This window comes from Camelus bactrianus, chromosome 15 (assembly GCF_048773025.1).
Source record: "Camelus bactrianus isolate YW-2024 breed Bactrian camel chromosome 15, ASM4877302v1, whole genome shotgun sequence".
NCBI lineage: Eukaryota > Metazoa > Chordata > Mammalia > Artiodactyla > Camelidae > Camelus > Camelus bactrianus.
Window position 1 is genome coordinate 67,252,215 of NC_133553.1, and position 72,089 is coordinate 67,324,303.

The 72,089-nt window shown below is 47.0% G+C and overlaps 2 pseudogenes; one reads left to right on the plus strand and one right to left on the minus strand.

Moving 5' to 3' along the window:
• Positions 1–25,591: 25,591 nt before the first annotated feature.
• On the minus strand, positions 25,592–60,483 carry LOC141573374 (NUT family member 2G-like; annotated as a pseudogene).
• Positions 60,484–66,565: 6,082 nt separating this feature from the next.
• LOC105066989 (RNA polymerase II subunit A C-terminal domain phosphatase pseudogene) overlaps positions 66,566–72,089 on the plus strand; it is a 6,692-nt pseudogene continuing 1,168 nt past the window's right edge.

Consider the following 72,089-nt stretch of genomic DNA (forward strand, 5'->3'; position numbering starts at 1 on the left):
TTCTACATTAATTGTTGTTAAAGGCCGATGGGTTCTTTTTTGGGTGTACGATAGTTTTAAAATCATGCTTTCAATGTTGGACTCTTAATTTTTTTGTGATTACGTGTGAAGACCATGATGAACATCATTTAGGTATTTTCCTTTTCATATATCCATAGGCGGTTCCTTGTAGCCTCAGAAATTGTATTTCTAGTGGGCTGGGGGACATTTTTCCAGCTCTCAAAGAATTATTACTTAATTGGTTAAAAGTATGCAGGCTATATATATCAAAGGCGATCCCTTCTGTTTGAAATTCAGCAAAATCCAGAGTTTGCTCAAACCTTAACTCTTGCAAAGTGTCTCCTTTATTCAGTACATGTTGACAGAAAACTGGACATGAGGATACAAATATGAATAAAAACCAGTGCAGGGCAGATAGCAAAACAGACTAGAACTGATAAACGAGTTTAGGAAGGTAATAAGAAGCAATATTTGTTACAAAAACCAATGGCATTTCTATACACTAGGTACAAAAATATGAAAAGGAAATTAACAAAATAATTTCATTCATAATAGCTTAGAAAAGAATAAAATACCTAGAAATAAATTTAATAAAGATATGCAAGATCTATATACTGAAAACTACAAAATATTGCTAAGAGAAATTAGAGATCTAAATAAATGGAGAAATAGATTTTCATGGATCAGGAGATTTCATTTTATCAAGAAGGCAACTTTCCTCAAACTGATCTTTGAGTTCAATGCAGTCCCTATAAAACTTCTAGCTGACTTCTTTTGGGTAGAAACTGACCGCCAGTCTGAAAATTCATATGGAAATGCAAAGGATGATAATAGTCTAAACAGTTTGGCAAAAGAATAAAGCTGGAGAACTTTCACTACCTCATCTCAAATTTTACTGTAACATGTATTCATCTAGACAATGGGCTTCTGGCACAAGGATTGGAACACAGTTCAACAGCAAAGAATTAAAAGTCCAGAAATAGAACCTTACTTTTTACTATGAATTTATTTTTAACAATGGCCCCAAGACAATTCAATGGGAGGAAACTTGTTTTATTTTTTTAATCAAGAAAAGGTGCGGAAGTAAATGTATACCCACAAGAAAAGTAACAACACACACACACACACACACACACACACACACAACCCTCAAAGAAATGGAAACTTACATCACACTAGGCAAAAATGAACTGAAACTTGATCATAGATCTAAATGTAAAAGGCAGCTCTTAACATTTCTCAAAGGAAACATAGGAGAAAATCTTCACAACCTCTTAATACAACATCAAAAGCATAATTTATACAAGAAAAAATTGGTAAATTGACTTGATCAAAATTAAAAACTCTTGCTCTTCAATATCCCCTGTTAAAAGAATGAAAAGACAAGCCACAGACTTGGAGAAAATACTGCAAATCACATATCTGGTAAAGAATAAAATCCTGTAATTTGCGACACCATGACTAGACCTAGAGGATGTTACGCTAAGTGAAATAAAACAGAAAAGACATACTGTGTGATTACACGTATATGCAGAATCTAAAAAAATAAAACAAATGAACAAACATAACAAAACAGAAACAGAGTTATAGATACAGAGAACAAACACGTGGTTGCCAGAAGGGAGGGTTTGGGGAGGAGGAAAGCAACAGGTGAGGAAGAATTAAGAGGTACAAACTTCCAGTTGCAAAATAAATGAGTCACAGGTATGAAATGTACAGTGTGGGGAGTATAGTCAGTCACTATGTGATATATTTGTGTGGTGTCATGTGATAACTACAGTTACCATTTTGAAATGTACAGAAATACCAAATCACTCTATTCTGTAACGGGAACTAACACAGTACTGTAGGTCAATTATACTTCAAAAACAAATACATAGAAAAAGAGGTTAGATTTGTGGTTATCAGAGGCGGGGGCTGGGGGGACGGGGAACTGGATGACGGCAGTCAAAGGTACACACTCCCAGTTATAAGATAAGTAAGTATTACGGATGTAACATACAACATGATAAATATCATTAACACTACTGTATGTTACATATGAAAGTTGTCAGAGTAAATCCTAAGAGCTCTCATCACAAGGAAAAAATTCTTTTCTTTCTTTAATTTTGTATCTATACACGTTGATGGATGTTCATTAAATTTATTGTGATGATCGTTTCATGATGTATGTAAGTCAACTCATTATGCTATACACCTTAAACTTTAAAAAAAAAACTTTATTAATAGATTAATTATTTTAGAGCAGTTTTAGGTTCACAGCAGAATTGAGCAGAAAATACAGAGTTCACACATAGCCCTCCCCACCCACACATATACACTCCCCTACCCTCAACATCCCTCATCAGTGTGGCATATTTGGTAAAATCGATGACCAACATGGACACATTATTATCAACAAAAGTCCATAGTTTACATTAGGGTTCACTCTTGATATTGTACATTCTATGGGTTTGACAAATGCACAATGACATGTAGCCATCACTATAGCATCACACAGAATAATTTCATTGTCCTAAAAATCCCTTGTGCTCCATCTATTCATTCCTTCCTCCTTCTCCTCAAACCCCTGGGAACCACGATCTTTTTACTGTTTCTGTAGCTTTGCCTTTTCCAGAAGGTCATTTGGTTGGAATTGTTCAGTTTGTAGCCTTTTCAGACTGACTTCTTTCAGTCACTAATATGTCTTTTAAGTTTCTTCCATGTCTTTCATGCCTTGATAGATCATTTTTCACTGCATATATATTTTAAATTTACATGTATGTACTGTTCATTGTTTCTAAGAATGTTTACAGCTTTAGCTTTTTAAGCTTATATAGTTATCAAAGGAATAAAGCCAACCACAATAAGAATTAATTCAAAAAGATACATATACCCTGCTATTAACAGCAACATTATTTGTAATTGCCAAGATATGGAAGCATCATTACTGCACACCCATAGTTGAATAGATAATGAAGATGCAGCACATACATACATGTAACGGAATATAACTCACCGATAAGAAAGAAGGATGTATTGCCATTTGCAGCCCTTCTTTCACTTTTTTTTTTCACTTCAAAAACCAGAATGTTATAACCAGCAGAGCCATTTCCATTACATCAAAAGCAACAAAATACCCAGAAATAAACTTAACCAAAGAGATTACCTATCCTCCAAAAACTGAAATGACACAAAGAAGTGGAAAGATTTCTTGTGCTCTTGGACTGGAAGAATCGACACTATCAAAATGGCCACACTACCCAAAGCAACCCACAGATCCAACGCAACCCCCATCAACATACTCACGACGTTCCTCACAGAACTAGAACAAACAATTCCAAAATTCATAAGGAACCACAAAAGGCCCCAAACAGCCAAAGCAATCTTTTGTAGGTCTTGTTTTTCACTTTCTTCTTTTTCTCTTTTTTTATGGCTTAATGACTAGAGAAGGTCCTTTAACATTTGTTGTAAAGCTGGTTTGGTGGTGCTGAAATATTTTAGTTTTTGTTTATCTGTGAAGCTGTTGATTTCTCCATCAATGTACACTTCAAACTTTAAACAATGAAAAAGAGAGAAAGAATGGACTTCAGTTAATATTAATGTGTGACCAATGGGCCATGGTAATATAAGATCTTAATATTAGGGGAAACTGGGTGAGGGGGATATGGGAACTCTTTGCATTGTCTTTGCAAGTTTTTCATGTATCTAAAATTATTCTAAAATAAAAAGTTTATTTAAATAGAAAGAAAGAAATAAGAATGTACTGAAAATCATTGAATTGTCCTTTGTAATAAGTGAACTTCATGGTATATAAATCACACCTCAGTACAGCTGTTCAAAGTTAATAAGGGCAGAGAGGGATCGGCGCTGGGCCAGGGCAGGCTCAGGGCCCAGGCTCAGGGCTGGGTCAGGCCAGGGTCAGACCGGGGTCAGGCGGGGGTCAGCAACCTTGACAATGGGCACGGGGCGTGGCTCCCCAAGGCCAAGGACGGCCTGCGGCGCTCCTCTGGCTGCTGCTGCCGCCCGCTGCCACCCCGGCGCTGCGGGGGGGTCCTCCGCCAGGGCCTCGGCGGCGCCCGGCCAGCAGGGCCCCAGGCGCGGGGCGGCCGGTGGAGGCGGCGCTCTGACCCCTGACGCGCAGCCTTTGGCTCGGGGGCCGCAGGTGCGTTGGGGCCTCAGTGCGGGGCGGGGTCGGGTTACACAGGAGGGCCTCAGGGGGGCGCGGCTGTGACCAGGGCCTGAGTGCCTCGTCTTCTGTCGCCCTTCCCTCCAGCCAGGCCCCCAGAGACCACCTCAACACAGTGGGTCACAGGCCCCCACTCTGGGGCCTCTGGGTGGGAACCGCCCCAGGACCTTGGTGGGGCTGTGAACTGGGCAGGTAGCCGGCTCCGGCCCTGAGGCTGGGAGGCTGGCTGGAGGAAAGCACAGGGACTGCTGAATAGGTGGCCCTTAGTCTGAGGCCCAGGGGTCTCTTTTCCCTCCCCGAGGCCCTGGGAGCACAGGCCCTAGACCAGGATGCCCACTCTCAGGGGGCCTGGGCACACCTCTGCCCTCCCAAGTGTGGGTCCTAGAGCCAGGGCTGTCTTCATTAGCCCACTCCCTCTTTAGAAATGGAGGATCCTGAGTCAGAGAGGGGGAGTGACTTTCCTTAGGTCACACAGCACCACAGAGTTCTGCCTGTGAATCTATTTCCCTGAGATACTGGGATGACGTGGAGGGGGCACAAGCCCTTAGCAACCATGATCTTGAAGAAATAATATTGGCAGCCTCTGAGGCCTGCAGTTCTTGGCTCTGCAGAGCAGGCCCTGAGGTGTGCTGAGTGAGGCAGGCTCACTCAGGGATGTCTGTCACCCTGGAGGTGCTGCTGTCACCTGCTGTGGCTGCCTTTGGTCCCCCTGCCCGACCCACCAGACCACTGAGCCCTCATCCCCACACGACTTGCTCAGTTGTGCTCTGCTGTCCAGTTCTCAGTGGCACGCTGTCATTTTGGTAGGCCTCTGGACGCTTGGCCTTGGTTTTCCCATCTCTGAAGTGGACGGGGCCTCCCTGGCAGTGGCACCTGGGGCACTACCAGTGTCTCTGTCACAGGAGGCAGGGGCGTCTCCAGTGCACGCGGGAAGCCCAAGGTGACAGGGAAGGTCTGTGGCGGCCGGGACGCGGCAGCGGGCCCGTGGCCATGGCAAGCCTGCCTGCGGCTCCAGGGCTCGCATGTCTGAGGCGCCGCCTCACCAACTCCTGCTGGCTGGTTGCTGCTGCCCGCTGCTCTCTCAAGTGAGTCCTCCTTCCTCGGGTGCCGGCAGCGGCGCTGGCTGGGGAGAGGGGTGCAGGGGAAGGGGAGAAAAGGGGTGATGGGCGTCCCACAGCAGCCCTCTGGGCTTTTCTCTGGGGTAGTCTGTGGCCTTCAAATGCATGTCATCCCTGCCTTTGACCTGCGTACCCTCCACCTGGACTGTCCTCCTCGCTCACCTGTCTGAGCCTCCTCATGCTCTGCCCGCAGCCCTTGTGCCTGTCCCCCAACACAGATGTGCCCCGGGAGAGTGGCAGTGTCGATCCTGGCTGCCATGTGGTGTGGACCAACCTCAGACCACAGCTTCTTCTCAGTGTCCCCACATTCCTGGGTGTCAGACTCTGGGCAGGGAACTGGAACTGTGTGTATGGCCAGCAGCTGGGCCATTGTGCAAAACTGAGTTCCCAGGAGGAGCTGTGGTCACTGGTGTGAGTGGGGGGAACCCTGCTGCCAGGCTGCATAGGTGGGAGATGGGGCTCCCTGGAGAGTGACATGGCTTTTGCAGGAGTCTAACTCACTGCCTCTCCTGGGCCTGGCCCAGTTCCCAGCTTCTGAACAGATGAGGAGGGGTCTCCAGGGAGCAAGGGCATCACAGCCCAGGTCCAGGAGCTGGAGCTTTGAGAACCCAGAGTCCTGTCAGCACCTCCTCTGTGCCAAGCTACATGCATGCCCCTCTGTGGCATCGGGAGTGGCAAGATCCCACTTCACCGTGTCTCCATCCTGTCAGGAGAGAAAGCCCAACCTGGGTGAGGAGAGCAGACCACATGGTGGTGGGGGAGGTCAGGAGAAGCTCCGAGCTCCAGTGGGCATGTAGAGGGAGGGGCTTGCTGGAGGGGGGTAAGGGGGAGGGTGTCTGGGTGGATGAGCGAAGCATGCAAGGTCAGGGAGGTGGGAAGTTTCACCACCCATGTTCAGGGAACAAGGCAAGGTTCCATTTCCTGCGCTCAATTGCTCATTTAACAATCTTTTGTGAGTGCTTATAACTAAGTGGACAAGCAGCCCTTGGGCAGGAAGATGTTTAAAGAAAAGAGGGGTCGGGAAAAGTGCAGGGCCAGAAGGTGGGCTGTAAGGAGCCTTGGGAAGGGTGAAGTTAGAGCTGGGACTGAGCCAGGACTCCTCCTGTACACAACCACAAGGCCTTTATTTGATGGCCCCCCACCCCGCCACCCAGCACTAGGATTCAGTGCTCCTCCAATTCATGGGTGTGATGGAGAAGCCATATGCTGACGTTGTAAGTAGAGTATCAATTAGCCTCAAGAAAGAAGGGCTCCTGACCGTTAGAAATGGGGAGACAAAAGCTGCCTGGCATCATGGTGGGTAGAGGGGTCCAGAGGGGTGTGGGCAGTTAGATGAGGATGCAGGGAAAGAGAGCTGGCCCACACTCAGAGATGATGGTGACCGTGTGCCCGTCCTCCTCCAGAAAACCTCACGTCCTAGAGAACTACCTGGTTTTGTTAGGAAACCCCCAGCTGTACCAGCACACCAGGCACACCCAGAAGGTACCTGTGACCTCCGGCAGTCTTTTCACCCCCGGAGCCTGTGTCCTCATTTGCAGTGTGGGATTCTAAGGCCTCCTTCATGGGGTTGTTGAAAGGCTGGTGTAGTGGGTTGGATAATGTCCCCTAAATTTGTATCCACTCAGAATATGACTTTAATTGGAAATGGAGGCTTTGCAGATGTGACTAGATAAGAATCTCGAGATGACACCACTCTGAATTTGCAGTGGGCCCTGAATCCAATGACTTGTGTTCTTATAGGAAGAGAGAGAGACACAGAGATGCTCGGTGTCAGACTTCTGGCTCCAGAACCGTGAGAGGACACATTTCTGTTGTTTGCAGAGTCACTCAGTTTGGGGTGATATGCTGTGGCGCCCCAGGAACCCACACGGGAGGGACAAGGTGCGCCTGGCCTGTGGGAGGGCCACGCTGATGGCAGTTGCCATGACGGCCCAGTGAGCTGCTGAGCCCGAGGGGGGAAGCTTGGCCACCTGCCCCCTTGGTAGGAGACGGACCCAGGTTTCCTGGTGCCCAGGCCCTAACCAATGGTGTGGACTTGCTGACTGTCTGGCCTGGCCTGTCCTTCTCACAGAGTCAGCTGCACCCAGAGGTGAAACAAAGCGCTCAGCCCACCACCTCCTAAGTCCCCATCTGGCTGTCACCCTAGACCCCACTTCCAGCCTTGTCCTCCACCTGCCTTCCCCTGCAGAGGTCATGCCCATGGAGCGCAGGGCTTGCCCGCCGGACATGCACACTGCCCCTTGACTTCGCTCCTCCTCTAGCCCCCCCTGCCCCCCGGCTTGAGGACACCACTGAGCTGGACACCCAGGAGTCCCAGCAGATGACCCCCTCCTGCCTCCCTCAGCCTTTCAATCACCCAAGCCCATCTGAGAGATTCCTTCTAGAGTCATCTTCTGCCACGTCACCTGCTCTGGCCCCCATCCTCCAACCCGGGGCTCTCTTCTCTCTCCTAAAGTGTCCCTTCCCCTGGACAGGGCCCCCAGAAACAGGTCTGAGGAGAGAAGGGCCACAGGGGCACTCAGCACTCAGACTGTGGGGCAGGACAGACCTGGTTCCAGGCATTAATCTGTTGTTTACGGGGATTGTGGCCTCAGCTCAGTTTCTTCACCCATGAAATGGGGTCGCTAACAGCCTCCACTTAATAAAGTTCTTATAAAAATTTGAGTAGTGTGCCTGGCACTCATAGGCGCTTAACAAGTGTTAGCTTTTATTCTCCTGGCCTGGTCTGCCCCCCTCTATCTTAATTGTACCTGTTCTGGGCCTGTCTTAGACCTTCCTCTCACTCAAGTTGGAGTTCACCGCCCTGGCCCCACTCACCACACATGCGCGTGTGTGTCCGTGCACACACATACACATACGCACGGTTGGCTCTGTCTCTACAGCAGTGCAAACCACAGCTCACTCTGCATGGGAAATATTAGTGTCAGGATTCCCTCTGCCTTCTGAGAGCTCCCCAGGGGCCAGGAGGCTATTGGAGCCCTTCTCATCTCCCCCAGACTGGCCCAGAATCCATCATGATATTGGCAACCACGTGGTTCATCTGCATGAATCCTTGAGGCCTGGAGTGGACAAGGACCAGGCCTTCCCCTGGCCTTGAGCAACCAGGAGTGGGAACACTGTGGGGAGGGCCGAGGGATCTCCAGGCAGGGACCACAGGGGGAGGAGCTGAGAGGATGACGGCACATTCCCTGTCTCCAAGGAGCCCCATGTATGACTTTCTTGGGGCTGCTGAGACAAACCGCCTCAAAGTGGGTGGCTAAAATGACAGTGATTTATTACCTTAGGTTTCTGGTGGTCAAAGGTCTAAAATCAAGGTGCTGGCCAGGCACGTTCCTACTGGAGACTTTAGGGGAGGATGTTTCCTTTCTTCTGGCTTTTTAGAGGCCGCCCGCATTCCTTGGCTCATGGCCCCTTCCTCCGGCCTCAAAGCACATCACTCCAAACTGCTTCTGTCATCACATCTCATCTGACTCTGGCCTCCCACCTCCCTCTTTCCTCATGAGGACCCTTGGGACTACCTTGGGTCCACCCAGATAATCCACAATAAGCTTCCTCCTTCAAGATCCCTAACTCCACATCTGCAGAGTCCCTTTTGCCACATAAGGTGACATAACCACAGGTTCCAGGGATGAGAATGGGCATCTCTGAGGGTTATTTTTGGCTGGCCACACCATGTACCCGTCTCTCTCCTTCAAGCCACCGCTTCCCCCACCCCTCCCTCTCAGCCAGAGGTCTTGCTTCTTAATTCACCGAGAACATCAAAGCGAGCAGTCAGACGAGAGCCCATCCACCTCCCCAGCCCCACAGCCCACTCCCACATCTGCCATCTGGCTCATCCCTCTTCTCCTCGCCTGCACTTACTGCTCCCTCTGCTCCTGCATCAGAAGGTTAGGTTCTTTCCTGGTTAGAGTCTCAGCTCAGGAAGTCTTTGTGCCTCCACCCTGCCTGTCCTGTCCCTTCCATGGCTTATTTCCACACGTCACATCTGACCACGGCAGGCTAGCGGGCTTAATGACAAAAGCACCATGGGGGAGGGGCCTTGTCATTTCACCCCTGTGCCCGGGGGCGGAGGCTGCCCTGGATGCTCACTGTGCCTGTGGCCAGGGGAGCGGAAGAGCGGCAGGCATGGCTGTGGCCCCGCTCCACTCCCCCCACGCCCAAGGGTGAGACCCTCCCTTTGGCTGATGACATGAGAGGATTTTCAACCAGACGGTCCTGCCCTGACAGTATTTCAAGACTCCAGTAATTCCCAGCAGCTTTCTGGGGACCCCCTCCTGCTCCCTGAGCAACGCAGGCTGCCCCCGCCAGGCCTGGGTATGAGCATTTTCTGAGGCTGCTCACGAAGAGCATCTCTCTTTTCTCTTAAGAGGTTGAGAGAAAACCAAAGGCCTAAATGAATGAAAAGGGGGAGGACCCAGGTGGGGATGTGTTGCTGCAGGACAGGGTTTTGCAAGAACTGGGGTCTGAAGTGGCTTGACCTGACCAGGCTCCACTCACAGACCAGTCCTCCTGGGCCCTGTTGGGGCAGCTGTCCCTTCTCGGCCTTGTCCTGGACCACAGTGGCCTCCCTGGGTGCAAGTGTCCACGTGTTGTAGATTTCAATCCACAGCCATCCTGGGGGTCAGTCAGAGCTTCCTGAAGTGTGATGCCAGCGCCTGCCTGCATGACTGTGGCTGCAGGGGGACACTGGTGTTTGGATTTTCAAAGAGGTCCACCTGAGTGAGCCTGGGTGGCAGACACTCATGAGCCCGGCCTTGCTCCCTGGTCTTCTCAGCGCTGGCCCAGCCGCCCACACTGACTCCCCTCTCTTTCCTAGGGTGATTCCGGGGGACCCCTTGTCTGCGACCTCACCGATGCCTGGGTTCTGGTGGGGCTGGCCAGCTGGGGCTTGGACTGCCGACATCCCATCTACCCCAGCATCTTCACCAACGTCTCCTACTTCATTGACTGGATGGATGAGATCCAGAGGCTCACGCCGCTCCCTGATGCTATGTCTGCTTGTCCTCAGACCCAGTTTCCACACCAGTCTCTGCAAGCTGCTGGCTCGCCGGGGCCCAGCACAGGCTTTGTGCCTTCACAGACCTGTTCCCTGCTGCTGTTCCTGCTCCAGGCCCCGTGGCAGGCCCTGTGGTGACCCGCCAAGCCCCTCTGCTCCTTCCCTCTGCCTCAGACCCCAGTCTTCTGGCTGGAATGTTCCACTCCTCCCCTCCCCCAGCCCCATCAGCATTCATTGGTCCCTTCTTGGCTTTCCAGTCCAACAGCTGCCACTCCCCAAACCAAGCCTGAAAAATCAAATAAAAACAAATGAAAGACTCAACCTGTTCCTGTGTTTGGGCCCTGCTGCCCCTCCTAATGCTCAGCGCTCACCCCTTCCCCTGAGGTTTGTCGTCTGGCTCCCTGGACCAAGAAACAGGACCTGGCCGAGAGACTGTCCCCAGGAGGAAGACAGGGGTGAGGATGCTGAAGGAGGCCAGCTGGGGAGGGAGAAGGATGTGTTCACTTGTGGACTCCACTCCTGCTATGGGAGTGCACAGGCCTTCAGAGGAAGTGTATCAGTCAGCTCCAGCTGCTATAACAAATACCATGGACAATGTGGCTTAAACAACAGGAATTTATCATCTCATAGTTCTGGATGGGGCCCAGAAGTCTGAGATTAAGGTACAGGCAGGGTTAACTCCCCCTGAGGCCTCTCTCCTTGGCTTATAGACGGTCATCTTCCCCCTGTGTCCTCACATCATTTTCCCTCTGTGCGTATCTGTGTCTAAAGTTACCCTTTTTATAAGGACACCAGTCATATTGGATTAGGGCCTACTCTAGTGACCTCATTTTAACTTAATTATCTCTTTTAAAGCTCTGCTCCAAATAAAGTCACATGCTGAGGTACTGGGGGTTAGGAGTTCAGTATATGAATTTGGGGGGACGCTATTCAGCCCCTAACAGGAAGCAAGACACTCTGCCAGGTGACGACAGTGCAGAGCAGTGGAGCTTTCTCACAGTAAAGAAACGCTACCCCTGGGGTTTAGAGAAGTCAGGACCAACTTCCTACGGAGGTGGAGGGAAGTTCCAGGGTGCGGGACAACTGAGCTGGACTGGAGCGCGTGACCCGGCCCGTGGGGAAGAGGGCTCCACCCTGCAGCACAGAGGGCTCTTGAGCGTGAAGGGTCTGGGAGACGGCGTGGGAACAGACAGCGGAGGCCCGAGGCCAGGCTGAGAGCTGGGGTTCAGGCTGGCAGTCCTTAGACCTCTGCTCCTAGAGTCAACTCCCAGCGCCTTCCTCACCTGCCCGCAAAGCCCTGCTCTCCCTGTCTGAAGGGGACCAACTCACTGCCCACCTTCCTGGCCCCCAGTCCCACACAAAACTGCTCCCTTCTCTCCAAGGAACCAAGTCAGCCTCCCCCAGCTAGTCCACACACCTCCGGCAGTTGGAGTCTCATGTCTCCTTTTCTGCTTAGGTGGCTCAGGACTCAGCGACCTGGCAATAAGCCTTGAAGCAATGTTTTCGTCATTCCTCATGCCCATCTGTCTGACACACAGCCCTTGTGCAGCCAGAAGGATTCCAGATGAACACCTATATGGCAATAAAAAAAACTGGACAACTTAGATGAAATGGACAAGTTTCTGGAAACAAACAGTCCACCAAAACTGAGCCAAGAAGATAGAGATCATTTGAACAGGCCGATCACTAGATGTGAAATAGAATCAGCACTAAAAAACCTCCCTGCAAACAAAAGTCCAGGACCAGATGGCTTCACTGGGGAATTTTACCAAGCATACCAAGAAGAGAGCATACCAATCCTCCCCAAGCTCTTCCAAAAGGTTGAAAGGAGGGAACGCTTCCACACTCATTCTATGAAGCCACCATCACCCTGATACCAAAGCCAGACCAAGACACTACCAAAAAGAAAGCTATTGGCCAATACCATTGATGTACATAGATGCAAAATCCTCAACAAAACATTAGCAAACAGAGTCCCACAGCACATGAAGAGGATTATACACCGTGATCAAGTTGGGTTCATCCCAGGGACACAAGGATGGTTCGACATATGCTTATCAATCAACATGATACACCACCCTCACTGGCAGATGGGCGCAAACGGACTCACATGCACGTTAACACTGGGATCTCACTGGCTTGAGCAGGAACGTGCACAGGAACTCCCTTCCCAAGGTAATCTTGGGAGGCCTCAAGAAAGTGGCTTCCCAGCATCCACACCTGTCTAGGCATCGCCAGCAGTCCTAGTCTCTGGCCATCTCTCTAGATGGAGCTCTACCACTGAGGTACCACTATGACTAGCTATGTGCCCACCATCGGCCCTTAAGAGTTGAGCTGTCTCTGGTAGGGGGAAGACAAACATTCCCTCCCTTGGTGGTAAACTCAGTTATGGGGTCTCAGGCTGGGTTGCTCAGGCCTCTGGATGTCTGTGAGTTACTGAGATGGCATGTGGTTCACCCACATTCTCCACAAGGGGAGCTCAGGCAGTTCAGCTGCAGTAGTAGCCCCTCCACTGGCCCTAAACTCCTATTCTCCGCCCAACCACAGCAGACTTGGGCTGGCTGTGCCCCGGGGGCCTGGCCTTCATATACCCTGTTCCTGAAGTTAGGTGATTCTCTAACTAAGACCTCTAAGGGATCCCAATACATACCTCATCCTCAAAACACAATGACCAAATTTCAGCTCCAGCCCAGTTTCCCCATTGCCTGAAACCAACTTAGTGTTTAGTATTATTATCCTGGTTTAGTTTTTTTTTTTTTTTTTTTAAAGATAAACTGAAGCCTAGTAGGTTGGAAGTAGCTTTTCAGAGATGACATAGGTAGGAAGTAGTGGAACAGGAATTCAAAACTTGACCTCTCTTGAGAGAAGTTGAACATCTTTGTTCTTCTCACTCCTGCATGTTGTACCCAGATGCCTATTACCCCATCTGAGTTCCCCTCATCACCTGGGGAAGGCTTACTCTAACCTGTCCCAAGAGCAAACCCCAGATACCCACAACTGAATAGAGAGACTAAGGTAGGGGTGAAGGGAAAGGGCTAAGCAGAGGACAGAAGGAGCCAGTGAGCCTGGGAGTGCGGCCTGGAGTGTCACTGAAGTCACTGCCAAGGAGAGGGACTTGAAAAGTCTGTCTTTAGGGACTCCCTGCCCTCGCAAATAGTGCGCTGGCATGGGCTCCTAGTGCTCATTGCCAAAGTCAACCACAGACAAGATACGGAGGTGAGAAGAAACTAACAAAAATCAATCAGAGGCTTTCAGTTTCTAGTCTAGGGAGTAAGGAGCTTGGAAGTCATCCCTCCTATCCTAAAAACATGAAAAAATGAACAAACTGAAAAGCACCAATTCTTCTTAGACCATTCAGAGAATTGAGGTCACAGGCCAAAGCAATGCCCTGAGATTCAGAGAAACAAGCAGATACAGAGAACCACAGCTTACCTGAGTGAAGCCGAAGAGCGGAAGCCAGGTGCCAGGGCCAGGAGTGGCGCAGAGGACTGTCACTGTCACTGATGAAGTGCCGCGGGCTTGGTGTGGATGAGCTTGAGCGTTGAAGGCTCCAGGGGGTCCAGTTTCAGGGAGGCCCCCTCTTTCATGAGTTTTTCTTCCAACATCCTTTTTAGGGTCTCAGAGTGTAGATCAGAGGAAACCCCTGCCTGCTTCTGCTAGGGGGAAGGAGAATGTAACCATTTTGACGTATACCCAGAGCATTCTATTCTACTTAACAAAAGCCTGCCCTGCAGAGAAACTACTCTAACAAAATTTAATTTACTGGGTTTTTTTTAACAGCCTAAGTGACTTGGAAGAAGGGAAATCCCCAGCTCCAGCCCCCTCTAGCCGTCCTATCCCACCTAGAGGAGGGAGTGGTACAGAGAAGCACTTGTGAAGGTCACGGCCCAGGGACACAGACTCACTAAAAGACTGAAACCTAATGATACACTACAGAATACTTTCTACCCACCACATACCTCACCATCACCAAGTAGAGTTCCTGTACATGAGGGGATTACAACTAAAGGAAATGCACATCTCGGATCTTATTTAAGAATGAAAACGTACGAATGACCAAGAGGCACATGAAAAAAAGCTCAGTATCACTAATTATCAGAGAAATGCAAGTCTACAATGAGGTATCACCTCACACTAGTCAGAATGGCCATCATTCAAAAGTCCACAAATGACAAATGATGGAGAGGCTGTGGAGAAAACGGAACCCTCCTACACTGCTGGTGGGAATGCAGCTTGGTGCAGCCACTGTGGAAAACAGTATGGAGAGTCTTCAAAAGACTAAAAATAGACTTACCATATGATCCAGCAATCCCAATCCTGGGCATATATCCAGACGGAACCTTAGTTCAAAAGACACCTGCAATGTTCATAGCAGCACCGTTTACAATAGCCAAGACATGAAAACAACCTAAATGTCCATTGACAGATAACTGGATAATGAAGTTGTGGTACATTTATACAATGGCATACTACTCAGCCATAAATGAGACTGAACTAATGCCATTTGAAGCAACATGGATGTCTCTGGAGAATGTCTTTCTAAGTGAAGTAAGCCAGAAAGAGAAAGAAAAATACCATATGAGATCACTCACATGTGGAATCTTAAAAAAACAGACAAATCAGCTTATTTACAAAACAGAAACAGACTCACAGATATAGAAAACAAACTTATGGTTACCAGTGGGAAGGGAGTGGGAAGGGATAAATTGGGAGGTCGAGATTTGCAGATACTGACTGGTAAATATATAATAGATAAACAAGTTTATACTGTATAGTAAAGGAAACTATGTTTGATATCTTGTAGTAGCTTACATAGTAGCTTACGGTGAAAAAGAATATGAAAAGGAATATATGCATATTCATGTATGACTGACATATTGTGCTGTACACCAGAAACTGACACACATTTGTAAACTCATTATACTTCAATGAAAAAGTTAAAAATAAGAAAGAAGATGTAATATAGACATACAATGGAATGCTACTCAGCCATAAGAAAGAATAAAATAATGCCATTTGCAGCAACATGGATGGACCTAGAGATTCTCATACTAAGTGAAGTAAGTCAAACAGAGGAAGAGAGGTATCATTTGGTATCACTTACATGTGGAATCTAAAAAAAAAAAAAAATGACACAAATGAACATATTTACAAAACAGAAACAAACTCACAGACACAGAAAACAAACTTAGGGTTACCAAAGGGGACAGGGAAGGGGAGAGGAATAAATTAGGAGTTTGTGATTAGTAGATACAAACTACTGTGTGTAAACAGATAAACAATGAGATCTTACTGTATATCATAGGGAACTATATTCAGTAGCTTGTAATAACATATAATAAAAAAGTACTGAATCCCTAAGCTGTACATCAGAAACTAACACAATATGGTAAATCAACTATATTTCGATTTTTAAATTTTTTTTAAAAAGAAAGTGAACTTGGATTAACGGTAAATGTATAAAGCAAAATCAAGGGCATCCTCTAAAAAAATGTAAAAAAAAAACCAAAACCAAAAGTGCACTCATAATACTGAGAAGAGAAAAATGGAATTGGAAAATGCTCAAGTCAAATCAGAGAGGGCATTTTTATGCCTTCTTTGTGGAAGACAAAAAAGAAACAAAGGTCAAGGACAACAAAGAGAAAACAGTAACAAATATGGTAGCCATTAATGCAACTATATCAATAATCACTGTAAATGTCAATGGTCTAAGTGCACCAATTAAAATGCAGAATTGTCAGAGTGGGTAAAAAACGGGACCCAGTATATGTTGGCCGCAATATACACACTTAAAGATACCCTAATTTCAATCTGCACAGCACTACACCCAAAACTCATTAAGACAGGAATAGTTCTACCATAAGCCTCCAAGAGCCAAGAAACATTTCAGAAGCATTAAAAAAATTAGTTGAAGTATATAATTTCTCACTAAGTACATAGAGGGGTCAACTTACTGATTGCCTCTATTGTTTGTTTGAGTTGTTTAATTTAACATTTTGAAATAATTATTGATTCATAAGAAGTTGCAAAAATAGTCCAGAAAGACCCTCTGTATTCTCCACCCGGGTCCCCAAGGTAGTTACACATTACATAGTTACAGGACAATGTTGAACCCAGCAAACTGACGTTGGCACAGGTGTCTGTGGTGTTCTGTTATTTCGTCACATATGAAGATTTGGGTAACCATCACGGCAGTCAAAATAGAGATTCCATCACCACAAAGACCTTCATTCTGCCCCTTTGCAGTCATACCCACCACAATCCTAATCCCTGGCCACCACTCATCTTTTCTCAAAGTCCACAATTTTGTCATTTGGGGAATATTACATAGATAGAATTATACAGTATGTGACATTTTGAGATTGGCTTTGTTCACTCAGCATAATGCCCTTGAGATCCGTCCAGTTTAATGCTGTATCAACAGATTGTTCTTTTTTTATTGTTGAATGGTATTCCTGGTATTCATGTACCACTGTTTGTTTCACCATTCACCTACCTATTAGGAGGAATCTGGGTTGTTTCCAACGTTTGACATTTCCAAATAAAGCTGCTATAATCAATCATACACAGATCGTTGTGTGGACAGAAGACTTCATTTCCCTGGGATAAACAGCCAGGAAAGTAATTGCTGGGCCATATGGTAAGCATATATTTAGTTTTTGTAAGAAACAAGCCAACTATTTTCCAGAATGCCTGTGTCATTTTGAATCCCTCTAGCAATAGTATGAGAAATCCAGTTGCTTGGCATCCTCAGTGGCATAAAATTATTTTTTATTTTAGCTGTCCTAATTGACATATAACAATTCTCATTGTGTTCATAATTTGAATTTCACTAATGGTAAGTGATGTTGACATCTTTTCATGGCTTATTTGCCAAACATATGTCCTCTTGGGTGAAATATGTCTTCATATCTTTTGTCCATTTTCTAATTGAATTGTTCCTTTTTTTAGCTGTTGAGTTTTGACAGTTACTTATACACTCTAGACACAAGACTTTTGTAAGATGTGTGGTTTTCAAACAGTTTCTCCAAAGCTATAGCTATAGCTTCTTATCCTTAGTAGGGTCTTTCCATTAGGAGAATGTTTAATTTTGATGAAGTCGATTTTCTATTCTTTCTTTCATGGGTAGTGTTTTTGCTGTCATTTGTAAGAACTCTTCACCAAACCCTAGGAGCCAAAAATTTATTGCTTGTTTTCTTGTAAAAGTTTTAAAGTTTAAAAAAGTTACATTTAAATCTATGTTCTATTTTGAGTTAATTTTATTATTTGTTAAAAACATGATCCGTTTTCCATTATATTGCTTTTAAAGTTCTGCATAAAAAAAGTTTTCTGTATCAATGTCTGTCTATTTCTGTATTCTCTATCATGTTCATTGAACTATGTGTCTATTTCTCCACCAATACCACCGTGCGTACTTATAGCTTTATGTTGTCTTCATATCCTTCAACTTTATTCTGCTTTCTCAAAACTGTTTTAGCTACTCTGTGCCTTTTACCTTTATCTGGTCTTTTCCATATTTTAGAATAAGCTTGCCCATGTTGACAAAAAATTTCTGTTGGAGGTTGACATTTTACTATGTTGAGTCTTCCAATCCATGAATATGATATGTCTCTCCATTTATTTAGGTCCTGTTTGGTTTTATCATACAGATCCTCTAGTAAAAATATTTATAACCAAATATACTACTTTTTGGAACCATTGTGTACGACATATGTTGGTTTTTGTTTCCAGTTGTTCACTGTTAGTAATTGGAAATAGGATTAGTATTTTTGTGTTGATCTTGTATCCTGAGACTTTGATAAAGCAATTGCCATTTATCAGGTATCTCTTATAGATTTCTTGGGATTTTCTATGTGGACAGTTATGCCATCCATGAGCATGGACACTAATATTTCTTCCTTTCTAATCTGCATGTCTTTATTTCTTTTTCTTGCCATAACTACACTGGCTACTACCTACCTACAGTACTAAATTGAAAAGGAGAGATGAAAGGGGACATTCTGCCTTGTTTTTTAATTTAGGAAGAACACATTCATTCTTTCACCATTAAGTATGATGTTTGCTATAGGTTTTTTGTAGATGTTCTTTATTGGGTTGAAGTAGTGCTCTTCTGTTCCTAGTTTTCTGAGAGTTTCTAACATGAATGCATGTTGAATTTCATCAAATGCGTTTTCTCCACTGTGATGTGAATATGCAGGGTTTTTTGTTAATCTATTAATATGGCAAATTACATGGATGATTTTAAAATGTTAAACCAGTCTTGTATTCCTAGAATAGACTCCATTTGATCATAGTGCTTTGTTACAATCCTTTCTTCTTCATATGTTGGTTTTATCTTGCTATTTTTTCTAATTTCCTTGTGTAAAAGCTCAGATTATTGATTTGAGACCTTTCTTCTTTTCTATTATAAGCATTTAGTGCCATTTGTTTCCCTCTTGCCAATGTTTTATCTGGATCCTATCACATTTTATGTGATGTATATTTATTTTCATCTATTTCTATTTATTTTTAAAATTTTCCTAGCGATTCCTCTTTAATATGATGGATTATTTAGAAGTATGCATCTTAATTTCCAAATATCTGGAGGCTTTCTTCTTATTCTCATTTTTATACAATTTAAAGCTTATATTTTGGACACAGAAGAGTTAAATGCAATTATGTTTGCTTTGGTACTTTATATAGGTTCTTCAAAGACCACTGGAATGAACTTCTCAAATATTAACTTTACATAGTTATTCTCAGTCTTTTGTACTTACTGGTAGAGTAAGGATAAAGAAATTCCCTGAAAATATGAATCCTGGAGATGTGGTTATCAGGGGAAGTTCACAGACACAGGAATACTGGGGACTTTGTGGGTCCCCACTGCACATTATGTTCTGGGCTGGTACACAGGGACTCAATAGGGATCCAGGAGAGGGGCTGAAACTTTGGGCTCTGGTACTTTATACGGGACGATCAGAGAAGCCCAGGCCCAGTGTGGGCAGGGACTAGAACCAGCACTGCGACACGGAGGCCCCAGGTCCAGCTTTCTCCATGGAATGGGTATTTAAGACGAGGTTTTACCAGCTTTGACAGCTATAAGCCTTGGCTGTGGTCAATGTCCATGAAGTCTTAAGGAAGTCCAGCCTTTCTCCTGCAGGGAGACGATCATGACCAAGTAAACCCTGCCCTCTCACTACTGCAAGAATCGAAACCCAGCCATGACAATTTCAGGTACATGAAAAATGAAAAATATATGGAAAAAATATATATGAGAAGTGAAAACATATATCCCCTCAAAACTTGTATACAAATGTTGATAGCCGAATTATTCAAAATAGACAAAAAGAATACAAACCTGTGTGGACTCTAGTTCACACAGGTGTCTCTGCCCAGAGCGCGCGGCCCCGCCCCCGGGCCACGGGAGCCAATCCGCGCGTGTGCGCTTCCCGGCCCCGCCCGGCGCCCTCCTCCACTCCGCCCCTCCCCCCGCCCACCCGAGGGTCAGTTTGTCAGGAAGGCGGGCGGCGGTCGGTCGGAGTGGCTGCAGCTCTGCGGGTCTGCCTAGCAGCCGGGTCTGCCTAGCAGCCGGCCCTGCTCCCTCCGGCCAGCGGCGGCAGCTGCAGCGGCGGCCGCGCAGCCCCTCCGGAAGGCGAGGCGGGAGCAGAGCGGCGGCCGCGGAGCTTCGTGCCCAGTGCGGCGGCGGCGGCCCGGCAGCCAACATGGAGGCGGCGTCGGGCGCGGGCCCCGAGGCGGTCCGCGGGCAGGTGTTCGACGGGAGGCCGCGCTCCAGCAACCTGCTACCTCGGCGAGGACTCCCAGGGCGTCGTGTGGTGAGTGTCCGCGCCCCGCGTGCCGGCCGCGCCCGCCCGCGCGGGCCCCCGCCCGGCCTCGGCGGGCGCAGCTGCGGCGTCGTCCCCGGCCCCGGGACCCCAACCCCGAGCCCGGCCCCGCCCGCAGCCGAGCTGACCCGCCATCCGCGCGCGGGGGCTCCCGGGTGGGGCCGGGCGCTCGGGCTTGGGCGTTGCTCGCGGTGCTTCCCGGGCCGGACCTCGCTGGGCGCGGGGAATGGGGGAGAGGCCCGTAGGGGGTGGTGGAGGCCGTGATCCCGGCACCCAGAGACCCCCCAGGCTGGGAACGGGCCCCCCCCACTCCTGGGTGCTGGTCTCGCGGCCTTCCCTTGATGTCCGATTGTGAAGCCGCGAAGTCCTTCAGGTGCTCGCGGCGGCGGCCATGGTCTGGAAAGGGGTTGGAGCGGCGTGTGTGCACAATCCCGAAATCATTATCTTGTTTGCCCCCCTCGCCTGTGTTTAATGCGGCCGGCTTTGGTTCAGCACCTCCCGTGGTGCCAGGGATTCTCTCCTGCGCAGCCTTTCTCTCCTGCGCAGCCTTTCTAAACACCATGAGCGGCACCAGTGTTGGCGTGGAATGTCTCAATCTTGAAGTTTTTAAATGGATTTTGGGATGGTAATGGCGTTTCAGGAAAGATAAGTCAGCATCTCTGTCTTGATTTCTTAAGGAGTCATTTGGAGTTGGACCTAATTTGGCTTTTTTTTCCCCTCCTTTTACCCTGTGTGAACTCTTGTAGTAGCATAAAGACATCCAGACGTTTTAGGACAATGACTGTGGACTTTCCCTGTTACTGCTTTAGTGCTCAGTGTGCATGCGGCCCTGATGCAGTTCTTGCAGAACCACATGCAGGCTCCCTTGTCTGGCTCCTGATCCCTTCCAGGCCAGGCTGACCACTCAGTGGGCTCTTAGGTGATGCTCAAGTCTTTTGCTATGGATCATGCTTCCATCCAAACAGAACAACAGTAGCAAGATTATTTCTTTTTCCCCAAGTTGACTTGCATGTCTAAACTACATTTAAAAATCTCTGGAAGTAACTCCAGTTCGGGTAGTCTCCCTCTCCTCTCTTGTCACCCTTGGTCAGACCTCCTAGTGGGGTCAGACAAGTCTGGAAAGTCCAGTGAAGCCCTGCCCTGTTCACTTTCGTATCGAAGTGACAGTAGCTAAAGCCATTTTAGAAAAATGGAAGGCATCTCAGCATATGGATATCATGCAGTGTCAGCTCAAGCTGAGTGTAAGGACAGTACTGTGGGAAATACAACATTTTCAGCTAGGTTTTGGTTTTCCTCTCCAAATAAAATGCACAGGGTTCAGATCTAATGAGAGCCTATTTTAAAGGCAAATGATGATGTGCCTGAAGCTTGGTTGTAGAATGTCTCCATTTAATGATGACAGGCCAATAATGGGAATGGAGAGACTCTGCCTAGACTTACTAAGCATTTGTTTTCAAAACTAAAAGGAATCTGTAGGCCATTAGTTGACATGGGAATTTCAGGACTTCCTGTGGTCTTCCTAATAATCATTGAAAATCCTGTGCTTTTAATTGAGCTGATAATATGACATGTGCCTCTTTGAAGGCTACTCTTGTTCTGTTCCCCAGTTACCAAACCTCAACAGCATCAGCCAACATTCTGTTTGTTTGTTTGTTTGATGTATAATCAATTTATAATGTGTTAATTTCTGGAGTGCAGTATAGTGATTCATATATATGTGTATATATATATTCCTTTTCATCTTCTATTTCATTCTAGGCTATTATAAGGTGTTGAATATAGTTCCCTATGCTATACATTAGGACCTTGTTGTTTATCTATTTTATATATAGTAGTTAGTATCTGCAAATCCCAAACTCCCATTGTATCTCTTCCAACCTCCTTCCCCCCCGGTAACTATAAGTCTGGGTTAGACTTGCTTTTTCCTTTGCCTGATGAGAAATCTGTGGCATTCAGAGACTGGGGAAGTTGCTCCTTGTTCCTGGAGCTGGTTGATAAATGGATCTCACCTTATTCACAGCATGTCAGGGAAGGGCTGGAAAATGTTTCCATCATTTTGTTTCATGTTGCTTATATCCATTTTTCTCTCCTCTTTCCCTCCCACTCCGTCCTGGCTTTGTCTCCACCTCCTTACCAGACTCTTCTTATCAAGATGGTCTAGGACCTCAATTTTGCTGAATCCAATGTCCAATTCCCAGCTGTTACCAGACTTGACCTGTCACATGGTTTGATGGAGTCGATTGCTCCTTGCTTGAGATACCCTCTCCCCTTCAACTCCATGTACCCCGTGGCTCTGTCCTCTCTCACAGGCCACTCGTACATGGTCTCCTCACGTCCCTGATCTTTGAATGCTGGCACGTTCTAAAGCATGGTCTTGCACCTTTCTTTTTCTCTTCTATCTGCACTCACTCCCTAGTTGCACCCATCTGGTCTCATGGCATTTAACACCAACCATATCTGTATCTCCAAATTTATGTCTATATCTGAATCTGCATCCCAGCCTCCCTCCTAAACTGCCTACTCTCCATTAGGAAGTCTGACAGGCATCTCAGAATTGGCCCCCTCAGAGTCCATCCACCAACGTGGTTAGCTCACAGCACTCCCATCCAGGAAGTAGCCACTCCAGCCTTCTCATAGTTGAGGGAAATGCCAAGTCTTATCTTTCTCTCACATCCCATGTCCAGTGCATTAGCCAAGCCTTTTGCATCCACATTGAAAATAGTGTGGAATCTGACCATTTCTTACCATCTCCATCATTTATACCTTGGTCCAAGCCACCACCGCCTCTCACCATGATTATGATAATAGTTCCCAACTGGTGCCCATATTTCTGCCCTTGCCTTCCTATAATCCACTGTCAATATAGCATCCAAAGAGAATCTTTTAAAGCACAAGTTGGGCTACACTGGTCTGAGACCTGCTCAGGATGCCCCATTCACTCTGAGTAAAAGTCAAATCCATTAAATTGGCCTCTAAGACTTTCCATGCTCATCACCTCTTCCGTCCTATGTCCTAATCCTCTCCCCTGTCTCCATCCGTCCAGTCCACGGGCTTCTTTTGCTTCTTAGACATGTGAGGGACGTGCCCACCACCAACTTGCATCCTAGCTGATGAGAGTGGGCACTCTTCTACCAGATCATCTCTCATGTCCTTCCAGCCTTTCCTTAAGCGGCGCTGTGTCAGCAGGACCTTCCCTGAATACTGTCTCACAGTAACATCCCTCCACCCCACAGACCTAGAGTCTTTGTTCCCTTTACTCCATTTAGTTTTCTCCTTTCACTTGTCACCAGATGACATGCTGCATATTAACTTGCCCACCTTTTTTTTTAAACATTTTTTATTGATTTATAATCATTTTACAATGTTGTGTCAAATTCCAGTGTTCAGCACAATTTTTCAGTTATTCATGGACATATACACACTCATTGTCACATTTTTTTCTCTGTGAGTTATCATAACATTTTGTGTATATTTCCCTGTGCTATACAGTGTAGTCTATTCTACAATTTTGAAATCCCAGTCTATCCCTTCCCACCCTCCACCCGCCTGGTAACCACAAGTCTGTATTCTCTGTCTGTGAGTCTATTTCTGTCCTTTATTTACGCTTTGTTTTTGTTTGTTTGTTTTTGTTTTTGTTTTTTAGATTCCACATATGAGCGATCTCATATGGTATTTTTCTTTCTCTTTCTGGCTTACTTCACTTAGAATGACATTCTCCAGGAGCATCCATGTTGCTGCAAATGGCATTATGTTGTCGGTTTTTATGGCTGAGTAGTATTCCATTGTATAAATATACCACATCTTCTTTATCCAGTCACCTGTTGATGGACATTTAGGCTGTTTCCATGTTTTGGCTATTGTAAATAGTGCTGCTATGAACATTGGGGTTTGCCCACCTTTTTAATGGTCAGTTTCTCTCTCAGTCTCCACAAAGACCCCTTGGTCTATCTCCCGGACCCGGAATAGTGTTTGATACATGATACTCAAAAATTGTTGAATGAATAAATTAATTCAAGCCTTGATTAATATTTTTGGCAGCATGTCCATTTGCATATGACTCATTTTGTCATTATAAAGTTTAAAACGAGAGTGACTAGTCTTTGAAAGTGACTCTGTCGGGTTCTACGCTTAGTATGGACAATGGGGTGGGAAGGATTCGGATTTCCTGAGCACTGCCAGCAATGACACAGTATGTGTCACAAACATCAGGGCTGGTTTAGTGCTCCAGCTTGGGCCTACAGTGACCTGTAGGCCACATCAAGCCAGTTACCTGTGGGTAGACAGCTGGTTAGCCAGAGGAGTTGTCTTTAACAAGCAGGTCCAGATCTCCAATCCTCCAAATCTCACATTAATGGGAAATAAGTTTTAGTGACCAAGATCTCTAAAGTCTAAGCTAGAAAATCCAACAGGTTATCAGCCCCATCTCCACTTCAACTAAATTTTTCATGAAAAAAAAAAAAAGGAAGAAAAGAATGCCGGAGAATTGATAATCTATGACATAAGAGTACTTTTCATTTTTCCAGCAAATAGGTATGAAATTGCGGAGGGGCTTTTCAGTGCTTCCTTATGATAGAGTTGTGTCTGAAAGATACAGGATTGAAAATAAAGAAGCTTCTACTAGTCACAAGTTGAAAATTTTGAGCATCAGAATAAATTATGATAGTCATGGATTACAGTGTGAGTGAAATAGGCACCCAGGAGTCCTACTGCTACAAATAACTGAGTAAATGGAAGAGGGAAAGTTCTTCCCCAGAGTAGAGTACATGTAATATATGTAAAAGGACTAATGATGAATACTTGTAAAAGGAATGATGGAATTAGAGCAGAATCACTTGGAAATCTTTATAAGGATAGTGATTCAGGCAAGAGTCATTACTAGATGCTGTGGTTGATGGGTGGAACTTGATGGAGAAAGGATATTTGCTGTAGTTTGAGAGCATCTTCCACAAGATACTAATCAGTTACGAGGGAGGTGATGGTGACTTTGCCGTGGACACCAAGATGATCAAGGTGACACTTCACAGAAGTGGGAAGAGTAGACAGCACGTGCACTGAGCACAGCTTTGTCCCGGTTGAGGAGCCGTGGCCTGAGCCTGTCGTGAGGGAACATCAGACCTCATTCTCTCTACCTCAAGGGCACGAGAGACAGGGAGAGGACAAGGAATTGTTTCAGACTGGAGGAGGCTAAGAAGACAACTGCATGCAATGTGTGATCCTGGACAGAATCGTGGGCCAGAAACGGAACGAGGTAGTATTGGGAAAGCTGGCAGTCTTTGAATGGGATCTGTGCACTGGTTGCTAATGTTGTGTTGATATTAATTTCTTGGTTAAAAGTGTTGTAAAGTGTTTATGGAGACAGTCTTTGGGGGATAATACACTGTAATATGTAGGAGTATTTGCAGCTGCGTCGTCTAAGTGATTCTGAAACAGACTGATGATGTAGTGATTATAGATAAAGTATGATGGAGAAAATCCGTGAGGACGCCGGTTAACACCCATGTCTCTGCCCTGAGCGCCCGGCGACGCCCCCGGGCCACGGGAGCCAATCCGCGCGCGTGCGCTGCCCGGTCTCGGCCGGCGCCCTCCTTGGCCGCTCTGATCCCCCCGCCCGCCCAACGGTCACTTCGTCAGGCAGGCAGGCGGCAGTCGGTTGGAGCGGCTGGCATCTCTGCGGGTCTCCCGAGCGACGCCGCCCCTGCTCCCTGCCGCCAGCGGCGGCGGCTGCAGCGGCGGCGGCGCGGCCCGGCCCCTCCGGGAGGCGAGGCGGGAGCAGAGCGGCGGCCGCGGAGCTTCGTGCCCAGCGCGGCGGCGGCGGCGGCGGCGGCGGGCGCGGGCCCCGAGGCGGTCCGCGGGCAGGTGTTCGACGGGAGGCCGCGCTCCAGCAGCCCGCTGCCTCGGCGAGGGCTCCCGCGGCGTGGTGTGGTGAGTGTCCGCGCCCCGCGTGCCGCCCGCCCGCGCGGACCCCCGCCCGGCCTCGGCGAACGCAGCTGCGGCGTGGGCCCCGCGACCCCGACCCCGAGCCCGGCCCCGACCCCAGGCTCGCTGCCCCGCCGTCCGCGCGCCGGGGGTTCTCGGCCGGGGCCGGGCCGCTCGGGCTGGGGCGTTGCTTGCCGCGCTTCCCGGGCCGGCCCTCGCTGGGCGCCGGGAGTGGCGCGAGGGTGGGGGTGGAGGCCGGGATCCCGGCACCCAGAGACCCCCAGGACGGGAACGGGGCCCCCACCCCCCGGTGCTGGTCTCGCGGCCTTCCCTTGACAGCCGATTGTGAAGCCGCGAAGTCCTTCAGGTGCTCGGGGTGGCGGCCATGGTCTGCAAAGCGGTTGGAGCGGCGTGCGTGCACAACCCCGAAATCATCATCTTGTTTGCCCCCCCTCGCCTGTGTTTAACGCGGCCGGCTTTGGTTCAACACCTTCCGTGGTGCCAGGGATTCTCTCCTGCGCAGCCTTTCTAAACACCATGAGCGGCACCAGTGTTGGCGAGGAATGTGTCAATCTTGAAGTTTTTAAACGGATTTTGGGATGGTACTGTTGGTGTTTCAGGAAAGTTAAGTCAGCATCGCTGTCTTGATTTCTTAAGGAGTCATTTGGAGTTGGACCTAATTTGACTTTTTTTCCCCTCCTTTACCCTGTGTGAGCTCTCGTAGTAGCATAAAGGCATCCAGACGTTTTAGCACAATGACTGTGGACTTTCCCTGTTACTGCTTTAGTGCTCAGTGTGCATGCAGCCCTGATGCAGTTCTTGCAGAACCACGTGCCGGCTCCCTCTCTGGCTCCAGTTCCCTCAGAAGCTCTGGTGGAATGGGGGTGATGGTGGTGGTGTTGTTTTATTAGAATGAACTACACGTTGTATTTTGTGCTGACTTACACCTAAACCTTCATGTGAGTGTGTCTTTCGTGTTGAATGAAGGAAGCAGACTATTTCTGAACATTTCGTGTCAGGTACTCTACTAGGTACTGTTATCTCATGTCACCTGAACAGCCACCTTGCAGAAAGGTAAAGGCAGTGCTCTCCTTCTCTCTCAGATGAGAAAGTATTTAAAGGTGAAGCCAGTTCCTGAGGTCGTACAACTAAAGAGTCAGACTTGAGATTGTAGACTGAGATCCTGTTTCCGTTGCCAGAGCCCTTTTCATTACTCCGTGTTTTCTTTAATTAGTGTTATTAATAATAATTTTGGAATTTTAGCATATTTTACTCTTACAAGTGCTCACTAGGGATCAGTACTGAGGACTGTAGAGGGCACAGTGCAGCTGGAAGATAAGCTGTTGGATTTGCTGACTTTCAGCTCACCTAAAAACAAAACAAGACAAAACAAAACAAAACAAAACAGTTTTAGCCAAAATTTCGTTGTGCTCACATTCCTGACGGTGCAGTATTTGGTCCTGTTAAGGTGTCTGTGATCACGGCAGGCTAGTCAGAACGACCGTTTAGTCAACGCTTTCTGTTACTTTTTGTTTGTTTGTTTCTAAGCGTATATTAATTAGTCCTGTTAGCCACACTGCAGGGCTGGTTGCTTTCAGTAAGTGGAAATTGGAGACGACACAGCGAGTTTAATTTGCCCACAGATACCCAACTAGGAAGTGATAGAGCATCTCTGTCTGGTTCCTGATGATATTCAACCAAAGATCAGAGTTGAGAAAATACATGCTTTCAATAGTCAAAAATATCTATTGTCTGCTTTCTGTGTGATTTGCTTTTTTAGCCTTTTACGAAAACCTTTCATGCAAGGTCATTCACTTAGAATTCATCGAGCACCAGTTCCCTGCAAGGACTCAAGAGGCACCTGCCCTTCATTAGCTCCTGCTCCAGACAGTGGGGTGCAGTTGGGTGGGAGCACAGAAGGCCTGTGGGGAGTGCTGTGGGGGCAGAAGGCCGGGGTGGCGAGGTCTGGCTTCACAAATCTTGGCTCTGGGTGTGGATGTATGACTGGGAGTTTGCCTTGAGAAGCGCACTCCAGGTAGAGCAGAATGCACATGCCAAGGCACAGAGGTCTGAGCAGGGCACATCCAGTCAGGAAAACCAGGAGTTGTCTGGGAAGGGAGGGTGTGGGTGCGTGCCTTGGGGAGAAGGCTGGAGGGGAGGCAGCTGGGATGGGCGAGGCCGAGTTCTGAAGGCCTTTGTTTTCTAAGGAGCTGGGACTTGAGATGGTAGGGGAAAATCACTGACAGATGCCCCTTTTCTGCTGGTTCCTCATCAAATTTTGTGTTTCCCTCGTCTCTCTTTTACTTTCTACCCGCTGTACTTGTTCTCTCTTCTTTCTGCTTACTTAGGGGTACTCAGTGGGTGTGATTGTTACCCTGTCTCCAGGGGCATTTTGAGATGTATGTGAGTTTTGTTTTGCGTTTTGTTGTTCCATTGATTGGAGGTGTTACTGGCCTTCGGTGTGTATGTGGTGGAGGTGGACGTGCCCAATGACCTGCACGCAGCGCACAGGCAGCACAGTTGGTCCCTGCAGCGGAGGAGTGTCCTGTTAAGATGCCAGTGGTGTTTCCCTCCAGCCCATCCCCGAGAAGGGCTGGGCCCTGGGCAGGTCCTGCCTTCCTGGGAGAGTCATCTTCTCCATGAACTTCCTTCTTACTCTGGGCTCTAGCAGTCCGCCCACCCCTCCCTGGAACTTTGCTGGGTTTTGGTGCCACCTGTTTGAAAGGCAGGGCCAGCAGCAGTATAAATCCTCTACAGATGCTCCAGACCAGATTCCTGGCTGTGCTGGCTTAACTGTTAATGTAACTTTAACAAAGAAGTCTCTTGTATGGTTTTTGGAGCTCAAAGATGTGAGGAGACCATCTTACGTGAGCAACAGAAAATCCAGAGTTTCTGAACAGTTTTGAGTGCAAGTAAAATGCAAACAGAATTCTTTTTGGTATCAGTAACATCACTAATAATGTGCTCCTGGTGGTGACTGTAGTTGATGTCATTCTGATGAATTTGACTTGTATGTTCTCAATTCTCAAGCATTAATAAAAGATTCTTATGCAAAGCATCCAAGTTGAGTTTTCTGGGAACTATGTATAGTTTATTCCTCATCTTGCTCTCAGTAATGTACCTACTAGGTAGAAAACAACCATTTGCCCAACAAACATCTCCAGCTACCCCACCCTGCGTCCAGCCTGCTCTGCCCGCCAACCTCCTTGACCCTGAGATGGTCTTTCTTCCTTTTTGCTTCTCTTTTCTCTTTCGCTTCTTGGGGCTCCTGTACATTTGAAAGACAACAGGATAGATGTTCTCCAGGGTCCCTCTCAGATGCTCAGTCTTTCAGCACACTCTGGGCTCTGAACCCATCTGTGGCTGGTAGAAGCTGGGGATGGGATGTAGGGGTGAGGTCTGCATGGACTTCATCGTGACCAGCTGGCTAACATTAGTTGCAAGCTTGCCTTAGGTGCTGTGGTTTCAAAGTCATTTCCATTCTCACCTTTGAGGTATAAATTTTTTTTTTCACTTTAGAGATAAAGAAACCAGGTCTCATGTAACTTTTCTAGGGTTCTTAGCCAGTAAACATACAGCAGAACTGAGATTTGTCTAGACCTCAAAACGTGTAAATTTTTCCCCCTTGAACTACTATAGACTTTCCTCTGTCACAGCGAGTTACCGGGAAATGTCCTTCCTCCAGCCTGGCTTCCTGAATGTGTTGGCAACAAACTATAAAACGATGATTGTCATGACTAACTTGGGCCTGTTGTGGAGATGGGAGAGGGAGGAACCAGAAACTTGGAAGGGGTGAGGGAGGTAGGGTCAAAGCCGCTTCATTTTCATCAGAAGAGTGTTTATCAGTGTTGATCCTTCTCGCTCCTACGTACCTCCACCTGTTTCTTGATTTTCATTCATTTAGTAATATTATTGAGTGTGTACCTGACCTATGTGCTAAGCAGGAGGATGAAACTGGTTTCTACACTTTGGTGTTTACAATCTAACAGGAAAGCAATCACATGTACTGAATATGACAAGGCGCAGAGTGCTATCTTTTATACCCATAAAAAGTGGAGCAAAGGTTCGCAGAGTAGTCTGGGAGGGTTTCCGGAGGAAGTGCTGTTTAAGCTGGGACCTGGAGAATGACTTGGAGCTAGCTGAGTGAAAGGTGGGGAAGGGTGCTAAAGCGTTTCAGGCACGACTTGTAGAAAATGGGCTGTAGAAATTGGGGAGTTTGTGATTAATATCCAGGGATATTTCTCATGGTGTTGCAGGGACAGGAAGAGCAGTTAAAGCTTCAGGTTCGGATGTAACCAGGAACTGAAAGCGAGACCAAGGCAGCTACTCCCTTTCCTCTTTACACTTACAAAATCTTCCTGCATCCTGCATCTCTGCACAGCTGGGTTTTTGGGTTTTTTTCAACTTTTTTCACTTTTACCACATCCCTGTGCACTTGGCATAAGAGAGCTGACCCTAGCTTCCCAGAGGTTGTGTCTTCAGAGCACTCTGAGTCCTGGGGGAGGGAATCTGATCCAGGTTGGGCTAATGTCCACCACTGGATCCAGGGCACCTGAGGCCCAGGTGGAATCATTTGATGAGGCTGGACCTCTCTAAGGTGGCACAGTGAGGTGGCGGTGGTCATGAGATGTCTCCCGCTGACCTCTGACTAACCAGGTTAGTTCTTGGTGCTGCTTCCCTGCTCTTCTTGTGCTGGGCCGAGGCCTGTTTTGGGGGCCTGGGGGGAGGAAAAGAGGGGAGGGCAAAATAGGCAGAGCAGGGGATTCGGCTTGGTTTTAGGGCTCTTCTGCCTTCCTGTCTCTGGTAGTATGTGCGTGGCAGCCAATCTGAGCGGCATTCTTCATAACTTACTTAATATTTGATACATATGTAACATGTGAGTTATGCAGTAAACACTGAAAAACCCACTGACTGACGGCAGAACAGATTATCTGAGGCCCATGTTCTGATCCGTGGCTGGGAGTCTGTACAGTAGAGTGGGTAAGAGTGTGGGCTCTGAACACCTGTATGTGACCTGAGTCTGTTTTTCTGTCCTGTAGAGAAGGGGTAGTGATACCCACCTCAGTGTTGGGAGGATTGGATGAAACACATAGGTGAGCGCTGAGCCCTTAGCCTTGGGTTAACGCTCTAGTTGTTACTCCTTGGCAGTGAATGGGCCTGGTGGGGCCGGGGTCCTCCCTCCCCTCAGTCTCTTGGACACCGTCCTGCATCGCAAAGCAGAGTCTGCAGAAGTGAGACTGTTAGACTTGGGTCACATAGGTGTGTGGTCTAGGGCAGCCCCTCCTCCCGGTGAGATTTAACAGTCAGAGCATCTTCTCTGCCAGGCCCTGGTTCAGTTCGGACCCTCCCTGAGGGATGCTGCAGGTCCTGTTGGAGACAGACTGATAACGAAGTAGATTACTGTGTCACTCTGTGAAAACACTGATAGGAGGTCATTCTGGACAAAGCCGCTAACTCCACCTGGGCTTCCCAGTTTCTGATTAATCCAGCAAGTGGTGTCTGTCTGCAGTGGTACGCAGACTAGCTGTTCAGCTACTTCAGTGAACAAAACACCAGGTCCCCAGGCTGCTCGTGGTCGGTGGATGCCTGGCTTGGAGAGAGGATTAAAAAGGCTTGGTCAGGCCTTGGCTTTAGGTTCCTTCTAAAGAGTTTTCTTTTATTTTCTCTTTTTTTTATGGCACTTATCACAAACACAGGTCTAAGATACTTTTTTTTTCAGAGTTTTTTGATAAATCATTTAATTTTAAATTATCCTCCCCATTTTTATGCCTTTGGAAAACTGAAAAATGTGGTTTATGCACAAATCTGTTTTTAAAGTGGGTAGTTCTTTTTATTGTTATTAAATGAAGATAAACCACCTCTGAGCAGTTCCTGGAGTTAGCAGATACTTTTCTTTTTTCTTACATGCGCCCCCTAAAATAATTCTTGAGATTTTGAAACCATAACATGATTGTCCCCTCTGTTTAAGAATTGCATAGTCTGTTGTAAGACATAAAGCTATGGTTGACAAATAAAAAGTCGATGGCACATCCTAACCCCGAAAATTAAATTTCTTTTTCAGCCAGTCAGAACTTCTATACAAATTCAGACTTTGTAGTGTGCAGTTAGCGCTGGCACTGATGGATTTGTGTCTCCAAGCCCAGGTCCTCCCAGAGCCTCCTGCCTGGGTGCTGGGGGGTTGCTGGTGGTGGAGTCAAGGCAGACTCTGAGAACTGCCTTTGAGGCGGACTGGAGGGGCCGGGCACAGGGAGGGAGCATGAGACTGCCACTGCTCCTGACTGTCAGGGTCCCACATCTTGCAGTTTGGACTTTATTAGTTCGGGTTAACAAGCTCTCTTCAGATGCTCATCCCTCTCTTTATACCATCCTGATTTTTTAAAAATTGACCAAACAGCAAGCAAAAGGCGGCTGTCCCTTGTTCTCTACTTTTTATTTTTAAACAACTGTATCAACATAGTAGGAAATTCATAAAATTTAAATGTTCAGCTCACTGCAAATTTACAGAGTTGTGCAGTCATCACCACAGTCCAGTTTTAGAACATTTTCATCATATAAGAAAGTTTTTTCATCTGGTGTTTACTTCAATTACAATATTTTGAGATTCATCCATGTTACTGTCAGGACAAGTAGTTCTGTTGCTTTTTGTTTTCAAATACTAATTAATTGGATGGCTGCACTAGATTATAGACAGAATGTCTCCAGTTTTTGTCTGTTGTGAATGATTCTACAATGAATATTCATCTCTAAGTTCTGATGTGGACATACGTTTTGACTTTTCTTGGGTACACATGGGTAGAGTTGCTGTGGGGGAGTGATGTGTGCGTGTTATGGGGGTGGGGGATGGTAAATGAATTTATTTTAAACCAGTATAAGACTACAGGTTAACTTATTCAACTGATTTGAACACCCTGTGCGCTGGCCACCGTGCGGGCACTGGAGCAGCGTGGAGACCAGACCCGGTCCCAGCGCTTGCAGACGTTTACTCTCAGAGGGTAGGTGGACTGTCCTGCACACATGATGCTTCAGCTACTGGTAGGTGCTGTGAAGAAAACCAAAACAATTAAAAGGGTAGAGAGTGTAAGGGGAGGGCATGGTTTGTTTTTTCCTGTAATAAATTAAGATGTTTTAAATGCTGTATATCTAACAAATCTTTCAGCCATCTTAAATGTATAGAAGTAGTGTAAGGACAATACAAAGAAGGTTCTCCCCTGCATCATTTGAGAGTGAATCGCTGGTACAGTGCCCCGGCCCCCCAGAGCACCGCACACGGCCCTCCTGTGTACCCGTCACACAGCCGTGCCCGTCGGGCCGTGAGCGCCAGCCCAGGACGGTTCCCTGCTCTTCAGACCCTGCGTGGCGGGTGCGTGTTGCAGTTACCTGCTGTCTCCTTGACCCCCTTCAGGACAGAGCAGTTCCTCACACTCCTTTGGCTTTAGTGCCTTGACACTTCGGCAGATTGGTGTGTTTTTAATTTTTTAACAAACCATCAGACCACTTTCCAGAGTGCCACTTTGCCCTCTGTCAGCAGGTGTCAGGTGTTTGAGTTCTTCACCTCCTTCCCAGCCCCTCTTTTTGATTCTGTCCCGTCTGGAGAGGGTGTGAGTGGTACTGCACATTGAGCCATTCCGCGTGTTTTGTATTTCGCTGATGTCTTCAAGCATCCTTTCAGGACAGCTCTGACCCCTTACCATTCAAGTGATGATAAAGGTGATATTCTTTAGGAGTGTTGTAAATCCTTTCTTTAGTCCTAAGTGAGCTGGAAAGAAAAGACATTCCTGAGTCTGTGTCCACTCTGACTTAACTGCTAGAAAGAGCCCTTTACAGAAATTAGTCATAAGAAGGTTAAAGTTTTATAGAAACTTCAGGAGTGCTTCTGGTTACCCCAGCAGGCGGGATGTAGCATTCAAGAGTTGGTAAATGTTCCTCTCACATCCTAGAATTTAATACTTACCTATTCTAATGTAAATTGGTGAATATTTTGGCCTTCCGTGGTTTCTGGCTTGAGCAGGAAAGCCTCTAGTGTCTCCCTGCTAAGTAAGATGCTGGCATTGAGCTGAGGTGTATTTTATTTATGGAAGTAGCCAGCACTTGCCATTTTGCTTGTTTTCACATAAATGAGTGAATTTTGTCAAGTGTGTTTTTTGCCTCCATGAAGATGATCGTTAATGAGAGGTTAACACTCTGTTCAGAGTTATTAGCATGAGGATCGTGTTAATGGTTTCCATCTACTGAACCTCCTTTGCAGTCTGGGAGTAAACCAGACTTGGTGTTTGGTATTTGTTGTATTGTCTGTTGTAATGTGCAGTTGGGTTCTGTTTGCTAGAAGCTGAATATTTTGTGCTGCTCTTCATGAGTGGTATCATGTCTGTTTTGTGTGTGTGTGCGCAGGCTGTCTGGTTCGGGGTTATTGTTACACTGGCGTCATGAAGTGCATTTGGAAGCTCTTCTATTCTGTGAGGTAGCATTGGGACGACCTCATCGTGCGGTGGAGAGTGTCCCCGTGTGACCACTGGCTGTGCTGGTCTGTGTTTCTTGGCCCGCCCTCCAGGTGGTTCCCCACAGCCCCCATGGGACTGCTGTTTCTTCAGCGCTTCTTGTCCGTTAAGCACCTTCATGTATATCCCCCTCCTGTGATGCTCCTGAAGCAGTGTCGTGCTTAGCACTCCCTGGTTTGAATTTTATGTACGTGGAGTCACTGTGTGTGTTCTTCAGGTAGCTTTGTTCACTCATCATGTGTCTGAGTATAGTTAATCATTTTCACTACTTTCATGTATAAATATACCACAGTTTATTCATTCTACTATTAGTGGACTTTTGGGTTGTTTCTTGTTATTCCAGTGTTTCTGAGAAAAACCTGGTACATCTCTCCTGATACAGGAGAGTTTCCCCAGTGACGCATCCCCAGGGGTGCAGTTGCTGGGTGGGAGGGCACATGCGTGTTCACTAGGTGATGCCACAATTTTTTCATAAGTAGTTCTTCCAGTAAAGTTTTATGCTGTTCCTCTTGTATATCTTTTGTTAAATCGATTCCTTGCTACCTTATGTTTGTTGTGGTTACTGTAATTTCTGTCTGCACTGGTTTTGAGAAAGGCCTTTGACTTTTACCAGTTGATTTTATGATATCCTGCAACCTTGCTAAAGTCTTATTGCAATAACTTGTGCTGAAATTCTTTTACAACAAGCATATCATTTGAAAATCATGACAATTTGGTTTATTTTCATTACTTAGACTGTTTTTTCCCTGTCTTAAGAGCAGTGGTGAGAGTGGGCATTGCTGATGTTTAAAGTGAAGCTTTCACTGTTTGTTTGTAAAGCAGTCTGAGCGTGAATTTTATTTGTCTGATTTTGATGGGAACACGTTAAGTTACTGATTCAAAAATTCTTTAACAAATGTTTACATGACTTTTCATTATCTGTGTCTTTAATTTTTTCTTGATAATTTTTATTTTTCTAGGAATTTATTTTACTTGTTTTTACATTTATTGGACTGCTGTATTTTTTACTACATCTAATTCGATTTTCACGTATTGAAACAGATGTAAAAGATACCTGTTTAAAAAAGAAATCAATAATGTGATTATTGTGCAAGTTGTAGACTAGAACATTGTGAGAACCTTAGAAATGTCATCAAATCCCCTTGTAGAGGTGACCGCGATCCTCAGTTTTGTGATAATTGCTCTTCTCTGTGTCTCTTTTTTGTTTTACTTCAAAAATTTAAAGAAAATTTTATTATTTTTTAACTTTTGACTTTAAGTGAAGTATAATATGTATGCAGAATAGTACAGATATCAAGCTTACAGCCTGATAACTATTCACAAACTAAACACACCATGCAACTAACCAGTGCCCGGATCAGCAAAGTCCAGCGTGTTACAAACTCTCAGCTGGACATGATGCCCCCGCACAGAAATCCCACAAGTCCCACAGCGGCATCCATTGTCATTCCCCTTTCACACACCTTTAACAGGCGCCCATGAACTTACTCTCAGCCCATTCCCCACGTGTCCTTGGGATTAATAGGGAGCTGCCTCCTCCACTTCACCCACTGCAGGAATCCCAGGAGACTAGAGGAGGCTCCCTGTACGACAGGGCAGAGAGGCAGGACGTCCTGTCCCTCAGGCCTAGGCTCTTCCTCTCTGGTCTGGCTGCTTCAGGAAAGCAGAGAGAAGCTCCCCAAAGACCAGGGCTGTCTCGAGGCTCCATTCTAGAGAACTGCTTAGTGTCCTGAGGTCTGAAAGGCACGAAGACAGCTCTCCATCCCTAGTTTTTTCCAGGATGCATATGATGATGGGATGTCCCACAGGCCTGTGGCCAAGCAGACTTGAGTGAAAAGGATGATGTGGGGGTTCCTGGGGACAGTGAGAGCTGGGGGCTCCCAGAGCATCTGAGGACCCCGTGTCAATGCAGAGGAAGATCTAGTTGGCCCCCTGTGGATCCATAGCTCCTGGGACCTCCTCATCCTCCCTCTCAGGAGCCCTCTCTGTAGAGCAGTGCAGACACGAATAAGACTACACTGGTATTAGAACATTTCCAAACAAAACTTATTTTTATTCCCATTTTACATGTATCACCGCAAGGTGCTACTCCCCCCCCCCCCCACAGCTGACCAGATCCACATCACCAGCCCTCTAACTGCCACCACCCCACCCCACCCCATCCCACCCTGGCCCTGATGGTCCCGCCCTCCCTCCCTGCCCCGCACATCAGCCAGGATCAGCACTGGATGAGGAAGAGCCCCTGAACTCCCCTGAGGGCCGCCTGGGGGGCTGGCACTGGAGGCTTGTTAGTTGTTGCAGTGCCTCTTCCTCCTCCTCCTCACACTCCCTGCGACAAATGGGTCACACCTCCTCTTGTTTGGTTGTGAGGGGCGCACCAGCTCCGGAGACAAGGCTGGCCTCCCAGAGATGCTGAGGTCGGGCGTGGGCTGGGGCAGCTTGTCATCAGACCCCTGGCCTCCACACAGATCCCGCTTCCTGGACTCGGCAGCTGGTGCAGGAGCTGAGCTAAGGCTGATTCTATGAGGGGAGGGGGCTTGGGGGGCCCCCCGAACTCCAGGGCAGAGAAATCTCAAGGGCCCTGGGGCAGAGCTGTGGGACTTCCCTCCCCAGGGCATCAGGCAGTACTGAGTGGCCAAGATGAAGTCCAGGCTGGGGACCTCCTCCTTCTCCTCACTGGACCCATCCTCTGGCCCTGGCCCTGCGTCCTCCCTAAGAGGAGAGGTCTCTCTGAGATTTGAGGTGTCCGTGGGTCCCAGGCTCGGTGGAGTGTGCCTTTGACCCTGGGGAGGAGAGAGGGGCTGTCCAGCCTCAGATAGAGGGAAACCCTCATGATCTGGAGAGAGAATCCAGTGTTTTGATGTGTTCAGGCCACTCTCTGTTCCGTTGCACCTTGGAAGTTCCTCAGACTCCATCTCTGGTGGGCTGTCTTCCTCGCTGACCCCTAGCTGGGGGCCTTCATCATGCCTCTGGGCATCTTGTGTAACATCAGACTGACGAGGACTTGAGTCCAGTTGGGGTGCACGGTGAGTGGTGGGTGCCTGCACACCCAACTCCTCCTTCAGGGCCAGGAGTCGTTTCTGCACCAGCTGATAGGAGGGAGGTGGTCGGTGACTGGCCCCGCACACACAGGTGAGGGGAGTAGGAGGGCTGGGCCGTGGGATGATGGCAGTGAGGGGCTGTAGGGGGGACTGTCTCCAGGACTCCAAAGAACGCACACTAGCGCTCCTGCTGTCCTCCTGGGCGTGTTCCCAGCTGTGTGTCCTTCCTTTCTCTCCGGGCCCCCATCCTCTCCTTACTATGGTCCTGCATTGCCCCAGTCCCTAGTGGGCCCTCCACAATGCCAGGCCTTCCAGGTAGGGGAGGGTTGAGTAGAGCGCTGTGGGCCTCCTGTTCTGGAGTCCCATCCCTTCCCTGGCTGACCTGGGTCCTGCCTCCCTTGGTTCCCTCGGTGTCCTTTGCCTTCCCTCTTGTACCTGGAATCCCTCCCTCCCTTGTCTCCCTGAGTGTCCCTCCCTCCTCTGGCTCACCTCTTCAAGAGAGAGTCCTTCCTCCTCTTCTAACTCCTCAGCCAGTGCCAAGGGATCCAGCTGTGGTTCTGGGGAAAGCAAAGCTGCCAGGAATTGAGGGTGAATGACGGCCTCCACCTAAGATGGAAGGATAAGGCTGTGAGCATCCTTGGGCAGGAGTAACCTGTGAGCCACGAATACCTGGAGAAATAGTGAACAGGAGAGACCCACCCTGTTCTCCTCCACAAGGTGGCGTGTTTTAAACCACTGTGGCAGTCAGCTACACACAGAGACACTCACACACACACACACAGACACACACACAGACACAGAGCTCAGGGATAGAGCTTAAGTCCCAAAGGCCTGGGCAGAACCCCAATCCTGGGTGCAGAGAGTGCCAGTCCCTGGAATCTTGCAGCCCCAAGGCTGCAGGCCCAGCCCACCTTCGTGACGAAGTCTTCCTGGGAACACAGCTGGTCCACGTAGCTCAGGAGACCCGGGTCCGGGTAGGTCCCGTCCTCTGGGCATTCTGCATCTGTCTCCTCAGTGGCCAAGTGGACAGGCCCCAGCAGCTCCTCCAAGATGTCCTCATATTCTTTGACAGCCTCAAGGGGAATCTCCTTGGGTGCCTTGGTCTCCCGGGGCCGCTGGGATGTGTGTGGCAGAGGGCGGGCGGGTTTGGCCCTGGGGCCGGCCTTCCTGGGCACACAGGCTAAGGCAGAGCGGGAGGAGGGAAGGAGGGTGAGGGGCTCCCGCTTCCAGCTCCTGAGCACGGGGGGGGGGGGGGGGGGCTTGTCGGGCAGCGCAGTGTTTGGGGGACGTTGAAGTCGGTGTGGGTGGGGTCAGGACCACCAGCACTGTCACCCACAGTGATGGGGAGTGAGGAGGGAGAGGTGAGTGGGAGCAGCTAAGAGAATCACATGTGAGCAAGTGTGCAACCTCCAGTTTTTTCAGAGGTGTCCCCATCCTTTGCACTTCTGAGGAAGACTTTCTGGCTGGCCCTCAGACAGGGAGGTGGGAGAGGAGCTCAACAGCAGACCAGGTCAATACCCCATAGTGACAAAGGGCAGCCGAGACCCCCTCTGGGTGGCTGTTCAGGTGGAAAGACCAATGCCCCCCTTGAGGGAAGAGGGCTGACGTGGGGACAGTGGCCATCCCTAGGTCCCTGTTACCTTTGCGTTGAGCTCCAGTGGGCACGTGGGTACCTAGCTGTGGGCCCACTTTTGGGGCTGGGGGCCCCCGAGGTTCCGGCTTTGGTGGGGCTGGAGGAGGCAGGCCCTGCACCCCCTTCATGGACTGCAATTGCTGAAGTTGCGTCTCCTCCTCTGCCTCAAATTCCTTGAACCTGAGGGGTTAGTGTGGCCCAGGCCATGCTGAGAAAAAGTCCTGGGCCCTGGAGCCCACCCAGGGTGCAGAGGTAGAGGGATCACGAGACGCTCTGCTGGGGGCGGTCATGGCCCTGTGAGGTGGTGTCCCCAGCAGGGAGCTGCTCTTGGGGCAAATACCAGATCTGGGGACACCCCTGCCTCCCCAGCACTGCAGGCCGTTCAACAGCGTAGACCCAGGTTGCTGAATTGAACCAGGCCTGCGTGGAAGGCCCAAAGGGGACCATCCACTTGCCCCCTGCCCATGCCCAGAAACACAGGAAGGGCTGACAGCCAGAGGCCAGATCAAGCACGTGTTCCCCACGGGGGTCCTTGTCCGGATCCAGGATCCTGGGCTGAGGCTGAGAGTCCTGGAATACAAGCCTGGAGACAGGGCCCAGGACAGGTTGTAGGATGTGGACCCTAAGGTCAGTGGAGAGGCTTTCCTTTTCCTTTCCTCTGAGAAATGCTGGTTTGTTTTCAGTTTTTCAAATAAAGGGTTTGCCCAAAGAAGTCTCATGAAGAGCCAGAGACCCTTGGGGTAAAAGACACTCTGGCTTCCGCAGCCTCTCCAGGAGGGAACCAGGTTACCAAGTCAGGCCACACTTCGGGAGGAGAGAGGGTCCGAAATGCCATGTGAGTGGCCGCCAGGCCCCCAGCATTAAGGAGGCAGCAGGCTGGCGGGTGGAACACGTTTCCCTGCACAGCCACGAGGGCTGGAGTTTGACCCCACTGGGCTCACAGTTTTCCCCCCTCCACCCCAAGTGAGCCCTTCATCAAGGCAAAGAAGGCCACTTCAGGGGAGGGCAGAGCCCTGGGCAGAGGACAAATAGACCCAAGCTGTCAAGGTGCAGGAGAGGCTTCTGGAGTGTAGTCTGGCCTCTGGGCTGCGGGGACCCTGTGCTCGGGGAGCTGCCTCCTCCCTCCTCCTCTGTGACCACAGCCAGATCCTGCTCTGGGGTGTCACCCTCACCCGCTGCAGCCCTTGGGCCCAGGACATGGACTCACTTTGCCGCCATCGCGTAATACATCATTCGGTCAGAGTCGCTTGTGCGCTCCCATTCCTGCTCGGCCCGCCGCAGTCCCTCCTCCAGCGTCATGGTGGGCTTGAGTCGGGCCAGGGATCGAAGCACTGGGCTGTGAACCGTCAGGGTCAGCCTCAGTGAACAGCCCAGTCCCCACCAGCCTGACCCCCCGCCCCCGGCATCATGGACCACACGTCCCCCATCACAGCATGTCTGAGCATTAGCAGGGGCAGAGGCAGGTGTCTGGGAGACAAAGACAGGCCTTCCTGGCTACTGTTGTCGCCCCCTCCCACTCACTGCAGGGAGACCATCCACTCCCACACCATAGCTGGGACACTGTGCCTCGGGGAGCTCTTTTCCTCTTCACGACTGACTTTTCATAATACAGATCCCTGTCATCACTGAGGCCTGGCCTGTGCCAGGGAACCTGATGTCTCTTCACAGATGAGCCCAAGGGGGCTCCTGCCCAGTCCTCTGAATCACCTGTAATTGTCCCCGTGTCAGGCTCACAGCTCTAGTAGGAGACAGTCCCTGCCCTCAGGAGAGCTCTGCCATCTCCCTGTTTCAGCGAGAATTCTCCAGAACAGTGAGGACCAGGCACACACACAGCTCTCCCCTGGGCCCTGTAGGTCCTCCCTCCCTGCAGTGGCATCCCCTGGCCATCCCACACTCAAGTCCTGTGTTGAGAGGAGACAGCAGCACAGGAGAGGGGGGCACCCCATCCGTGGCTCCTCACCTTCCCCCGGCACCCTCTCTGACTGCAAGTCTTCAGTAAATATTCCCAAGATAATAATGGAAGGAAAGTCAGCTGGACTCATCAAGGGTGTTGGGCTCAGTTGAGAGAAGGCACTGAAAGGATGTCATGGACTGGAAGTGTGAGTGTATGATGGACAGTGCCATGTCATAGCATGGACATCACCCTCAGACCTTCCTTCTAGGATCCCTAGAAACCTAACCTGCAGGTGCACCCCAAGGTCCTCCACGTGAAACTCCAGATGAGCGCACGTGCCCCCCGAGAACTCACTCACATGAGGAAGCAGGAAAGAGCTTCTGCATCAGGGCTCTGGGGAAGGTGCCTCCGGGCCAGGCTCTTGAAGCGCTGCCAACGTCGGTAGTTCTTGTAGACGCTCTTGCGGTTACAGGAGTCAACCTGCGGGGGCTGAGACTGGGAGGTGGCCAGACTCCCCTCCCTGGAAGTGCCAGGTGGCCGTGGCCCAGCGTTGATGGGGGGAATGCTGGGGGCCCGCTGGGCAGCTGGTGGTGGAGCTAGAGGGGGAAGGCCTGGGGCCCAGCCTCCCATGGCAGCCTGAGTTACCCCAACAGCTGGGGTCGCCAATGAGGGTGCTAAGGATAGGGGAGCAGGGCAAGTAGCACTCCCACTGAGGGCCCCTGGAGCACCCCAGGTGACAGTTCCTGGTGTAAGAACGAAGCTCTGCATCTGGAGGGGCTCTGCTGGCCTCCCTTCTGACCTTAGTTGGACGGTGATGTTGCAAGGCCCAGTGGCCATGGGGACCTGGCCACCAGTAGCCACCAAAGGTGTCATGGGGAAAGCTGGCAGCAACAGGGTGGTTCCAGGAGGGAACGATGGGGTCAATGAGGGTGGCAGGTGCTGCTCCCAGGGTGGCCAGTGTTCGGGGCCAGGAGCAGGTGGTGGAAAGGGAAGTGCCGTGACTGGAGTCAGGGAGGCACCAGTGCTCATAAGCACATCCGTTCCCAGCAGTGGAGATGCTGTTGAGACAAAGGAAAGGGGTGAGTGGAGGAGGAGAATGGGCAACCAGGACTGGGGCTTTCCGGGGAATCCTGGAGTGTCAGTGTCAACAGGTGAAGGACATTTGGACAGGGGAGACTGTGCCATGTGCAGGTGTCTTGGACTAGTTTTCATGCTCTGACCTCTAGCTGGGAATTACTCCAGTAGGGAGCTTGCTCCCATTCACCCAGGCCCCGACCCCTGCGTGCCGAGAAGAAACAGCCTGAGCAAGCACTGTCTCGCAGGGCCTCCGCAAGGAACCCCCTTGCACCCGACTCTCACAGGCTGTCCCCCAAGTCCTGGAGGTGGGTGGACGCCTGCTCCTTTGCAGGCTCACTAGCAGGTAGAGAGCTTCTGCAAGGGAAGTTGAGGGCAGCCAAATGGCCTTTGTGAACCAGGCAGTGTCTAAAATATTAAGGCCCCACCTCCTCCTTACTCCTCCTTTTCCTGATGCTCAGTATAAATCCTCTTTCTTTCGTGGCCTGACACAACAAAACAAAAATGCTGGAAACATCTCTCTCCACAGAACCCTGATACAAATCCGTAATACACTGGCCCAGCGTGCACGTGACCTCAGGGCCACCCGCAGCAGACACTTAACACGGGCCGGGTTTTGCCACCCCATCCCCAGTGCCCAAAGTCACTGCCATCACTCAGGAGTTCTGCTCCCGGAACAAGGGTCTGAGAAGCAGTCACATGTGTGATTTCCATCCTTTCACAGCCAGTGATGGCCACAGAAGAGTACAGAAGTCCAGGGAATGGTCATGTTACATTGGTCATGGGCCTACGTAGTGTCTGTGGTCCGTCCTCTTCCAGTTCCCAGTCATTCAAATTGAAGGCAGACTAAGAAAGAGGCGTGAGCCAGGTCCCATCACTGATGATGTTGTCTGCAACACATCCCTGTTCAGGAGCACAAGGCACTCACCCCAGTGCACCTAATTAATCAGAACATGTGCCACAGGGCGTGTAGTAACAACACAGAAGATTGTCCTCCTGCTTCTGGGCTACACTCCTTCCCCCCTTTAAAAAGGAATCAGCCTTCATAGACGTTCCAGCAGAACCACCCGCACTCCTCGTCTCTTCCCTGTCCATGAAATGCTGGCGTGAAACATGAACAAACTCCTCGTGTCACAGGCAGGCCTGACGGTCCTGCCTGAGATGCTGGACAAGTATCACAAGTGTCTGCAGAACTGCGTTTCCACAAAAGGAAGAACAATTCAGAACCACTGGGGACCTCAAGCCCTGTCTTGGTTGAAGCTGAGAGGTTGCCCATCCCCTGCTGAATCCAAGGCAACAGTTACCTGAACTGAGGAGCGAGCTCTGGGCTGGAAGGAGGGGAGCAGTTCTGGGCTGTGGCAGTTAGAGTACCTTCCTGACTAGCTCTTGGAGAAAGTTCATAGCAGATGTGGCCACAGACCACCCCGCCCCACCCCTCGGTGAATAGTTTTCTGGCTGAGCCCTTCTCTCCCCGTGCCCTGTTAGATACAGGATGCCCCGGTTCAGATCCCTTAGAAGGAAATCGTGGGGCAAGCTTCAGGTGCCTGAGGAACAAGGCACAGGGCTAGGCTCTCCCCGTGACCCTCCCTGTGCCACCAGCTCAGACCTCCTAACCCTACACACAGGCTTCAAAGTGGCTTGTCTCCCTTCTACAAAGCCCCACCCTGCCTGCTGCTGTCCTTTCTCCACACCCAGGGCAATTCCCCTGAGCCTCCTTGATCCTCCTTCAGTGAGCCCTCCTCCCCTTGCGATCTCTGGTTTCCACCATGTCCCCAGGCTCCCAGGGGAGATGTCCTTGGGCGTCCAGGGCTCCCTCCTTCTTCCACTTTAGTCCACCTGTGTGCCCACAATGAAGGATCGCGTGACCCCAAGGATTTGAGGGATGGCAGAGTGTTTGAGACCATATCCCCAGCATTCAGGCTTACCTCTTTGTAAAGCCATTCCCAAATGTAAAGCCACTTGTAAAGTGTGGGCACAGACCAGCGCTGCCTGGTAGCCTCAATGAGAGAAATCCAGACGAAGACCCAGAGAGTGAGTTAACTGCTCCAGCAGATGCTCAGAATTCAAGCAAAGGCAGGTGAAGTTTGAATTTCAACAGTAGAATGTGAGGCTCAGGACATTCTGTAGTGGGGGAGGGGCAGAGGGCAGGTGGTCCTGGGTGGGTGTGGGGAGACGTTCCATGCAGGGCTCTGACAGGAAGGCAAGAACCAGAACTTCCTTCCACAGGGCAGAGTGGCAGCACACCTGGTGTGTGTCTGTGTAGGCAATTTATTTGATTTTATTAATTTTGTTTAATTGAAGTACAGTGAGGTTACAACAGTTTGTAATTTTCTGGTGTACAGCACAGTGCTTCAGTCATACATGAATATATGTATATTCGTATTTGTATTCCTTTTCACCATAATATTTGTATTCTTTTTCACATAACCTGCTACAAGACACCGAATACAGTTCCCTGTGCTATACAGTGTAACCTTATGTATCTACTTTATATATACCACTCAGTATTTTCAAGTCTTAGACTCACAAGCTATCCCTTCCCACTGCCTTCTGCCCTGGTAACCGTAAGTTTATTTAGTATGTCTGTGAGTCTGTTTGGTTTGTAAATAAGTTCATTTTTCCTTTTTTTTTTTTTTGATTCCACATATAAGTGATAGTGTATGGTATTTTTGTTTCTCTTTCTGGGTTACTTTACTTAGAATGACATTCTCCAGGGCCACCCTTGGTGCTGCAAATGGCATTATTTTATTTCTTATGGCTGAGTAGTATTCCAGTTTGTAAATACACCACAACTTCTTTATGCAGTCATCTGTCGATGGACATGTAGGCTGTTTCCATGTTTTGGCTCTTGTGAATAGTGCTGCTGTGAGCACTGGGGTGCAGGTGTGTTCTCGAATTAGAGTTCCCTCTGGACATATGCCCAGGAGTGGGGTTGCTGGACCATATGGTAAATCTTTATTTAGCCTTTTGAGGAATCTCCATACTGTTTTTGGTAATGGCTGCAGCAAGCTACATTCCCCACAACAGTGTAGGAGAGTTCCCTTTTCTCCACAGCCTCTCCAGCATTGATAGTTTCTGGAATTCTGAATGACAACCATTATGACTGGTGTCAGGGGATACCTCAGTGTAGTTTTGATTTGCGTTTCTCTGGTAATTAGTGACATTGAGCGTTTTTTCATGTGACTATTGGCCAATTCTATTTTTTCATTGGAGAGTTGCTTGTTTAGTTCTGCCCATTTTTAGATTGGGTTATTTTGTTTTTTTCTTATTAAGTTGTAGGAGGTGTTTATATATTCTAGAAATTAATCCCTTGTTAGTCTCATATTTTTCAAGTATTTTCTTCCATTATCTAAGTTGTCATATTGTTTTGCTTATGGTTTCCTTTGCTGTGCAAAAGCTTGTAAGTTTAATTAGGTCCCTTTTGTTTATTTTTGCTTTTATTTCTGTTGCTTGGGTTGAGTCCCCTAGGAGGACATTGCTGAGATGTATGTCCAATACTATTTTGCCCAAGAGGTTTACAGTGTCTTGTTTTATGTTTAAGGCTTTCGGCAATTTATAAATTGTTTTTTAGACTCATAGCATGAAGGTTTTACTTGATGTTCCCTTTATTTCACTTCTTTGTCCGTCAACCTAGTTTTGTGTCCCTCAACCCACTCTGTTTCCTTTCTGGCTCTTGACTGACTTCAACAGAAACTAGACTTTGAAAAAATTGAGAACTTAAGAGTCTGCTAGACACTTGGATATTTATGGCTCCATGAAACTGAGTGTTTGAAATTAAGATTGTCTGTTCCATTCTGTCGGCACAGCATTCGTAAGGAAGCAGTCCTTTTGCGCCAATGAATATCCAGCAGGACCAGCCTTACTAATGATCCTTTCTGCTGGAAAGCCCCAGTCCATCAAAAAATGATCATGCAGCCCGTGTGTCTAAGAAGAGAAATCACTCATTTTTGTTTCTCAATATATTGTTGCTAAATATTTAATTTTTACTTTTTAAATGATTGTAATGTAGTATTTGAACAAGTAGTACCTTTGCATGGTTCACAGTGAAATTGTGTCAAGTGGAATATGCCATCGTGAGTCCTCCTCCCATCTCTTTTCCCCTGTCATCCCAATCCTCTTTCACACAGGAAACCGTTGTTTTGAGTTGCATTTAAATGTTTTCGGAGATGTGGTACGCAGCTAAATACTAATGCAACGTGTCTTCATGTATGAAAATGCTTTTAGGTTTTTTTCTGGTTAAATCTAATATACTTTCCAACATATTGTTGTTGTTTTTGTGTTTCGTGTGTATCGGAGGGTGCTGGGTGTATATTCATGGATAGTTTGTGAGTGTGTGCATAAGGATTTTGTGTGTATTAAAGCATTCAGAGACCCCCTTTGTGTTACTTCTAGAAGGTAATGGTTGAAGAACTTGGTGCAGTTGCTTCTATGTGTTTTCAGTGTTTGTGGTAGAGTCTTCTGTATATTTAGTAATTTGAGTTGTTTGTGTGACTGTGTGTGTCTGGGTTCAAGGGGCTTACGGGGTGTGTACTCTGACAGACGGGAGACGTTCAGTGTGTGTATTGACAAACAGGCTGTGTGGTTTGTGTGGTGAGGAATTTTGAAATATATGTATTTTAGGATTGTGTGTTGGTATTTTGGGGGGTGGTTTCTTAAGGCCTGTGTGTCTGTAGAGTATCTGTTGTGAACATACAGGTGGTGTGCATGGGTTTATATTCATACACATTCAAGGTGAGTATGAATTTGTATAAAAAACCAGGCAGTAAGAGGTGGTTTGTATGTCTGTTCGGGTTTCAGGTAGCAGTTGTAAGGGTGTGTTTAGTGTATATTGTATGTTCTAAAATATGTTCTGGCAATGTCTAGTGTAGTTTTGTTTGTTCATTTGGAGTGAGAGTTCAGGGTGTTAGTCAGGGTGCACTTGGATTGTGTGCACATATTCATAAGAAAGGGGATGGGGTGCCCTGGAACTGGCTTGTACCAGCTTGGGATAGTCAGTGGTTCATATCTCTTCCCAGCTCTCTGATGCTGAATTTAGTCATGTTGAGAATAGCTGCACCAGGTAAACTGTGAAACTCCATAATGAAAGCTTTCCTACCTCCCCCGGACAGCATTTTATTAAGCATTCATCACCATTTATCACTGGTGTGTGTGTGTGTGTGTGTGTGTGGTTAGGCCATTTAAGATCTACTCTTAGAAACTTTCAAGTATGTAATACAGAATAGTTAACTACAGTCACCATGCCATACATCAGATCCCTAGGACTTACTCATCTTATAACCGGAAGTTGGCACCATTTGACCAATATGTCTCCATTTCCCCCAACCACCAGCCCATGGCAACCACCATCCTACTCTCTGTTTCTATGAGTTCAGCTTCTTTGCGTTCCATGTATGTGATATCACACAGTATTTGTCTTTCTGACTTATTTCACTTAGCACAACGCTCTCATAGTCAACCCATGTCACACAAAAGGCAAGATTTCATTCTTTCTCATGGCCGAGTAATATTCCATTGTGTGTATTTACATTCAGTAGATACGTGTGTGTGTGCGTGCTTGTATCAGTCACATCTTTTTTAACCATCTGTTGATGGACACTAAGACTGTTTCCATGTCTTGGCTATTGTGAATAATGCTTCAGTGAATATGGGAGTGCAGATATATCTTTAAGATAGTGATTTCCTTTCATTTCCTTTGGTTATATACCCAGAAGTAGAACTACTGGATCATATGGTAGTTTTCTTTTTAAATTTTTTTTTAGTTGAAATGCCATCAGTTCTGATGTACAGCACGATGTCCCAGTCATGCATATACATGTATACATTTGGCTTTTTAAATTTTTTGAGCTTACTGTTTTCCATAATGACTGTACCAACTCACATCGCCACCAACAGTGTATAAGGGCTCCTTTTCCTCTGCTTTTGTTACCTTTTGTCTTTTTGATGATAACCATTCCAGAAGATGTGAAGTGATATTGTGGTTTTGATTTGTGTTTCACTAATGGTTATTGATATCGAGCCTCTTTTCATGTACCTGTTGGCCATTTATATGTGTTCTTTGGGAAACTTTGTTTAGGCCCTCTGCCCATTTTAAAGTTGAATTGTTTGGGCTTTTTGCTGTTGTATGTTGCTGGGTGAACTTCTTACGTATTTTTGATATTAACTCCTTATTGGATATTTTATTTACAAATATTACTCTCATTTCATAGGTTGCCTTTTCACTTTGTGAATTGTTTCTTTGCTGTACAGAAGCTTTTTCATTTGATGTAGTTCCACTTTTTTATTTTTGCTTTTGTTATTTGTGTTTTTGGTGTCACATCTAAAAAATCACTAAGACAGATGACAAGGAGCTTCTACTCTATGTTCTCTTCTAGGAGTTTTACAGTTTCAGATCTTATGTTTAAGTCTTTAATCCATTTTGAATTAATTTTTTTGTGACTGGTGTAAGTTAAGAGTCCAACTGCATCTTTTACATGTGATTCTCCAGTTTTCCCAACACCATTATTTGAAGAGACTATCCATTCCCTACTGAGTATGCTTGTCACAAGTAGTAATTGACTATATATGTGTGGGTTTATTTCTGGGCTGTCCACTCTGTTCCTCTGGTCTGTGTGTCTGATTTGATGCCATCCTCTTTTGATTACTATAACTTTGTGATAAAGTTTGAAACCAGGAAGTGTGATACTTTTGTTTTTGCTATTATTTGTCAAGATTGCTTTAATTTTTCATGGTCTTTGTGATTCCATTTGAGTTTTAGGATTGTTTTTTCTATTTCCATGAAAAACGCCATTGGAATTTTGATAGGAATGGTATTGAATCTACAGATGGCCTTGGTTAATGTGGATATTTTAACAATGTTATTTCTGATTCATGAGCATGGGATATCTTTCCATTTATTTATGTCTTCAGATTCTTTCATCAAAGTCCTATAGTTTGCAGTATACAGATCTTTTGCCTCCTCAAATTTGTTCCTATTTAATTGTTTTAGATGTTATTATAAATAAGATTGTTTTCTTTACTTCTTTTTCAGATATTTGGTTGCTAATGTATAGAAATGCAACTGATTTCTGTAGGTTAATTTTGTATCTTGCAATTTTACTGAATATTTTTTATTAGTGCTAACATTTTTAGTGGAGTTTTAGAAAATCCTGAATATCTGCAGAGACAACTTTACTCCTTTCTTTCTGATTTGCATGCCTTTTATTTATTATCCTTGACTAATTTATCTGGGTAGGACTTCTAATACTAAATTAAATATGATTGGTGCCACTCTGGGCACCTTTGTCTTGTTTCTGATCTTAGAGGAAAAGCTTTCACTCTTTCACCCTTGAGTGTGAGTTTAGTTGTGGGCTTGTTGGATACGGCCTGTATTACTTCTATACTCAACTTATGGAGAAGTGGGTTGTTTTGGGTTTTTTTACCAGAAAAGGATATTGTGTTTCATCAAATGCTTTTCCCCCATCTATTATGATGATAATACGATTTTGTCTTTCATTCTATTGACGTGTGTCACATTTAATGATTTGCATATGTTGAGCCATTCTTGCATCCTAGGGATCAATCCCACTTGATCATGGTGTATGATCCTTTCAATGTGCTGTTGAAGTTGGTTCATTAGTATTTTGTTGAGATTTTTGCATCTGTATCGGCCTATAATCTTCATTTCTTGTGGTGGCCTCATTTGGCTTGGATGTCAGAGTAATGCTGGCCTTGTGAAATTAGTTTGGGAGCATTCCTTCCTCTTAATTTTTTGAAATGGTTTGAGAGGATTGGCATTAGTTCTTCTTTATATATTTGGTAGAATTCACCAAGAAAACCATCTGGCCCTGGAGCTTTTCTTCATTAGGAGGTTTTTGATTATGATTCAAATCCCTTGCTTGTTACAGATTTGTTCAGACTTTCTGTCTTCATGATTCACTTTGGTTGGGTGTAGTTTCTAGGAAATTTTTATTTTAGGTTGTTTAACTTGTTCCTGTATAATCGTCCATAGTAACCTCCGATGCCACTTGATATTTCTGTGTTATCAGTTGTAATGCCTCCTCTTTCATTTCTATTTGAGTATTCTCTATTTTTTATTAGTCTAGCTAAAGGTTTGTCAATTTTGCTTGTCTTTTCAAAAAACTAACTCTTAAATTTTATTGATTTTTTTTTCTGTTGTTTTTCTGGTCTCTGTTTTATTTAATTCTGCTCTGATCCTTGCTATTTCCTTCCCTCTTCTAACTTTGTAGTTTGTTTTAGTTTTTTGAGATATGAAGTTAGGTCCTTTATTTCAGGTCTTTCTCTTTCCTCAATGTAGGTATATATTATTATAAACGTCTCTGTTAGTTTTGATAGGTTTAAACTAAAACTAAAAATAGTTTAAATTTTGGAGTGCCTCTGAGAGGAGAGGAGCTCAGGGTCTTTCTACTCCACCATCATGGCTGATTTTTTTCAGACTGCTTGTTTTGGTGTGTAAGGTAGTCTTGGTAGGTTTTGTGTTTGTAGGCATTTCTCCATTTTGTATGTGTTATCCAATGGGTTGTGTAAGATTGTTCACGGTTCTCTCATATAACCCTTTTTATTTCTGTAGAGTTGGTAGTATTGACTCCACTTTCATTTTTGATTTTAGCAATTTGAGTCTTGTCTTTTTTCTTAGTCCATGTAGCTAACGACTTGTCAATTATGTTGATCTTTTCAAAGAACCAACTTTTGATCTCATTGATTATCTCTGTTTTTCTATTCTCTATTTCATTTACCTGTATTCTAATCCTCAGCATTTCCTTCCTTCTGCTAGGTTTATGTTTAATTTGTTCTTTTCAGTTTCTTAAAGTTGTAAAGTTTGATTGTTGATTTGAGAAATGTCTTGTTATTTAATGTAAGTATTTATAGATACAAACTTCCCTCTTAACACCACTTTTGCTGCATCCCATAAGTTTTGGTATGTTGTATTTTTGTTTTCATTTATCTCTAAAAATTTTTTAATTTCCTTGTAATTTCTTTCTTGATTCCCTGGTTATTTAAAAGCATATTGTTTAATGTCCACAATTTGGCGGGTTTTCCAGTTTTCTTTATGTTATTGATTTCTAACTTCATTCCATTGTGGTAAGAGAAGATATTTTGTATGATACCTGTCTTTTAAAATCTTGGGATTTGATTTGTTGCCTACCTTATAGTCTGTTCTGGAGTATGTCCCTTGTGCACTTGAGAAAAGTGTGTGTGCTATTGTAGTTGAATGGAGTGTTCTGAGTGTATGTATTAGTTCTAATTGGTTTATTGTGTTAAGTTCTCTATTTCCTTATTTGTCTTCTGTCTGGTGGTTCTGTCCTTTACTGTGAGAGTGGTATTGACATCTCCAACTCTTATTGTAGACCCATCTATTTCTCCCTTCAATTCAGTTTTTGCTTCATATATTTCAGTGGTCTGTTATTAAGTGCATAATTATTTATAGTTGTTACATCTCCTTGCTGTACTGAGCCTTTTATTAATGTATCATTTATTTTCTCTTATAAGCTTTTTTGATTTAAAGTATACTTAATTTGATATAAGTATAGCCACTCCTGATCTCTTTTGATTACTATTTGCAAGTAATATAATTTTCCATCCTTTTATTTTCAAACTGTTTATATCCTTAGCTCTCAAGTGAGTCTTTTATAGACAGCGTGTAGTTGGGTAATGTACTCTGTAGCTGGAAGATCTCTGTTCCACTCCCAGCGGCTTCAGTGTAAATTCCCCTTCCCCCTGGGGAAATGCCTTGTTTTGGGGGGGTTTTGAGGGCTTTCATTTTTCAGTTGTTTTGTTTTGTTTTGTTTTTCTTCACCTTTTTTCCCCTTTTATTTGCAGGGAATGGGAGGAGTTGGGAACAGGGATGTGGGAGGTGGATTTTTTTTTTTCAGCTCACTTCCAGAGGGTGGGAGTTTTTATTTTAGTATGTGTCATGGATAAAGTTGTTTTTGAAAAATTAAAAAAAGAGAGAGAGAGAAAGATCCAGTGCCTGCGGTGGACAAAGGTTTCCCTGTGCTTGTTGAAACTGTTCCTTCTACCAGAAGTAGCATGCTGACACACAGTGGGCGGAATGGGCCTCCAGATTACCTTGTTTGGCCCACATAGGATGGCCCGCATGATCTAGTTGCAAACATTTAAAAATCAAGAGATTTCAAATGTAAATCAGGTAAAAGAAGATCTAGGTATACCGAAATCAAATTCCCACCTGGCAAAATTTGTCTGGGCCACACAGAACTGTACCCTTCAGACAAGAATGAGGTTTCAGCTCCACCCTGGCTTCCATCCCTTTTAGCTCCTGGACTATGAGGCTGAGTGTCAGCTGTGTCTTATTGTCATTCTTATGTTGTTGATTTTCTTTTAGTTGTAATAAGTGGAAGGGGAAATATCTTGTACCCGTATCTCAATCTAAACAGTGTGAAAATAAAAGCTAGACCAAGAAGATAATACGGTTTTAAGAAAAAGGGGAGATGACTCATTTCTTTATGGAAATGAATTCTTTTTCTACATATACAAGGTCATTATACATCAAATGACCTGTAGGGCCCATGACCAACATTCAGAAGAAATAAAACCAGTTGATTTGAATAAAAAAAAAAGGTAAACTGTCAACAAAGTCAAAGTGTGAATATGAATAAAGTACGTGATTTGCCTCTGAAATACAATGATGTGTCAAATGAAGAAATACCATGGCTCTAAAACCTTTCACAAATAGCAAATAATAGCAAAACAATCTGTTGTACACAAGGGAAATTATGGACCTTAAACAAAAGCAAATATTTGCAATTTTACTTCTAACCAAAAATCTAATGTTTAATCTAAATGCCTAATGCTTAAGCTAAACGCTTAAACTAAAAAAACAATGGAAAAGATCAATGAAACTGAAGGCCAGTTCTTTGAAGATAAGCACAATTGCTAAACCTTTAGCCAGACTCATCAAGGAAAAAAAGGAGAGGGCCCAAATTAACAAAATCAGAAATGAAAAAAGAAGTTACAACTGACACCAAAGAAATACAAAGGATCGTAAGACTACTGTGAGCAACTGTATGCCAACAAAATGGACAACCTAGAAGACATGAACAATTTCCTAGAAAGGTACAATTTGCCAAGATGGAACCAGGAGGAAATAGAAAATATGAACAGAACAATTACCAGCACTGAAATTGAATCAGTAATTTAAAAACTCTCAACAAACAAAAGTCCAGGACCAGAAGGCTTCACAGGGGAATTCTGCCAAACATTTAGAGAAGACTTCTCACCTGTCTTTCCAAAACTATTCTGAAAAACAGGAGGCAGGAACACTTCTGACCTCATTCTATGAGGCCACCATCACCTGGATACTAAAACCAGATAAAGATATCAGAAAAAAAATTACAGGCCAATATCACTGATAAACATAGATGCTAAAATCCTCAACAAAATGCTAGCAAACCAAGTCCAACAATACCTTGAAAGGATCACACACCATGATCAGGTGGGATTCATCCCAGGGATGCAAGGATTTTTCAATATCTGCAAATCAATTAATGTGACACACCACATTAACAAATTCAAGAATAAAAACCACATGGTCATCTCAATAGATACAGAAAAAGTTTTGATAAATTTCAACATGCATTTATGATTAAAAACTTTTCAGAAAGTGGGCATACATGGAACATCCCTCAACATAATAGAGGCCATATATGACAGACCCACAGCCAACATCATACAGTGGTGAAAAGCTGGAAGCATGTTCTCTAAGGTCAGGAACCAGACAAGGATGACCACTCTCGCCACTTTTACTCAACATAGTTTTGGGAGTCCTAGCCGTAGTAATCAGAGAAGAAAAAGAAAAGGAATCCAATTTGGAAAGGAAGAAGTAAAACTGTTACTGTTTGCAGATGACATGATACTAGAAATGGAAAATCCTAAAGACAGCACCAGAAAACTACTAGGCCTCATCAATGAATCCAGTAAAGTTTCAGGATACAAAATTAACATACAGAAATCAGTTGCATTTCTATACACTAATGACAAAATAACATAAAGAGAAACTAAGGAAACAATCCCATTTACCATCACACCAAAAAAAATAAAATACCTAAGGAGGCCAAGAACCTGTAATCCAAAAACTGTAAGATACTGATGAAATGAACTGAAGATGATACAAAGAGATGGAAAGATACACTGTGTTCTTGGAATGGAAGAATTAATATTGTTAAAATGGCCATACTACCCAAGGCAGTCTACAGATTCACTGAAATCTCTATCAAATTATCAATGACATTTTTCACAGAACTAACTAGAAGAAAAAAATTTTAAATTTGTATGGAAACATAAAAGATCCCAAATAGCCAACACAATCTTGAAAAAGAAGAACAGAGCTGGAGGAATCATGCTCCCTGACTTCAGACAACACTACAAAGCTACAGTAATCAAAACAGCATGGTACTGGCACAAAAACAGACACACAGATCAATGGAACAGGACAGAAAGTCCAGAAATAAACCCACACACTTATAGTCAATTAATCTATGACAAAGGAGGCAAGAATATACAATGGAGAAAAGACAATCTCTTCAACAAGTGGTGCTGGGAAAACTGGAGAGCTACATGTAAAAATAAAATTAGAACATTCTCTAGCACCGTATACAAAAATAAATCCCAAATCGATTAAAGATCTAAGATTAGATACTGTAAAGCTCCTGGAGGAAAACAGAGGTAGAACACTCTTTAACATAAATCACAGCAACATTTTCTTGGATTTGTCTCCTCGAGTAATGGAAATAAAAGCAAAACAAACAAACAAACAAAACAAAACAAATGGGACCTAGTTAAACTTGAAAGCTTTTGCACAGCGAAGGAAACCATAAACAAAACAAAAAGACAACCTACAGTATGGGAGAAAATATTTGCAAATGATGTGACCGACAAGGGACTAATTTCCAAAATGTAGAAACAGCTCATACAGCTTAATGTCAAAAAAAAAACAACCCAGTCAAAAAATGGGCAGAAGACATAAATAGACATTTTTCCAAAGAAAAAGTCCAGATGGCCAATGGGCACATGAAAAGGTGCTCAGTATTGCTAATTATTAGAGAAATGTAAATCAAAACTACAGTGAGGTATACACCAGTCAGAATGGCCATCATTAAAAAGTCTACAAATGATAAATGCTGGAAAGGGTGTGGAGAAAAGAGAATCCTCCTGTAGTGTTTGTGGGAATGTAAATTGGTGCAGCCACTTTGGAGGACAGTATGGAGGCTCCTTAAAAAACTAAATATAGTTTTACCATATGATCCAGCAATCCCACTCCTGGGCATATATCCGCAGAAAATTCTAATTAGAAAAGACACATACACCCCAATGTTCATAGCAGCACTATTTACAATACCCAAGACACAGAAACAACCTGAATGTCCATCGACAGATGACTGGATAAAGAAGATATGATGTATCTGATAGGGTAGGTCTGTGCTGGACGAGGTGAAAACCACCACTTACATTTCACACAGAGCCAAAATACTAGAATATTCTTAATGTAATTAAGAACCATGTCAACTTCTTGACATTGCCCAGCAAATCACTACTTCGTTTTCTAATATTAAAATGACAATAAAACAATCTTTAAAATATAATTTAGGTAATGAAAACTAAAAAAAAGAAGATATGTGTGTGTGTGTGTGTGTGTGTGTGTGTGTGTGTGTATTCCACACACAATGGAATATTTCTCAGCCTTAAAAAATGAAATAATGACATTTGCACCAACATGGATAATCCTAGAGATTATTATATTACATGAAGTAAGTCAGAGAAAGACAAATACCATATCACTTATATGTGGAATCTAAAAAAAAGATACAAATTTTATTTACAAACCAGAAACAGACTCAACGACAGAAAAACTATTGTTACCAAAAGGGAAAGAGGGGTAGGGATAAATATGAGTTTGGAATTAGCCAATACACACTACTATATATGATAGATAAACAACAAGGACCTACTATATAGCACAGGGAACTATATTCAACTTCTTGTAATGAGCTATAATGGGAAAGAATTGGAAAATACATGTGTATGTATGTATATATGTAACTGAATCACTCTGCTGTACACCTGCAAATAACACTGTAAATCAACTACACTTCAGTAATTTAAAAACATTGAATGCTTAGTGTATTAAAGAAGTGGCAGAATTTAAAAGGTCATGAGGCATTTATAGAAGTAACTTGCAGTATTCATAAATCAGAATTATAGAGTACAAATAAAAAATACACGACTGGTTAACCATGTCCACTTACTGTGTCCATGAGAACTGCTGTGGGCCTGAGAGCTTTGGGGTCTGGTACCCGTAGCAGGCACAGCATCAGAAACGACACGCGCATGCGATGCTGCTCCTGGAATGCTGTTGCCCCAGCTCCAGAAACATAAACCCAGTGTTTCTGTAAGAACATAGGTCAAGGATACCATCCCAAGGGATGACTTTATGCAAAAAAAAAAAAAAAAGCCTAGCACCAAAAACTATAAAATAGTAATGAACCAAAAAACCCATTCGTGATTTGGCTTGTAGACAGCTGAACAATCTGCTTGAGGAACTTGGAGTTACGTGCATGGTCATACCTGTTACACATGGGAATACATGTGATAACATACACGTTACACGTGGGGAGGTCCGGTGACAAGCTGCGGAGGAGATTTTTTGGAACTCCTGAAAGAGATATACCTGCTTGTGCTGCTCAGATGAAAATTCCTACTCCAGCTTATCTGTAAAGTCGAGAACAAAGACTATGGTTTGGGGTTGGCATCCTATCCATTTCAACGTGTGAGCATTGCTCTGCAGGGGCTCCCACAGATAGTTACAGCAATCTTGAGCCAATTCATTTATTTCAGTAACACAGTGTCTTTGAGAATCACATTTGGCAAGACACACACTTGTCCACTTATCCCCAGAAAAATCAATTTCCAGAAATGAGTGTGCTATCTAGAGTACGCTCCTCAAATTGTACAGACTGAGATCTAATAGAAGTTCTCTGACTTCAGAACCGACTAGAGCTTGACATCATTTTTCTAATTAATATTAGCAGCAAAAATGAATAAAAAGCAACAAACAGAACAATGGTATATGATCGTGAAAACTAAATATGGCAACACTGGCATTCCAGAATTCTCAATGTATCAATGCACAGTTATCCTAAAAATAAAAACCATCAAGCAAAGAAAGACTCCCTCCATTTCTGGAGGAAACTTCATGTGAACAGCTGTTTCCCATCATGAGTCACTAAAACTGCATAAAGCTCCTAGTCGACAGTCAAGGCTGTACAATCTGTCCCATATGCAGCAAGAGGCAGATCTGACACTTGTGTCTTGGGAGAAAAGGAAAGATGGTGGTGGTGAGGACAGACACAGAGCGCATGCTTAGCCTGCACGAGGTCCTAGGTTCAATCCCCAGTATCTCCATTAAAAAATTAATAAGCCTAATTACCTGCCCCCCAAAAAAACCTAAAACAAAAAGATGTCATCTTCCAAAGGAGGAATAAACAGAAAAGAAAATTTTAATAATTTAATGATTAAAATATTTTTTATTTTCAACTTTGTTTTTGAAACTTTTTAAGTTCTAACATCAAACATGCTTATATAGCTATGCTGTTACACCGTAGTGGTTTATTTGTCTATTGATTTGTCTATCAGCCAGCTACACTGAATTTGCTGAGTTTGGTACCACCGCCTTATATCAACCTCTACTTGATTAATATAATCTCTTATATTTCAATATACTATTTTTAAAAAGGCTTACACCCCCAACTAAGGAGGAGTTTCCTGCTGGGAGGGACTGTGGATTGTCCCTTCTTGTCTCTACTCAATAGAAACACAGTGAGTGTTGAAAAGTGTACACCTCTCTCCTTTGAGAGACATTCTCCTGATCAGGCGTGGCTCTTCCTTCACACACCTCCAGTCCCTTGGTCCTTCAAACTTCATTCCAGACCTAGAACAAGAGAGGAGAGAAGACAGTATCTGGTCAGTGAACACACTCTTAGTGCCCAGCCTGCCAGCCCCTGCGGAGGGCACGGAGCTCTAATCCGGACCCAGTGCCTGCACGCAAGAGCACTCCCCCTGGGGAATTAGAGACGTACTCAGACGATCAAGCAAGTCATGACTGAGAAAGGAGAGAATGACTAACGCAACTGGGGCCAAGGGGTTTAGAAGTAGTTACTGATCAGCTCCTGAAGGCTGAGTAGTTGTCCTCTAAGAAAACTACCCATTTCAGAGCGAAACAGACCCACCTGGGCAAAGACTCTGAAGTGTGAAAAAGAGGATGAGCAAGTTGTCTTAACCAGAGCACAGGGAAAGGAGCTGGAGGCAGGCTTAGACCAACTCTGGGAACTCATGGGGCAAAAGCAGTGAAGTCACTTGAGAACCGTGAACGGGGGAGCGGCAAGTCACACTGTTTCAGGAAGATCACTGGCTGCTATGAGAAGAAAGGATTGGAAATGCGGGCTGAGCAGCAGGGCCTGTAAGAAGGCTGCTGCAATGCAGTAAATTAAGGCACATATTAAGGCTAAAGGGATGTCCCAGAGATGCCAAGATGGTGGAATGGAACTGCTGCCTAGGGGAGGGCGCATAGGCCCCGTGCCCACAAACTGCTCTCTGCAGAAGTGTTTGGAAGAGGCTCAGGATGGCCCTGGGAAAGGATCAGAGTGCCACGCCTCCTCCTCCGTCAGGCCCACACCTGCATCCTGGAACTTCCTGGCCTCTCCAGCTGGGCCACCCTGGATTCTGGAGCCTATGCAGCTTCAGTGGAAGCCACTGAGGAGCTTTCTGTGGCCCAGATCAGACCCACCGAGGGTCCCATCCAGATGTGTGGCCGTCCGAGCCCTGGGAGAAATAACCATCCCCTCTGAGCCCAGGTTCTCACTCCCACAGCCCTCACTCGGCCAAGATCAAAGTTTCTCAGCCCTTAGGAAGTCTCTTTGGCTGGTAGCAATGTAAAGTTGATATTTTGCAATAATCAAACCAGGTAGGAAGATTTATGCATTATTTTCAGTAGTTCCCAGTTCAAAACCCACCTGAGAGCTTCTTACTTCCCTAATATAGAATCACAGCACATAATATGAGCTGCGCAGTAAGTGCTCCCCACCTTTGCGGATCTCTCTGCTAGATCCTTGTCTTCAGGGTGACCCTGTGAGGCAGGGCTTATTGACCTCATTTTACTTAACTGGCAAACTAGAACCTGGAGAAACTGGTGCTATCAGAGAGGAAGAGGCACCCCCCTTTCACAGTCTGCTGGGGGACCACCTGGTGGCCCTCCGCCAACGCACTCACTGTGATAACTTTCCTTACTGGTAAAAATGAGGATAACAACCCTGTGTTTCACTTGATACATTTAAAGTTATAATTACAGAATTCAGATCAGGGGCTGTTTATTAGTCTTTTCATGACATGATATAATAATGTATTTTAAAAGTAAAGAAATTTAATTTTCTCAACAAACTGAGAGTACACTAAATGTCAAGCCATACACTAGGGGTATACACACGGTGATTATACAGTGATGACAAATTCCCTGCTCACAGGGGTAAGTGGGGTACGGGGTGGGGAGAGAAGACATTAAACAGACGTGCTGCGCCATCATTTTGTTAACAGTTGTGCTGAGGCCGAGCACAGAGGAGAGAGAAGAGCTCAGGCGCCTGTGACACCCGCGGAAGCGCAGGTCAGACTGACGCACTCCAGCAGGCGCTTAGGGAGCACAGCCAGCTGCGGAGTTCGACTGGCTGGGAAGAAACAGCCCTGAGTCTGCAGTGGGAGGTTCCCCTCACGGAGAATGTGGCTCTCCAGGCAGGCCCCAGAGGGGAAATTCCAGAATATTCCAGAAGAGGTGGGATCCCTAAACCAACCTTTGGGGGTAAATCCTGTACACAGGCTCCCAGCGCAGGCCAACCACGCAGGAGGCCTGGACGCACAGATAGACGGAAGGACGGAGGGGCAAGAGGCTTTCAGAGAGACCCCTCCGAAGACCGCCGAGGTCACCGCCCCAGCGGCCAAGAGCGTCCTCGGAGGATCACGGATTCAGGGCGGCCCGACGCCCCCTCCCAGATTTGGGAAACCGAGGTGCTGAGGGCAGGGCAGGGCCGGGCCGCGGCCACCCCAGCGACTCCGAACCCGGCGCGGCCTCCCGCCCGGGCCAGGAAGCGCTGCCTTGTCCACCTGGTTGGCGCAGAGCAAGTGTCGAGCCTCCAGTAAGACGCGCAGCAGCTCCTGCGAGCCCAGCTGCGGCTCCGCGCTGCCCGCTGCCCGCTGCCCAGCCGCGCGGTCCCGCGCCGCCCTGCCCGCTGCGCTGCGGACCTGCTCGCCGCCTCCTCGCGGCCTCTCCATGGTGACGGCGCGCCGGGTGCTTCTTGGCCCTCGCCCTTGCCCTGACACCAGCCCAGACCCTTGCCCATCCCGTTACACTGACATTCCTCCTCGCTCTGACCTTTGCCTTTGCACTGACCCTCACGCTAGACTTTGTGATGCCCCCGAACTCCACACTAAATGAGCCCCTGCGCTGGTGCTGGCCCTTATCCAGACTCTGACTCTCTTCCTCAGCCTCGCCCTAATCATCACCATTGACCTCATTAGCATCTGACATCTACGGTACCCTGTTCCTACCCTCACCTAACCTTGACACACCCTAACACACACTTCACCCTGAACTTCGCCCTGGCTGACCCCCACTTCACGATTGCCTTCTCAATGACCCTCAGCCTCCCTTTTACCCTGGCACTGGCCCCCAAGACCTGGCCCTAAACCTGGTGCCTCCCTTGTCATGGCCACTGCCCTGGCTTTCAGCCTAGCCTTGGTCCTGACCCTTGACCTCGCTCTGGACTTGGTTGTGGCCCCGGTCAAAATCACACCATAGTGTGAGGGTGAGGATCATGATCAAGTTCATTGTCAGCAGGTCAGGGTCAGGACAAGGGTAAGATCAGGGACAGAGTGATGAAGATCAGAACCAGAGGGTGAGTATCCAGGTCAGGGTAAATTTCTGTGTCAGGTTAAGGGTCAAGATAAAAGAATGGTCAAGGCCATGGTGTCAGAATCAGGTTCGAGGACAAGATCGGTGTGAGGGCAATTTTAGGCCCAGGGTTGGGTTCGAGATCAAGGTCAAGGTCAATGTGAGAGTCAGGGTCAGGGTCTGGTTGAGAATCCATTAGAGAGGATCAGTGAGAGGATGAATGTCAGGGTAAGGATGATGGTTATCATCAAGGTGTAGGTAAGATTGAAAGTTGGATTCAGGTTGACAGTGAACGTCCAGTTCTAAGTCAAGGATTCAGTGTCTGTGAGGATGAGGGTGATGATCAGGATTAGGGTCGGTGTCAGGTTCAGGATCAAGATTAATGTGCGTCAGGGTCAGGGTGAGCATGATGTTCATTGTTAAGTTCAAGGTCAATTATAAGTCAAGTTGGGGTTCCTTTTCTATTACTCCTGGAAGGAATTAAGTCCTCCTCTGCCACCCTCCTCCTCCTCCACCTCTCCCTCCCTCATCGTGTTATTTTGGCCCAAGCTGCATAATTCAGGATATTCTTTCCATCTCAAAGTCTGTGCCCTCAATCACATCTGCAAAGTCCCTTCTGTGTGCATGCAAAGTACTTACAGGCTAGGTAGGACATGGGCCTCTTTGGTGGGGCATTATTCTGCCTATCACAGAGGGTCAGAATTTGATTCACGGTCAAGTTCAAGGCTAAGTTCAATGTGACACTGAGTCAAGGTGATGGTCATCATTAAGGTGATTAACCTGAGAACGAGGGTCAACATAATAATGAAGATCAATGTCAGTGTGAAGCCCAATTTCAGGGTCAGGGTCTAGGTCAGGTTCAGTGTCATGATGGGATTAGGGTGTCAGTGATGACAGCCACAAAGTGTGAGTCCAGGTTCTGTGTGAGGCTCAGGGTTAGGATGAGGACCCAGGTCAGAGTGAAATTGAATTCTAGGTCAAGATCAGTGTCAGGGTCATGGTCAGGCTTGTCATGCAGACTATCTTCGGTTTCAGCTTGAGTGTACAGGGTAGTTCAGCATCAGGCTCAAGTTCAAGGGCAGGGGGGGTCAGCATGATGGTCCTTGTCAAGGTGCAGATTGAGTGTAAGGGCAAAGTGAGGTTGACAGTCGGGATCAGATTGAGGGTGGTGTCTCATTCAAGATAGTGTTCTGAGTCATGATCAGTGTGAGAGAAGTTGTCATTGTCAAGAGTAAGTCAGGACCAGGGTGAGTGTGAGGGACACGTTAATGTTCAGCATCAGAAACCAGGTCATAATGAGCATCAAAGTAAGAGGAATGTCCATTAGAGGGTCAGTGTTAAGGTGAAGATGAGGGCCAAGTTCATGGACAAGGTGAAGTTCCAGGTAGAGCGGGATTGGAGTCAATGCCAAGATCAAAGCCAGGTATGGGTGGGGAAGGGACTGGCAAAGAACTGAGTGAGGGTGAGAGTGAGTGTATATGTCAGGGTGATAGGATCAGGTTAACTATTAGGTTTAGGTTGAGTGTCAGGTTCAGTGTAAGGCTCAAGGTCAAGGTGAGGGTCACTGTAGGGTGGGCTAAGGTTAGGATCTTTGAGAGTGGAACTGGCTGAGGGTCAGTGGTCAGGGTGTGGGAGCAAACTCACATTCATGTGGAGGTCAGAGATACCAGAAAACTGAGCTAGACTGAAGCTTGGAGTCTATAGATGTGGCTGGACCAACAGGCAGAGACCAGATCCTTAAAACATCTTTAAAGACATGAGACACTCAGACTTTTCGTTGGAAGCAACAGCTGGACTTTACTGTGCTTTGCCCTCTAAGAGCTTGGAGAGCAGGGACTGGCAGTGCTAGTCACCTCTGTGACCCCAGTGCTTACAGAAGTTTAACCGCAAAATGAATACATTAAAATACTGAAGCACAAAACGAATACTTTAAGAATAAAAGACTGCTAAGAATAGATTGATCTCATTCATCTGTTTTTATCTATCTGTGAACCAGTACCACACGGTCCTGTTTATTATAGCCTGATAGTGAGTCCTGGTACCTGGTCGAGTAAGTCCTTTCACAGTTTTCCTCCTTTCCTTCTGCTTCTGTTTCTGCCTCCTCCTCTCAACGCTTTCATTTCCACATCTATTTTAGAACCGGCTTACCAAATTATTAAATAAGAAAAAAAAGCCAGTTCAGACTGTACTGGGATTTACCGAATTAAGATGAGTTCTGGGAATGTCTGTCTCCTTATCTGCCTGGTGTCTCTGAGGAGGGAAGCGGCCCGTGTGGCCCTGGCTCACCCTTACCCTGAGGGAGATGTGGGTAAACCAGCGTGAGGTGTGGAGGGTCACTTACTGGGTCCCCAACCTGAGCCACCCCAGGCCTTGACTTCCGCCACCTCACCTCTACGTGGGCGCTCCGGCACATGAAGCACCCAGGAAGCCCCCCAGACTAAAGTCGCCATGAATGGGGACACTTTCCCAGTGACCACAGAGAAGCAGGGGCCGGGTGTGTCTCCTCGGCCATTTCCGTCAGTAGGAACAGGAAAGGGGCGCACACCAGGCAGAGCTGCTTAGGGCTTTAGTAATGAATCTCAAAATTGAACTAGTGTTTAATGTCTCTGAGAACAAAATCAAACCAGACTTTCCTTCCCACTGGGGTTTCCGACATGAGGACACCGTACACTCAGGGCTCCCCCAGGACCACCCCTGACCAGGAAGGCAGCCGCCAGAGAACCAGCACCATGGCGGGCGCGGCAGCGGGACGCGCTGCCTCCTCCTGATGGATCTGTCAGCAGCACCCGGCGGGGGGCCGACCGCACAGGGAACTGGGTGACCTCATCGCCTGGCTGGGGACAGGACCAGGCATGGAGTAGGCCCGCTGTGGCTGAATGAGGCTGGAGCAGAGGAACAGGAGACCTGAGTTGTCCAGGGTTGGAGGCACACAGGCGGGGCCTGGCCCAGCATCTGTGCCCTCTGGGATGAAGGGGTGAATCAGCTCCGGGTTCACCAGCGCCTCCTCGAGAGGCCGGTCCACATGGAAGTCATGGACATCGGGGGGCTGGGTGGGCCTTGGGGGCAGGTCCCCCTGGGCGCTGGGGAATCTGCAGCTCTGTGGGGCGGGCAGGCAGGGGAGCTGTGGAGAACTGGTGCAGGAGGGCCTGAGGGTAGCAAGCAAGGGACAGCAAAAGGAGACCCGTCCCATTCCCTCCCCGTCCCAGCTCACCTCCCTCCAAGTGTGGTTTCTGCACCTACATCAGTAGCTCGGTGTTACTGCACTGTCAAGTGTGTGCAAATCCTCGGGGCCGTGGCAGTGAGCACACGGAGGGCGGCCATGGTGGGGCTGGCAGTGGTGTCTTCAGATGACCCGTACTTCTAGGGACAGTTGCTGTTAGGAGAGGCTCGTGTGACTCTGTACTGACTTTAGCTTTTAAGCTGGAGGAAGAACTTCAAATAGTGAAGACGGAATTTATCCCCTTGTGGAATGTGGAAAGCTCCCAGTTCTTTCAGGAATATATATCCCCCCGGCGTCTGTGACATGGCATTAATTTGGCACAAATATGCCTTATAGTCATTGACCGGCTGTCTTCTTTCCTCTGTAGATAATACTTGTTTTTAAAGAAACTGTAAATTGTGTTTATTTAAGTAGCGAAATGAACCCAGTGTAGCTTCTTTGCCCAGTAAAATATCCATTGTGCCACGTTTCTTGCATGACAAATCATGAAAACTCCTCTAAAGGTCTTCTTTTAAACACCAATTTGATATCTGCTTTATTGTAACTTTTCCAAAACATGCTCTTTAGAAGTAGAAATCCTGAACACCCTCAGAGTATGGGTTTATAGCAAGCCACTGACATAAGCCATTTTCTGATGTTTGTTTTTGAAATGATTGTTAGCACCTGGAGTTGTCTTAAGAAAAGACCATTAGTATTCTTTTTGTTTCCCATTTGAGAGACCATTTTTATGGTAACTAAAAAATGGCAGGTTGACAGTTTGGGGAACTGGAAGAAACCATAAATAAAACTGTATCGACTGTAGTAAATTGTACACATCTCCTTTTCCATCGTGTGTGAATTCTCCACACCACAGACATTAACAAAGGCTGAGCTAAGGCAGAAGCTCTGATGCTCCAGGTCCTTCCTGCCTCCTCGCTCTCCTCTGCCTTAGTTTTGATCTGAAAGAAAGTGTAATGAGTGGCTGAATTGTTCCTCCTTCAATTCTGGGGGTTCCTACCAAAACTGACAAGTCTGTCTGCCATCTAGGTGGTTATGTTTATAATGTGGACACCTGCTGTGTATGAACTAAATTGGAACCACAAGCTTATTCCATGTAATACCTTCCATAATTTGCATTATGTTGTTCAATTTCCAGCTGCTACAGGCAATAAAAATAGTGTCTCCTGACTACAGAATAATGTCAGTTCACATTAAGTGTATAAGTTGAGTGATTTAGCAACCAAAATCCTAGTTTACTAGGGTCTTATGGTTCTGATTTTTCTTGGTGACACTGAGAACAATGAAAGTTTCTAGAACCGTGATTTAAGAAGCAAACTGTCAAACAGTCTAAGAGAAACAAAACACCTTTTGTGACTATGAAACAGTCTGATTTAAGAGGAGTACATATTCTAAGTAACAGTGATATTACTGTGTAGAAAATTATTAGATTAATTCTATTACAATTTGGCATAATGATTTCCAACCTTGATTTGAAGTGTTGAAAAGCAGAATTAATTCTAAGCCATTTAAATTTTAAAATCAGTACCTGTGGCCACTATATATAAAAATAGATTAAAAAAAACAAATTTCTTCTGTATAGCACAGCAAACTATATTCAATATCTTGTTATATAACCTTTAATGAAACAGAATGTGAAAATGAATATATGTATGTACATGCATGACTCGGACATTGTGCTGTACACCAGAAATGGACACATTGTAACTGACTGTACTTCAATAAAAAATTAAAAATAACTACCCAAATAAACAAAATCAGTGCCTGCCATATAACACTTTGAGGAAACAGTGAAATTCAAAATTTAAAGAAGAAATATTAGGTATAGGACTGGAAAGTACTATGAAGGTTGCTAATGCCGTCTCTATACATTAGATGAAATTTGATAATAATATACACCGAACACTAATATTTATCAGTATGTAACATTTCTCTTGTGCTTATTGCTTAACATCTGTAGCTTATACTTGGCATCTTCAGGTGCACACACTCAGATTTGTATCTTGAATTTCAGATTGGATGTATCCAGTGGCCTACGTAACATCTCCACCAGGGTGTCTAATGGGTACCTCAGCCTTAATATGTCCAAAGTAGAATTCCTGATTCACCGCCACCACATCCAACACCCAAATCTTCTCCTCCCCCATCTTCCCTACATCATGCTGAAAACCCAGAGGCAGCATGTTAGTTTGATTCCCCCTCCTCCCACACTCGGTTCATGAAGTTCTGCTAGTGTAACCTCCACAATGGATCTTAATTCCAGCCACTTCATGTTTACTGCTACCATCCAGCGGGAAGCCACCATCATCTGTCTCCCAAGACCCCAGAAGCCTCCCCGAGGCTGGGCCTTCTCTACACAGCAGCCATAATGGTCCTTTAAAACCTTAGGTCATTACATTCCTTTGCTTAAAACCCTTTAATGGCACCTAATTACACTTGGACTCTCATCCAGGAGCACAGGCCCCCAGGACCAGGCTCTGCAGAGTAAAGAACAGCTCTCAGCTCCCAAGGGCCTGCTGACTTTTCTCCTGCCCCCGTCCGGGTCCTGGGAGCCTCAGGCCAGGAAGAGAGGTGCCGACATCCGGGAACAGCTTCCATCTGTCGGGACCCTGAGGAAGGAAGGCAGGTGCCTGGGGCTGAGCAGAGCAACGGCCTTGGGAAGCCAACGAGGGAGCTAAATGGGGGCACTGCTCCATGGGGTGGGGGCGGCTGGCCCTGGCCTGAGAAGGAGGAGGAGAGGGGCACCCAGCCCACCACCTGCACCCCTGGGTCTGATGGCAGGGGGCCCCCGGCGTGTGCACAGCAGCGGGGGCGGACACAGCCCGAGAAGGGGCCTGTGTGGGGCCCCGCGGGCCCCGACCTGGAGCTGGACGTCCCCAGTGACGGCGGGAGCAGCAGCAAGTCTGAGAGCTGGCTGTCCCCCGCTGCCTCTGACCGCAAAAGCGGGGAGAAGAGGGCCCGGAAGAAGACCAAGGCCCCCCCGGGACGCCGGCACAGGTGGCCCTCCCGGCGCGGCAGCGGACAGGCCTGCAGGCACCAACCACTGCAGGGAGCCCACGCCCGGTGCCCACCTGGACGGCCAGGAGGAGGGCGAGCGGGACGGCCTCTGCGGGCTGGGCAGCAGCTGAGCTGACAGGAAGGAGGCCAAGACGGAGCTGTACAGCAGCCGGCAGCCTGGCATCACGGTGGGCGAGTCCCTGGACCAGAGCGTGGGGGAAGAGGAGGACGCTGAGGACGACGACCACCTAGGCACCTGGAGGAGATCCTGGCCCATGTGCACTCCGACCACTACACCAAGAATGACCGCTTGCTCCGCGGGGAGGCCTGGAGGCCCCCGACATCCGGAAGATCGTGCCTGAGCTCAGGAGCAGGGTGCTGGCCACCATCGCCATCATCTTCAGTGGGCTGCATGGACTTCCGGTGAAGACACAGGAGCACTACCACCCACGGCGCTCAGCGCGCATCCTCACCCAGCTGGTGCCAGACCTGGACACCCCCGACAGGGCCACCCACCTGATCGCGGCGCGGGCCGGCAGCAGAAGGTGCGCCAGGCACAGGGGTGCACGCAGCAGAACGTGGTCAACCCCGACTGGCTGTGGAGCTGCCTGGAGCGGTGGGACAAGGTGGAGGAGCAGCTGTTCCCGCTGAGGGATGACCACGGCAGGGCGCAGAGGGAGGACCGCCCGGCAGCCTTTCCCGACAGGCAGGGTGCGCTTCCCACCGCTCTGTTCCACCCAACGCCCGTCTATCCCAGGGCCTCACCCAGGCCCCGAGGCTTGGGTCTACGACGCCAGCACAGGCAAGCTTATTTGGAAGGGCCCGGGGCCCCAGCTCCCTGCCCGTCCACGCAGAGCTCTCCTCCTCCAAATGGCCTAAACTCTGCACAAGCGGGCGCACCAGCCGTGGGAGGGTACAAAAATATTAAAAGCAGCAAGCCTTTCCATCCCTGCCAGAGAAAACTACCTTATAGAGAGAGCCAGTCACCACCTTCGGGGCTTGTGCAAAGTACCCTCCTTCAGGCACAGAACTGAGCACTTGCACATCATCCTGCGTGGATCCCCGCAGGCGCCATCAGGTGTCATCCCAGCTCCGTAGGTGGGCCGCCTACAGCGCCCAGAAGACTCAGCCCTGCGTCCGGCGGCTGACAAACCAGGGCTGTACCTGAGATTCCCTCAGTCTTCCTCCAACGGTGATGCCTTCCTCCTGCTTCACCCAGCTAGCTTCCCAGGGCGACACACAAATACTGTCACTATTTCATTCCCACATTAAGTCCACCTCCAACAGACCCTAACTAACATCTGGAGTAAGTGTGATAAATCTCCTGTAAGACCAGCCCAAACACACAAGTCGCTGTTTGTGATGTCTAAAGAATTTAAATGCTGGGGGAGGGTGTTGCTCAGAGGCAGAGCGCATGCTTATCATGCATGAGGTCATGGGTTCGATCCCGAGTATTTTTGTTAAATAAAAAAATAAATAAGTAAACCTAATTATCTTCCTTCTCTCCAAAAAAAACAAAGAATTTAAATGTTAGCACAATAAAATAAAAAATATTAATGCATCTAATATAGGAACATTTGTCCCAAAAAAGTGGATGCAAAATGAAGTCTCCCAAAATTGGTGCATCTAATAGTGTAAAAACTACACATCTGGGCCATGCAGAATAGGCATGTCAAAAAGCCTAAGTGAAAAAGCCAGAAATACACACAAGACACTAACATTTTAAGTAACTCACGAGACGGGAGGATGTAGCTCAGTGGTGGAGCACATGCTTAGCATGCACCTGGTCCTGGGTTCCATCCCCAGTACCTCCATCAAATAAATAAACCTAATTACCCAACACCTTCCAAAAAAAAAAAAAAAGAAAAAGAGAAAAGAAAAGAAAGAAAGAAAAAAGAAAGAAAACAAAGTAACTTACTAGAAATACCTGAAGTCTGACCAACACGTCCTCCTGGATGAGGTTTACTGAGAAGTAGGTGCTGAAAACGCAGCAGCAAATGCGGTGGCGCAGATCTTCCACGACTGTGCTGCTCAGTCTAGACGTGACGATACCCGACGGGCAACACCTTTCAATCTGGCGACTGAGAAGCGATGTTTCTATGGAAGGGAGCAGAGGATGCAAAGCTCACACGCCCAGGTGAGCTGCAGCTGGCTTCCTCCCCCTGGGTGTCAGGTGTACGTGCAGTGAGCACACCTCAGCCAGAGCTAATAAGCAGCGGAGCTCAGAAGACACAGAAGACAGAAGGATACCCTTTGCTCTACAAATGTGCTCCTAAGAGCTGCGGGGAAGGGCCCAAAATGATAGAAAACTCCTTTACAAATCCTCGAAAGAAAAAACAACTGTGTTACTATTTTTGGTCCAAAGTTGCATTTCAGACATAAACATGACACTTTTCTTAAAGACAAGATCCACCCGAATTTCTGCATCTGCCTCACAAGTCTGCCTTCAGACCTATTCAAGGGAGCACCCGGGTGGGCCATGTGGGAGACGCCCAGGGCTCAGAAATCACAGGAAGGAGGACCAGGGTGGGTACAAACAGGACAGGTCAGACAGAGTAAGAGGTGGGCCAGGAACACAGGAGCAAGGACAGGGGCAGAGGATCCGATTCCAGCTGCAGGATCCGACGTCATCTGAGCAAACAGGGAGAAAGCAGAAGGGGCAATTAGAAGAGCAGTAAATGTTCTGGCTCCAGGGGCAGAATGCAAAGGACCAAGGGCAGCGAGTTCAAGACAGGACAAGGAAGTGGGGGGCCGCAGTGGACACGGTGTAGGTGATGGGGTGTCGGGCTGCTGCAACTAGATTCTGCAACACTGAGCCACCGAGGTTTCACTAGGAAAGTGACATCCTGTTTGTGTCTGATAAAGGTAACTCTGAAGTCAGTGTGAAGGCAGATAAGAGGGCACGAGAAACATCAGATCAGAGCCTGCCAGCCAGGGACAGCCCCAGCGCCAGGGGAAAGAGGCCTGACCTGCGGTACTGAGAACGGAAGGAGGAAGGGAGTTAGTGGAGGAAAAGAGCCAGCTCTGAGCCTGGTCCTGGACCCACCGTCAGAGCAGCTCCCCGACACCAGCCCCGTCCCGGCCAGGAGGGCAGGGCCAGGGGCCCACACTGGCCCTGCCACTGAGGCGGCGAGCCCGGGCCCTCCGCACAGCACCGGGCCGTGGACGGGCATTCTGCTCCGTTTCTTTGATTCCTGAGGTAAGAGCAGGTTTGTGGAGAACCTCTCTCAGCTGCACCTGCCCCCGGGGTTCAATCCAGGAATAACAGCGGTGGAGTGAGGACGGGAGCAGGAGACGTTAGGAGTTCAACTCACGTGCACAGCGTGGCTGAGAAGGAGCAGGGGGAGCCCCGGTGCCCGGCGCGCTCCCGGCCACACAAGGGGCAGGTGGGTGCGCAGGGCCTCGCCTGCGGTCCCCCTCCTCTTTCCGCTCCACGCCCTGGTAACCGTATCGCAATAGGAGACACAGGCCCAGAGTCTGGGTTTTGTGCCATATAGGATGGTGCAAAAGACAGCAATGAAACACAGTATAAATGCTGACTTATTTCCCAAGTATGAAACTCAGAACCATAATCAAAGTGTGTGACTCAGACAAGAGTTCACTAACTGAAAAATCTTCATAGCTCTCTACTTTCCAGTATAAATGGTTTTCCAACATTAGAATTACTCTGAAATCTGTTTCAGGTCTTATTTTGGGCAAGCTGCAGTTTCTCCAACCTGTTTTCCCAAGGAGTAAAGCACATGAAATGTCTCCAAAATCTCTTACATCTTTAGACTATTTTTCAACAATTGCATCAGCTAAGTCAACACACTGAGTCTCCTTCAACCACAAACCCTTCAAAACCTTAAGGTAAGAAGTAAACGGTACAGTTGGCCTCCGCAAGGGATCGGGCACATTATCTGTGCTATGAAAAGCGCCTGGATCACAGCATCCTGTTGGTGAGAAAGCTGCCGACACATTTTCTCTATTTTCCAAAAGTGTTTAAGGTGTTGTGTCCCTCCATGTTTCAATTTTTGTTTTGTTTTCCAAAGAGGTACATCTTCATTACACACCTGCCGTGGAGCCAGCTCCTCCCTGTGGGCCAGAGGGACCGAAAGGAAAGAGGAAGGTTCAGGAGGCAGCGTGTGAGGCCGGTCTAGAGAGCGCTGCCCGACAGAAAAGTGCTGCCCGGGAGTCACCCGTGTAATGTAGAATGTTCCACCAGTCCCACACATTAGGATGGAAAGAACTTGAAAAGATCAGTACTCGTAAGGTATTTACTCCAGTGTAGTGCAAATATTATCACTTCAACATAAAACCAACTAAAAAAGCACTGAAGTATTTATATTAGTTTTCCCACACAGTCTTCAAAAGCCTTTGTCATTTTGTGCAGATAGCACATCTCAACGCGGGCAAGTGATTTTCACTGAAAATAACGTGATGTGCACTCAAGACTCATAAAAAGGCAGAGTTGAAAAGGTAAACTCGTGGCCAGCTTACTCCAAACATACAAGTTTTCTAATAGCTGAATCAGGTCTCAGTTTTTAAATCTGAATTTTAGTTACTCAAAGTAAAAACTCAGCGTCTCAGCTACACTGGACGCATTTCAAGTGTTCATCAGGCCGACGTGGCAAGTGGTTGCCAGGCTGCACGGCACAGGTGCGGGCAGGTAAGATGGACGGTCTCTCTCCACACCCAGGAGACAGAACAAGCAGGAGAGCGGGAGAGCCGGCCCCTCCCTCGTGAGAACAGGACCTTGTTACAGAACAAGGACAGGAGCCCAGCGTTGTCTCT